This window comes from Polyodon spathula, chromosome 15, assembly GCF_017654505.1.
Source record: "Polyodon spathula isolate WHYD16114869_AA chromosome 15, ASM1765450v1, whole genome shotgun sequence".
Taxonomy (NCBI): domain Eukaryota; kingdom Metazoa; phylum Chordata; class Actinopteri; order Acipenseriformes; family Polyodontidae; genus Polyodon; species Polyodon spathula.
Window position 1 is genome coordinate 4,787,584 of NC_054548.1, and position 72,089 is coordinate 4,859,672.

The window sequence follows — 72,089 nt, forward strand, 5'->3', positions numbered from 1 at the left end:
TCATTCTAGGAGCCTGTCTAGTGATGTGCTTGACCGAGGCTCCCGGAAGGCAGCACATTGTTGTAGTAAGGGGGTCCAAAGTGCGAATTGAACTTGCTGTGTTTCTCAATATGGAGTCCCCAACAATCATGATCTCCCTTCTTTTTGCTGTCTGGTCACCACTGTCAATGGGGTCCTGGATGTTGTTCCTTTCATTCTCTTGTTGTTGGTTGTGCTCATCAAAATTCTGAAGTGACTCAAATTTGTTGGTTGTTTTGATTTCTGGTGGTTGTGTTTGACGAAGTTTCTTTTTTTCCCTGCCTCTGCCTACCTGAACCCAGCTGTTCTGACCTTCTATCTCCCTGGTGGCTTTCAGTCTGTTAGGGGTGATGCAGACTTCCATGATTTATGGGTGTGCCAGTTCCTCAAGATCCTGTTGGTGTCGCACTTCTTCCAGCTCCATTTCTAGCATAATTACTAGTTTATGCAAATCCTGGATTGCGCGGCACTTTACGCACACTTGGTTTAGCTCCGCTGGGTTTTCTCGGATTTCCCACATCAAGCAGGTGTCACAGATTACTGGCTTGAAGACCATGTTGAGGGTGTTTTTTTTTTTTTGAAGTTTCTTCTGCAGCCGTCAACCTGCTTTCAAACTGCTTCTAAACTGCTCTGTACTTTTCCATGCCTGTACTTCTCCCACTCGCTGTCGCTGGGAAGACTGCCTCGTTTAACTGCGTTGTTCTGCTGTGCTGTTGGCTCCTCCCCTCGCCCGTGTCTCAGAATAGCACTGAATTTGAATTAGCTGTTTGTTGTCAGACTTCGGCTGTTTGACTTCGAGCTGCTGCTGTGTTACCCCAATGTCCTCTGTTTTCTGATTAAAGCAATTCAAGATGCAATTTCTCCTTACTGCTTCTAGTGGTGGCTAACAAGCATTATAAACACAATGCAACAAAAGCTTGTAAACAAAAAACTAAGGGTTCAGAGTACAAACAAGGTCAATATCTTGGTGTCAGTATTGACGATCAATTGCAAGATTTCTAAGTAGATTGAGAATTCTTCATGCTATTTAAAATAATGGAGGGTCTGTAGATTAGTAGTTGTTGTGAAGAATTACATTATCATACAAATAATGTAAAAGATACATTAATATATATATATATATATATATATATAGACTGAAATACTTTATCAAAATTGGTAAATGCCTATCTCCCCGTATATGGTCGTGACAGTCCCGATCTCCAAGCAAATGTCCTGCGTCCCAATACATAGGAAGAAAATCCTGATATTTATCCTTGGAATTTCTTCACAGCTCTAGGTTGTTCATTCACACTTGTAGTCTTTAGCGGCCGCTGAGCCCTGTTCACTGCAATGCCTTGTAGGGATTGTATTCACATGACCCAATCTCAGTTTATTGACATATGTCATATCCACTCATATTGGAGAAGCATATTGTTTCCTCCCTGCTGCTGTAATATAATTTGATGTTTATGATTAAATGTGGGAGGCAATGGGAATTGAGTTAGCCAGCTGTTGAAGCCTGTGTGGCATCTACCGGCACACTCTGGTTTATGCTGATCAATGAATGTGACTGCAGCTCTCCTGTGTTTTTCCCCCCAAACAAACTTTATTCACAGCAGCTGCTCTTGACAGCCTTGTATTTCTTTTTCTTTGCATTAGATGTTATGCTCAAGAACAGTGAAGACTATATCATTAAACTTGAATTGAATATAATGTTTTGTTTATAAACAAGAATAAACTAATCAACCCTCTAACTATTTAAAAGATCTCTGCAAATGACTGCAAACTAAAGTCATGAAAACCCTTTATACTTTCCTTAAAGTTATATGAATAGGGCCCTGTGGCAGGCTGGCGAGTGGATAGAGGCCCAGAGACAGACTGCAGTTCAAAAAAAATAACTATTTTATTATAAATAAACAAAATAAAAGTGCACAAGGGCAAAATAACAGATACTCAAACACAAATAAAGCAAAAACAAAACTCACAAAAATAAAGTTTCCAGGCTGGGCAATGCCTTCACTGGATTTAGAAAATTCAAAAAACCACAAAACAAACACCAACCTGCTTCCTCAGCTCCCTCCTCCTCAAATGAGAAGCAGAGGCCTCCTTTTATATCAGGTGGCTGGGCGCTGATTGATCGTTAATCAACCTAATCAACTAATCAACCCCAGCCACCTGAACATAATAAACCCAGGCAGGCAGGGGAAGTTAACCCCATCCCTGCCAATTTAAAAAGGGCAGAGCTTTGCTCTGCCACACACCTCCCCCCATGTACAACGTACACCGGCCGCAATCGGCCAACTCCCCCCTTCCCCCCCCCCCCCCACCCTCCTCCCCCCAAGAGTCCAATTATGTCCCTTGGGTGGGCTGTTATGGTGGGTGGTGGTGGGCGGGGTTGATGTCGGAGCCCCCAAGCCTTCTTTGGTTGAGGGGGCCCCGAATCTCCAAGGTAGCACGGCGACGGCGGCCCGGCTCCCTCTGGTGGCGGAGGCGGCGACGGCGGCCCGGCTCCCTCTGGTGGCGGAGGCGGCGACGGCGGCCCGGCTCCCTCTGGTGGCGGAGGCGGCGACGGCGGCCCGGCTCCCTCTGGTGGCGGAGGCGGCGACGGCGGACCGGCTCCCTCTGGTGGCGGAGGCGGCGACGGCGGACCGGCTCCCTCTGGTGGCGGAGGCGGCGGACGGCGGCCCGGCTCCCTCTGGTGGCGGAGGCGGCGGCGGCGGCCCGGCTCCCTCTGGTGGCGGAGGCGGCGGCGGCGGCCCGGCTCCCTCTGGTGGCGTGGGCGGCGGCGGCGGCCCCGGCTCCCTCTGGTGGCGGAGGCGGAGGCGGCGGCGGCGGCGGCCCGGCTCCCTCTGGTGGCGGAGGCGGCGGCGGCGGCCCGGCTCCCTCTGGTGGCGGAGGCGGCGGCCCCCGGCTCCCTCTGGTGGCGGAGGCGGCGGCCCGGCTCCCTCTGGTGGCGGAGGCGGCGGCGGCCCGGCTCCCTCTGGTGGCGGAGGCGGCGGCGGCGGCGGCGACGGCCCGGCTCCCTCTGGTGGCGGAGGCGGCGGCGGCGGCCCGGCTCCCTCTGGTGGCGGAGGCGGCGGCCTCTCGGCGGCCCGGCTCCCTCTGGTGGCGGAGGCGGCGACGGCGGCCCGGCTCCCTCTGGCTCTGAGAGCGGCGGCGGCTCCTCCCTCTCTGGCTCTGGGAGCGACGGCAGATCCTCCTCCCTCTCTGGCTCTGGGAGCGACGGCGGCTCCTCACCCCTCTCTGGCTCTGGGAGCGACGGCGGCTCCTCCTCCCTCTCTGGCTCTGGGAGCGACGGCAGATCCTCCTCCCTCTCTGGCTCTGGGAGCGACGGCAGATCCTCCTCCCTCTCTGGCTCTGGGAGCGACAGCAGATCCTCCTCCCTCTCTGGCTCTGGGAGCGACAGCAGATCCTCCTCCCTCTCTGGCTCTGGGAGCGACAGCAGATCCTCCTCCCTCTCTGGCTCTGGGAGCGACAGCAGATCCTCCTCCCTCTCTGGCTCTGGGAGCGACGGCAGATCCTCCTCCCTCTCTGGCTCTGGGAGCGACAGCAGATCCTCCTCCCTCTCTCTCTCTGGGAGCGACAGCAGATCCTCCTCCCTCTCTGGCTCTGGGAGCGACGGCAGATCCTCCTCCCTCTCTGGCTCTGGGAGCGACGGAGGCTCCTCCTCCCTCTCTGGCTCTGGGAGCGACGGCAGATCCTCCTCCCTCTCTGGCTCTGGGAGCGACGGCAGATCCTCCTCCCTCTCTGGCTCTGGGAGCGACAGCAGATCCTCCTCCCTCTCTGGCTCTGGGAGCGACGGCAGATCCTCCCCCCTCTCTGGCTCTGGGAGCGACGGCAGCTCCTCACCCCTCTCTGGCTCTGGGAGCGACGGCAGCTCCTCACCCCTCTCTGGCTCTGGGAGCGACAGCAGATCCTCCTCCCTCTCTGGCTCTGGGAGCGACAGCAGATCCTCCTCCCTCTCTGGCTCTGGGAGCGACGGCAGATCCTCCTCCCTCTCTGGCTCTGGGAGCGACAGGCAGATCCTCCTCCCTCTCTGGCTCTGGGAGCGACGGCAGATCCTCACCCCTCTCTGGCTCTGGGACGACGGCAGCTCCTCACCCCTCTCTGGCTCTGGGGACGACGGCAGCTCCTCACCCCTCTCTGGCTCTGGGAGCGACGGCAGCTCCTCACCCCTCTCTGGCTCTGGGAGCGACGGCAGCTCCTCACCCCTCTCTGGCTCTGGGAGCGACAGCAGATCCTCCTCCCTCTCTGGCTCTGGGAGCGACGGCAGCTCCTCCTCCCTCTCTGGCTCTGGGGACGACGGCAGCTCCTCACCCCTCTCTGGCTCTGGGAGCGACGGCAGCTCCTCACCCCTCTCTGGCTCTGGGAGCGACGGCAGCTCCTCGCCCCTCTCTGGCTCTGGGAGCGGCGGCAGCTCCTCTCCCCTCTCTGGCTCCCGGGAAGGCGGCTCACCCCTCTCTGGCTCTCGGGAAGGCGGCTCACCTCTCTTTATTGGAGTGACCGGTGGATCTCCCATGTCTACCGCCAGGTAATTAACCACCATGAGGGCAACCTCTGGGAAGGACGCCGGGTGGTGTTGTTCCTCCCACTGTTCCCACCTCTCCCCATCTCGACGCCACAGCGTGTTGATAACTATGGGGAGATCGTGGACGAGGTCTGCCTCAGGGTGCATCAACCAGTCCCAGATCTCCTGGGACGGTGGTGAAGGTGGTGGTGCTGGAGGTAGTGGGGTGGCCCCTGATGCCCGGGGTGAACACGGCACCTCTTCCTGGGCCTGGTTGTAGGGGCATCCTGCCCAGTTGTGGCCGTCCTCCTCACACCGGCCACACCAGTTTGCCGGTGGCACGTCTGGGCAGGACCGCCAACGATGGTCCTCCTTCCCGCACCAGGAACACCAGGGGAAGAGGCTGGCCGGGTCCTCCAGCGGTGGCTGCAGCAGCTTACATTTCTTCAGCTGCTGCTTGTCCTGCCTTTTCCACTGTCTGCTCTTCTTTCCCATTTTTTTTTTCTCAAAAAAAAAATAAATACTGCTCTGAGCCTCTAGGTGGCGCTATCCCACTTCTGACACCAAATGTGGCAGGCTGGCGAGTGGATAGAGGCCCAGAGACAGACTGCAGTTCAAAAAAATAACTATTTTATTATAAATAAACAAAAATAAAGTGCACAAGGGCAAAATAACAGATACTCAAACACAAATAAAGCAAAAACAAAACTCACAAAAATAAAGTTTCCAGGCTGGGCAATGCCTTCACTGGATTTAAAAATTCAAAAAACACAAACAACAAACACCAACCTGCTTCCTCAGCTCCCTCCTCTCAAATGAGAAGCAGAGGCCTCCTTTTATATCAGGTGGCTGGGCGCTGATTGATCGTTAATCAACCTAATCAACTAATCAACCCCAGCCACCTGAACATAATAAACCCAGGCAGGCAGGGGAAGTTAACCCCATCCCTGCCAATTTAAAAGGGCAGAGCTTTGCTCTGCCACAGGCCCCTGTATCAGTAAAACAAACTAAAAGTAATAATTGTATTTAATATTATGTGTATGAATAAACAATTATTTTTAAATTTCAGTATTTTTTTATTTAAAAAAGTTTTAACTAAGATGCATGTTTCAGTGGAAAACATTCACATGCAGCAGTAAGAAAAAAGGAGTTTCAGTTTAGTGATTAAATGCCCTAAATACACATATATTTTTGTCTAATAAGAGTTTAAATCCGCAGTCTGTTTGTCATCATGAACATGCTTGATTTGAACGACTGTACACTGAAAAATGGTTACTCGGGTAATAGCATATTTAAAATGTGATCTGTTTTCTGTTACTGCTTTTTTTATATTCTCTGATGACTCCTCTATCATTTCAGTTTACTTTCAGTCCCAGGGGAGAAAAACAAATTCTTAAGGTAACTGTATCTGAAAAAAAACAGAGAGAGAGAGAGAGAGAGACTGACTTCTTCACAACGTTAACAGCATCCAGTATATGTGTTATGGTTAACTATGATTAAAAAAACCTTCATCGTAAAATTCAGCAGAAAGAAAACTAAAATATTCATCAGTTGTTATAGAATTATGCAGTTCACCAAAATGGGCATGGGTATACAGTACATGAATTTTAACAACTGAAGAGTGGTAGATATCTTAAAATATTGACTATCATTTAGGTATACATATATATATATTGAGATATATATATGTCACTATATAGTATTATGATATAATATATATATATAGATATATTGTGTGTGTGTGTGTGTGTGTGTGTGTGTGTGTGTGTGTGTGTGTGTGTGAATCACAGTCCTTAGAATCTTTAACAAATCAATTTGGAATAGTGAAACTGGTTTGTACTAGTCTGCCACGGTACGATTGTGTTTAAACAATTTGCAAATTTTGTCTTTACGACTCTGAATTGTCTAGCAAATGAACAATAAACAAAGCTGCTGCAAACACTAAAGTTGTCATAAAAATTTTGCTTTCAGTATTTTCTGACTTGCTAAAATAAAAATAATTAAAACGCAGATGTAAACAAATACGATACTCAGTAACTGCACTGACTCCTCTGAGAAGTGGTAATGATGCTAATAATTATATACTTACAAAACAGCTTCTGGCATTATAGTCCCGTCGGTAACTATAGTTCTTACCTTGGGAGCCTTATTTTCTCCACTATACTCGGGAGGAAAGGTCAGGATCCATATAATATATATTACTCTATATATATATATATATATATATATATATATATATATCTATACTTCAGTGGTTGAGAGTCACCACGAGGTTGGTCAATAAGCTACACTTTCCTAGCTGCTTATGATACATCCTTCATTTAAATAAAATATTATGTCTCCATTCCTCATGTTGATATCCCCTGCTCTCCGTCTCCACCTCTCAGGCAAATGGAGCCATGCTCTGCTTCCTAGCTGCTGGCAATGCAATCATGCATATCAAGGTTAAAGTAGCAAAGTCCCACTTCTCTGAGAAATGCTTGAGAATCCTGTTTCCTTCACTACTGAGATGTTCACTATTAAAAATCCAAAACTTTAAGATGAAAGGTCAGAGTTTATTATTTTGTGCATAAGGTATATATTTTAGTCTATTATGGAACACCAACTCAAAATGTAACAAAGCAGGTATTATTTTGGAATTATGAGTATTTATTCTGTATATATTGTTTTACATGTGCAGCTCAAGTTCATATCTCTTTTGCTACTCACATTTCTGAAGATGTCTGAAGTGAGACAAACAGTCCTGTTTCCTTCTAGGGTCTCTTTCCTTATGCTAAATGATTTTATTATAATTTGATTTTGATTTCATCTGATTTATATAAGACTCCTTCTCCTCTTTTTGCATTGCCTGCCCATGCCTATGAGGCAGTGTGAACACCAGTGGCTGGGATCAGCATATATATTGTGGTATTATTGCTGAATCATTGTAGAATCTATCATGGCTTTTATTGCATTCTGTTTAGTAGTTGCCAGAAATTATTCAGGGAACAAAAAGGTTTTACCAAAATGTTACCATTGTAACAAACAAACCTGTAACTGTCCATTTGTAAACCCTTGCAAGTATATTCCAATAGTAGACTTAAGAACCACAAAGGACTAGCAGATTCAAATGGATAATAGCCTGTAATTTGTCTGTATTTCCAAAGCATTCTAAAATAATTACAAGAAGTAATTGTTTACTCCCACACAATGCAGTGTTTTGTATTCAATGTACTATTCTGATAATAATGGTCCTGTAATAACTAATTACACTGTGTAACAAATTATTTTATTTTTTTTGTTCCTGGGTATTAAGTGTTATTTCCTAATTGCTTATGCCTCAAAAGTATAGAAAATGGCTACTATTCCCCACAAACTTTGCTTTTGTGACCAGGACAGTGATATTTCAAAATATCACTATTTCCAATGGGAAAACGGGCAAATGTGTGTTTTTTCGTTCACATAAAGTCAGAAAAAAACAACATATGAATCCAAATTAACATGTATTTATACTAAAGTAATACAAAGATGACTACAAAAGATTTAGAAGTAAATACAGTATAATTGTAAATCTCAAAAAACTACTCACTTCTAAATCTTTTGTAGTCATCTTTGTATTATTTTAGTATAAATACATGTTAATTTGGATTTATATGTTGTTTTTTTCTGACTTTATGTGAACGAAAAGACACACATTTTCCCATTTTCCCATTGGAAATAGTGATATTTTGAAATATCACTGTCCTGGTCACAAAAGCAAAGTTTGTGGGGAATAATAGCCATGTTCTATACTTTTGAGGCATAAGCAATTAGGAAATAACACTTACTACCCAGGAACAAAAAATGTGTTACATAGTGTTATTAAACAGAAATGGCCTGTCAATGTAATAAAGTTGTTTTTTTCTAATACACTGTAATCTCACACAATACCTGTTTAGTCCCATGCAATCCAGCAATATGTGTTAAGTGTGCTATCTTAATGCAGCTAAAAGTAGTTCTGCAAAAACTGGTGATTAAAAAGAAACTTTAAAGTAATAAATTCACTGTTCTAGTGTCATTGCATTCAATGTAGTTTCATTGCATTCAATGTAGTTTTTGTTATAACTTGTTTTCATTTATTTATATTATTACCTTTTTACACTATGTACTCTTTCCTGAATAGTAAAATAAATTATAATACATGTCCACACTGAGTCTGTTTAGAACATTTGGTCTGCACTTGGAACTAATTGGTATGTTTGTTATCAACCTGACTAGGAAGTAAACATTTTGCGGTTTAGTTCATATTCTGAGGAAACAAGTAGAGCAATTACTAAACAACTCCATTACAGTAGTACACTCCATTGTGATCAGCTGCGGGGTATGCAATGATTGGACAGAATGTGGAGCTGGGCTGATCACAGGGAGGAGTTTGGTAGCACACTACATTGTGATCAGTGGCGTTGCAGGCAGCGTTTGGATAGAATGTGGTACTGGGCTGATGACAGGGAGGAGTTTGGTAGCACACTCCATTGTGATCAGCTGCGGGGTATGCAGCAATTGGATATAATGTGGCGCTGGGTTGATCACAGGAATGAGTTTGTTAATACACTCCATTGTGATCAGCTGCATGGTATGCATCGATTGGATAGAATGTGGCGCTGGGCTGATCACAGGGAGTTTGGTAATACACTACATTGTGATCAGCTGCATTGTAGGCAGTGTTTGGATAGAATGTGGCACTGGGCTGATCACAGGGAGGAGTTTGGTAGTATACTACATTGTGATCAGCGGCGTAGCAGTCAGCGTTTGGATAGAATGTGGCGCTGGGCTGATCACAGGGAGGAGTTTGGGAGTTTGACATGATTATGGCCCCTTACGCTGAATGTTATTAACATGCCAAAGTGCTGTTTGTTTTTGTTTGTTTATTGTGTACTGCAGAAGACGATTAGGAGATGGGAGCTGCGACACAGAGCCAGCACAAACCCCTGAGCACTACCCTCACTGCACTTCATAGACATGCACCACATCCCCGCTTTGGAGAGCACATTTTCGTGCACGGTGGACTTGATTGGGAATTGGAATATGTTGTGTCTTCTGTTTGGGATTGTGACCCGCTGTGTACCCTCCTATACCATTGCTGGCAGAGGGGAGGCTTTAATGCTTATGTTTATGAATTAAACACAGACGTTTTTATAATTCAAGTACTGTTTGGATATTGACTGTTTCACCCACGCATGCAGAGTCATGAAATTTGTTGTCTTTGTCTTTTCTGTCCAGTGAGTGCCAACTTCATGGTATCGCACTTCTCTCGCAGCTGTCATGGCTGGTGCTCTTCTCTTTATTGGGGATGGTGTTATGTTTTCAGAGGGGCGACCTCTTGTTCTCTTTTCTACATTGCCCATGTTGATCAGACAATGCACAATTGAAGCCTTGAAGTGAAGCAGGTGGTTTGGGTGAATCATTCCACTTGTACATTACCCACAGGGAAGGGAAAGGCTCGCTCCAATAGGGCATAAAACACGACCTGGGTTTCACTAAACCAGGGGTGTCAAACTTGTTTTGTTTGGCGGGCCTGATCCAATACCCTGGCACTTGGTGCGGGCCGGGTGACAAATACAAAGATGAACCCAAAACCTTTGCTTGAGCAACACAAATTGTCATGTTGCTGTGATTGCTGTCAGTCGCGACCACGTGGGTGAGACAGCAGTGCGTCAGCTGGTTTGAGTAGACAACACCAGTGATACCAGAACAAGGTTCTGTGGTGACAAGTGTCATTGTGTCTTTGACCATGAAGAGAAAGGTGGAAGAGTGCTGTTTGTTTCAAGAGAAATGGGGGATTTCGTATTTCTTTGAGGGCATGAATGGAAAGCCAATGTGCTCTATTTGTAAGCAACATGCGTCTGTTGTGAAATAATACAACATTAAAAGAAACTGAAGCAAACCATGGCAAGAAATATGATACATATACAGGAAGGGTATGTGAAGAGAAATACTCTGACTTAGCACAGTCATTGAAAAAGCAGCAATTGATGTTTACTAATGCATGTAGCATAAGTGATGCTGCTGTTAAGGCAAGCCTGCTTGCTCACAAAATAGCTGTTTCTTCAAAACCATTTTCTGATGATTTTGAAAAAATGCTGCTGAAATAGTGTCTTGAGCAGCAGCAATCTTTCTCTGTCATGAATATCAACAAATCAAAATGTTATTCTTAACTTAACTGGATACTCAATATATCCTCAGCCCAGTCTTTTGATCCAGATGTTGATGTGCTGGTTCAAGCAAAGATTCTAGCTGTCAGGAGCAGCAGTAGCAGTCATTAATGTTCTTTGCCTTTATCTTTTTGCTCAGTGCTAAATAAAAAAAAAAAGATCGGTAACTATTTATATTTTTAATTATTTTTTTTTTGGTGCTGGGATGAACATGAATTTTCATGTTTTGATATTCGTTCAAGATTTAGATATTTGTTCGAATATTTGTTTAAAAACATTATCAAAGCCATTATATGTAGCTCTGTATTAAAGTTGAAAAATATTCCAGAATTAAGAAGGGCCTTACTTTACTCTTGTGAATTAACTACAAAACAAAGAATGCAACACAGTAGTTAAATCATGTGTCTATTTCAAGTAAAAACACTTTTTAAAACAAAAAATCACTGCCCTTGTGTCCTGGCAATAAACAATGTGGTCATAGATGCATTTTTATAAAGTAAAAACATAAGAATATAAGAACATAAGAACGTTAACAAACGAGAGGAGTCCATTCGGCCCATCTTGCTCGTTTGATTGTTAGTAGCTTATTGATCCCAGAATCTCATCAAGCAGCTTCTTGAAGGATCCCAGGGTGTCAGCTTCAACATTGGTTTTTAACTTGAATAAACACTTCAAGTAAAACACACGTTAAAAAGACAGCGTTGCAGAATATAAACGGTATTTACTCACTGTTTTTAGGATTGCACCGTGAAAGAAAATTATAACGTTTATTAATATAAGAGTTTTGCAAGTATGACCTGTATCATAATATTGTAGACAGAAACGGACCCCGATTGTAGCGGCGGTAAAAATCCAAGCGTGCAACTTGTATTTTCCAAAATAGAAAACTATTTTCCTTAGCAAATAGAGTTAACAGCAACGCTTGGGCTGATCTCAGCTGACAGTCATAGAGCAACAGGAGAACGCCCCCCCACTGCTCCCCAAATCTCACACAGATAACATTGTTTGCCTTTGAATACATGTGAAAAAACGTTAGTTCTTTTATGTTTGTTCCAGCACTTTTAAAAAAAAAATTTTTTTACCTGTATTCTAGTGAATAAAAAAAAAAAATATCCCGCAGGCCGGATGACATCGCTCTGGGGGGCATATGTTTGACACCTCTGCACTAAACACAGTATTTCCTAATAAAGTGGCCAGCCAGTGTACAGCTTCTCAAGGTGATTTACAAAACGAGAAATATTTAAAATATATGTCGTTATCATAGTTCCCTGACATTTTAACACCTATTCACATTTTTCCTGTGTAAAATAATTACGAAGGAGACCACTGAAACAAATGCGTATAGCTTCCAGGCTATACCCACTATCACGCAATGTTCGTAAACGAGGACACATATGAATACGTTTGTTCCTCGTAATTAAAATTTAAGAAAAGACAAATAAAACTTTTAACACTCTCTATAATACTTACTATAGTTGATAAAAAAAAGAAATACTCATTTCTGTGGAAAGCTGTTTAGAACATAAGAACATAAGAACATAAGAAAGTTTACAAACGAGAGGAGGCCATTCAGCCCATCTTGCTCGTTTGGTTGTTAGTAGCTTATTGATCCCAAAATCTCATCAAGCAGCTTCTTGAAGGATCCCAGGGTGTCAGCTTCAACAACATTACTGGGGAGTTGATTCCAGACCCTCACAATTCTCTGTGTAAAAAAGTGCCTCCTATTTTCTGTTCTGAATGCCCCTTTGTCTAATCTCCATTTGTGACCCCTGGTCCTTGTTTCTTTTTTCAGGCTGAAAAAGTCCCTTGGGTCGACACTGTCAATACCTTTTAGAATTTTGAATGCTTGAATTAGGTCGCCACGTAGTCTTCTTTGTTCAAGACTGAACAGATTCAATTCTTTTAGCCTGTCTGCATATGACATGCCTTTTAAGCCCGGAATAATTCTGGTCACGCTTCTTTGCACTCTTTCTAGAGCAGCAATATCTTTTTTATAGCGCGGTGACCAGAACTGCACACAATATTCAAGATGAGGTCTTACTAGTGCATTGTACAGTTTTGATTTAAAAACCTTGATTTAAATTCAACACTTTTCACAATGTATCCGAGCATCTTGTTAGCCTTTTTTATAGCTTCCCCACATTGTCTAGATGAAGACATTTCTGAGTCAACAAAAACTCCTAGGTCTTTTTCATAGATTCCTTCTCCAATTTCAGTATCTCCCATATGATATTTATAATGCACATTTTTATTTCCTTGATTTATGACACAATACCAGCATCACATGCTTACGTACAAAACAATGGCAACTGACTAGCTAATGCACGTTCTGGAAAGCAATGCAGCATGTTAAACACAAGGGGGAAGAAAACCGCTTTCTGAGGTTGTTGAGTAAGCATTAAAAACAAGAACAGCAGAAAAGATTCATTTTGTGAACAAAGAAAAACATGATTTTGTATCTGTCAAAACTATTAGCGTGTTCAGCAAGTTAATAGCAAAGTAATTTATTAGGTTGTATGTTAAAGCAAATCAAAAATAAAATAAACAATCTTATAGATTATTTGTTTGACCATTCTGATTATGTGTATAGGAGGCAGTGTGGCAGTGCGGTCCAGTGGTTAAAGTCCAGGGCTTGTAACTGGTTCAAATCCCACCTTTGCCACAGACTGACTCACTGTGTGACCCTGAGCAAGTCACTTAACCTCTTTGTGCTCTGTCCTTTGGATAAGATGTTAAATCAGTGTCCTGTTGTAACAGACTCTGCATATAATGTAAGGTTCACAGCCTACCTCTGTACAGTGCTTTGATGGTGGTCCATTATGAAAGGTGCTATATAAAAATATTATTATTAAACCATTTGTGTAAATGGTAATAGCTGATCTATTTTTGTACATGTAACATATTTTGACTAGATGACAATATAAAGAAAATAATTAGTTGTTATGACCTGCAATAAATTCACCCGATGTTTAATTTTTTTTTTAACTATTATTGTATTATTTTATATATTGAAGCTTTTGCTATTGGCTTTAAGTTACCTTGTTAGTGACAAAATTTGATCAGACACAAAATCTAAGCCGAACTGAACAAAACTCACAAAATAGTAAAATATATTCAGTCATTTCTCAAATTACTTTGTTTAATGACAACATTAGGAGAAATGGAACTGGACCAAAAAAAAAAAAAAAAAAAAAAAAAAGAACTAGCTTGCTTTCAAACAAACTCGGTCACAAATGTGAACAGCAAGCACATTGATACATTGTTTCAAATTAAATGAACCAGACTGATTTGGTTTGAAACGGATCCAGTGTGAATACAAAAATACATTTCCTAATCATTAACACATAATTACCAAGTATACAGAAAAAATACAGCACTCTGATTGGCTGAAACCCTTTACAACATGTTGATGCAGAGTCTTTATCGGCACGTGATGGGATGCCGGTGTGGTTTTGCATCAGTGTATGTACTGAATGTAATGATCAACCACACACCAGCAATGTGCACACTGTTTTTTACCCACTACAAAATAAACCTCTTTTGTAGATATTACAAGAAATAAAGATAAATCCAACACACCTGATGTCTCTAATTTCTTTAGTATTAGTAGAATCTACAAGAAACCCAAGTTGTACAAAACCTGGAGTCCTCAGAAAACTCCCTATTATACAAGCTGCCAAGCCCTTACTCAGCCAAATGAATACTTGGCAGGGCTAAAGTGGAGCAAATGCATCTATTTTTAATTGCACCATGAAAAAGAAAACAGAAAACGAGCCAAGCTTTAATATGTTTTCAAACCCCTAGAACATTTCAAAGCCATTTTGAGCTGCCCAGCTCTGACAAGTTTGGGCAAGCTCAGCTCATTCAGCTGTTATTATATGGCTAGCCAAATTATCATTTAGAGATATCTCTAATTGCATTTTAAGATATCTTGAAATATTTAGAGACATCTGTAAATCATTTTAAGATATCTCAAATTGATTTACAGATATCTTTAAATACTATGGAAACCATATGGATTGTGCTAGCATGGCATGTCAAACTGTCATTTAGAGATATTTTAAAATTGGGGTTTTAAAGATATCTCTAAATCATTTAAATATTTCTTCAAATGATTTAGAGATATATCTAAATGAACAGGAAGTTATTTTGAGATATCTCTAAATCATTTAGAGATATCTCAAATATCTCTTTAAATGAACAGGACGTTATTTCGAGACAGCTCAAAATGATTTAGAGATATCTGAAAACGATTTAAAAATGCATTTTATATATCTCATTTAAAGCTCCATTTAAAGATATCTGTAAATAATTATGAGATAGCTCTAAATGTATTTTAGATATCTTAAAAAAAAAAAAAAAAAAACTGTAATAGCTACAGCTATAATACTCGGCACAGAGGCAGCAGTCTCTGCTGACTTCATTTCCTACCGTGGTTAGAATGTGGTAGATTTGTGTGCCTTGTACATTGAAGTGTTTGAGGGAATACAAAGCCAATCACACTGAACAACACCAATGATATTTTGTTCTTAAGAAAATAAGAAAATGTATTTTAAAACCTTAGCAACAACACGCCCATGTCTAGTTTTCCAAAGCAGAGGAACAAAGAGTTAGACGTGTGATCCTGAAAGGCAGAAACAGTGTGAAACAGAATTCATAAAGCTAGAGCTCCCGACGTCCAGCCATTACCGTTTCCCCAAGCACATTGCTGCCTGACTCAGCCTTCCCTTTTATCTCTGCAGTCCCCACTCAAGTAGTCAGTGATCTCTCAATGAGAAGCGGACAGCAGGTTCCTAACGATTAACATGACTCTCCTCTGTTTAACCAGCTTGATTACTTGAGCAGGGTATGCAGAGACGGGCTGAGAGTGTCCCGCATACAAACTGCCGGTCTTAAGAGATAGGTCGGCAAAGCAACTACATCAACTCCTCCTGGTAGAGCTCCTGTAGAGTTCACTCCTGTTGTCATGGGGTGCTGTGACATTTCTTGACTTTTGTGGCTTCAAAGTGCATTTCTTAATTTAATTGTCATTTTTTGGAAGAAATTTCCTGACTTTTGTGGCTTCAAGCTTTTTTTTTTTTTTTAACTAAGTTGTATTAAATATACTTAAAGTCAGTTACTTTCCCACTTAAAAGTAGCTAGTTCATTTACTTATGTAACAATTCACCATAACTGGCTGTAAAGAGGCTAAATGGATACTGTATGTGTTAAGTGTATAGCTTTGTTAGACTTTGTATGTCTCTCGTCTACTTCTAGCTCTTTTCTTTTGTTTAAATATTATAGGAACCCACTGAAACTTAATGGTTTATTGCTGTACTTGTCATCCCTAAGAAAATGAGCACACATGAAGAGTGTAATGTTTTAACCTTTCTGCCTCATACACATGTAAGCTAATTTTTATCTTCATTTCAGTTATACTGTATATGAGAAAAGGAATGGTGGTGTTCTCTAACAGAAATAAAGATTATAAAAAGGGTTACCAGCAGTCCGTCAAATAAAAAATAATACAGAAAGACAGTCTGTAATATTTTTTTTAAGATACAAAGGGGTCTACTCTAAATGGTAGAATGGTACCATTTAGAGTCTAAATGGTAGACAGTATAAATACCATCAGTGTTTGTTTACTAAAATAGTACCATCTCTGACATTTACAAATATGTACTGTTATAAGAAAACATTTATATCAAAAAAGCTATATATATATCGTAGCGTTCCGCGCAACAGGCATATATTTTTAGCTTGAGTTTGAAATGGAAATGTACATCTCTCTTATTTTAAAAAGTAATAAACCATAACTAAATATCTGATTATATAAAATTAGTATATACTGTATTGTAGCATTCTTAGTTATAAGAAAGGAGGGTCACTGGCACATGAAAGTACAGTTCAAGAGTCACAGCAGGCTTTTTATTAAACATCAGGCACTGACACAAACAGCAGCAAGTCTCCAGTCGACTCTTTGATCCTCAACACACAAACAACTTGCAGGCTGTTGTTTTATAACCCACATTTGTACAACCATTGTATCAGTGTCTCCCACCTGAGCCAATCAGTTGCCGTGTTCAGTCCTACTCCCCCTGACTCCTGCCAGGTGCACAAGTTATTCTTCTGGAGCCCCTTTTTCCAAGGCTTGGTAGAGGTTAGTGCCGGTGCACAGTTGCACCCATAGTCTTACATGTGATGTAAGTTTCAAGGGCTAATTCCTGCCCCTGCATGGGTCAAGGCCCTGCAAAGGAAATTTAACCAGGGTTCTCTACTTCCCTGGTTCCATAACAGAACAATCCTGCTCAGCCTTGGCTTGGCCCATTTATGTCATGGAAATGAGCTAAAAATGACTAACCATAGTTTTCATATAATAGCGCAGGTTATTAGAAAATGACTTTGGTTTTATCCACTTCATTATAAAAAAAATTGCAATTCCATTTTGCAAACAATTTAAATTTGAACTCAGATTTCTATACACTATCCCATGGGTTATTTAAAGAGAGGCTGTGTTGAAATAACTGTTGGCTCCTTTATAACAGTGGCGATAACCCTGATTAGCTGGCAGATACAATGCTCTCCCTATTCTCATTATCAAGAAGAATGATACCTCATGTGCAGTATATACTGCTGAGATCTAGACATTTTGCATATACATTTCCAGCAATTTCACTGCCCTTTTTACCTAGGTCTCTAACCACAAACTGCTTGCTTTCCTCATTTTTGTTTTTTGCAAACCCAGGGGAAGATTCAGCTGTGCTTTTATAAAAAGAGACTAAAGGGTTATTATTCCAGGAAAAGCAAATGTGTGTAATTTATTTTCTTGGCATCCAGTCCTCCTGGTTTTCCATGACTGGCTAAGAAGGAAGGTAACTCATTAGTAATGTTGGCAAAGTCAAAAATCCTGGTTCAGCCCAATCGCCTACTTTATTAATAGCAGGTTCTTTTTCTTCTCAAATAATTACAAAAAAGGAATAAAAATAAATAAATAAATAAAAACAGGTTCAGGACAAAAACACTTTTGATACAGATACTGTTCATGATTAAATGTGTATTAATACCACATGCTGTGGTGGTATTGTACTTTGATCATATCAGGGGACACTTGTTTTGTAAACTGTAGAAATCCAAGCCAATCTGGGTCACTCACACCTTCTTATGAGTTTACACTGTAGCTTTTCTGCCATTGTTTTCATTGTCTAATGAGGTAAAATAATGTGATGTTTAAGGATGTGTAAGAACCGGGAGGGGCTTTCCAATGAGGTCAGGTGATACTTTAAGTAAAACAAGTCTAAAAAATTGTTCAAAACACAAACAATATTAGACTTCTGTCTTTTAAATTTGAGTCCTTCAGTGTCTACACTTTATGCTCTTCTTCAACTGTCCCGTTCCCTTAGCAAGATACTGATGGCCTATACTGGCTTTTCTCTCACGTTGTAATAGCCTGAATCTGCTGTTTACTCGGCCCTTTCAACATAGTCCACAAGCCTGGGCAGTACAACAATGAAATGCAGTTCCTCTCAATACAGTTCTGCATAAATCAGGAACAAATAACAATTAACCAGCAACTGTGACCTATGTCTATACATTGCAAAATATTACTTACAGTAGTGCTCAAGTGTTTCAGTTTGTTTGGGAAGATAACCCTTTTTCTGTGCACTGATTTTAATGTGGCAAATATGGTTTCTGCTTTTTGTTCCCAATCAGAATTTTATAACAGTCTAAGTCCAATTTTGAAGCAAGTTCCCCTGACATGCATACAGTTTCCCTTTGAATTTCAAAAAGTCATTAAAAAAATCTAAGTTGAAGTATTTTTACGGCTAGCCAGATTCTAGTAGCTACTCATATTTTCTTCAAGTCAGTCACAAACCAAATTGAAGTGACTCCTGGGTGTACCGAAATCATTTCTCTTCTGTTTCTGAATGACATTACATTACAATTAACGTTATCGATATTTTCAGCTTTTACAAATAAGAACAAAACAAAGCAACAACAAAAACTAAACAAACTCTGTGATTATCACAGACTCCATTTTACAAAGTATAATGTTCCAATGGAAAATCTATGTTGGTGTTTGCTAAACTGAAAGATAATGCAAATTGTGCACATTAGATTTACGTCTACTAAAGTACCTGTTCTAACCTTATTGATTCAATAGCACTGCTAGACTGTTGTTTTGGCCTCAGATCCAATATAGGCTTTGAATAACTGTGATTTATGATACCCTGGGCATATCCCTGCGTAACACATTTTACATTTGTATGTCTTTATTTTTCATTCAGCTCAAAACTGCAGATAAACAAGTTTCCAAAAGAGGTAAAAGTTTTTTTGTTTTTTTTTACTGAAGTGTTCTGTATAATGTTCAATACATTTACAATGTGCACAATTTCAAAACGTGACCTTGCAATTTGTAAAGGTACACTCGAAGAATTCTCCTCTGCTTTATCTATGAAAGAAATGTGTCTGAAAAGGACAGATATTATTCTACACTATGGTAATGCACAAACACACACTTAGAGTCCTTGTCTTGCTATAATTTTACCCCCCCCCCCCCCCACCAAAGACAGCTCTTTACATCAATAAATCTGTTAAAGGTTGTTGTTAAAAACAATAGACTAAATAAAGAGTATATATTATATGTAACCATGAAATGAGTTTGCTGTTTTGAAAACAAAATGTATACATATATTTTTCACGATTATACATATATTCTTGTAATATACACAGTAGAAGTTTCTCTGTCATGACGCATTGTACACAAAAGTTTGCCATTTTTATTTCTCTGTAACAAACACAGAGAAAAAAAAAAAAAAAAAAAAAAAACATGCACATCCCCAAACAATGATGGCCTTTGACTTGTGCTTTCTTATTGTTTACAGTCCTGTAATTGTAGGAGATGAGGTGAATGGCTCAGATGTACAAAATGATAGGTTGTACAATTGAATGATTGTACAGATATTTACCACAACATTGGACGTTTATTCAAATCAGTCATTTTTACATCACCCAGAGACAATGAGAACGTGGCCAAATTATAAGAAACAGCTGCTCAAAAAAAAAAATAAAAAAAAAAAAAAAAAAAAAAAAAAAAAAAAAAAAAAAAAAAAAAAGCTTTATTTTAAGTATAAAATATAGCCTATATTATTAATCAGAATGTAACACAATACAATATCTCTTATTACTTATGGACATATAATTGCCCAAAACATATTATTGTGTGCTAATACTTTGTACATATTTTGACCCTTACATTATATTTTTTATAATAATGGATAGCCTTTATAGTTTGCTTAGGTCGTTTATTTTTGTCTTAAGAATTTTAATTATATGCATTTGCATAAAATATATTCTCTAAATGTAGTCATTTAATACATTTCTGTATTAATTTAAAGGCTTGGAACTGTTGTACCTTGAGATCATCAATTCATTGAGAAAAAACACTACACATTAACATATGTATTACTCTCAGCAGTAAGACTAACTATGTTTTCCAGCCACAAACATCCACTGTCCAGTTTGAAAAGGGTATCGCATATGTTGGCTCAGCCGCTGTCGTTATCCAATGAATGAAGTGTAATCAAACGCATTCAGATAGGGCGGTAATGCATTGATGCTTATTCTTAAATTGTCTCTAACCAGCTTCTATGGAGTTGTGTATTTGAAAATAAATATGAAGATTATATTATAAAAAGCTATATATATATATATATATATATATAATATATATATATATATATATATATATATATATATATATATATATATATATATATATATATATGACTGTAAAGATCCCTTTGGTAGTGTTGATGTTGTGGCTAAAATCATTCCTTGCAATAATGCTAGGGTCTGTATTTACTGTAGGCTGCATACACAGCTATTTTCTGGAATTAGCTTTGCATGGCTGGAGTTGCTGTCCTTTATAATGAGGTTAGTAGCCAACCCTTGGAGAAGGAATACAGAGGGTATTAACACTGATCCTTCATTTCATAGTCTAACATACAGCAATTCGTTGCACAAAAATAAAAAAAAATAAAAAAAAACCTTTGCAGACATGAATCAGAGGGTGGGCCCTATCAAGCCTGTTTCCCTTTTGCGAAGAAGAGGGATTCTGGGCAGAATCTGAAGATCTTCTCAAATGAAAAACAACTCTGACAACCCAAATTACTTAAAAATTTAGGTGCATTATTTTCCAATAGGGTTATTTTTATTATCATGGAGTCCAAAGATCCCATGGCACATTAACTGAACTGTGTAGGGTAATCTTGTTCTATACATTTCAATATAGAGCATATCTGGCAGGCTGGTTAATGGATTGGTTACTGATGGCACAGTTCTCAGTCTGTGTGTCGCCCTAGCTAAGGTAGGATAAGGTTAAGGTTGGGGTTAGGGTTAAGTAACGTACAAAGGGTTTTAACGTGGTGCTTTGTAGTGGGTTTGTCATACAAACATATTTAGCTGAGATATTAATTGTTATATCTTTATTTATTTTAATATAGGAACCTTCCACCTGTAGGATGTATTTTCATCTTCAGCCATTCTTTGAGTGACGCGATCAAAAAAACATGTTATCCATTTTATTCTACTCTTTTATTCGCACATAAAACATAATATTGGAAAACAAACATTCAACATAAATGCTTCTTTTTTATTTATCTGTTCCTCCCAAATGTATTTAATACCTGGGTCAGCAACGTAAACACAGTGTTGCCTCTCATATAATAGAATGAATTAAGAAGAACAAAAAGCATGACAAGCCAAAACATTTATTTGCAAACATACATGTTTTATTTATTTTTTCACATTAAAATCACATCTCATATGTTGCTAATAGGATTTTGATCAATAGTACATGCTGTCAGGCTAGCTGACCACAGCAGCAGTAGTTTTAAGTGTATAAAACAGACACTAGTGGGCACTCTTATTCCATGTGACACACAAATGCTTTGCAGAACACTAACAGCAATACAGAGCAATTGAAAGTGAAAGGGAAAAATGTCATTCTGTTGAAGGTTACAAGGTGGCAATGCAATTAATTAATGTTTGCATTAGGTACAGTTTCAATGTCAGTGAATTCAGAAGGGTGGCATTAAAACAGACAATATTAATGAGTTCTGGATGACCATTAAAATCATCATACACTTTATATTAAAAAGAGACGTATTAACCAGCCAATAGAAAGCAACTGCTGCACATTCAAAATACATATGATAGGAAAGCAAAAATGGGTATTACTATTATTATTATTATTGTTAATAATAATAATAATAATAATAATAATAATAATAATAATAATAATAATAATAATAATAATAATAATAATAATGCATTTATTTTAGCTTGTTTTTTCTAGGAATGGAAGGATACATGTTGATGTAATCTCTCAGAGAATGTTCTTGTATTGTCAATAATACATTAACTGTGAACCTGGATTCCTGTTCTAGCAGATCAATGCAGTGCTAGTCAACCGCTGATTATTGTTTCAATGTTTTTTGTTTATTTGTTTGTTTTTACATCAGTGCTTCTTTGTTTAGGGCAGATTTGTTTCCAAATGAGAGATCCATATAATACATGGATATTAGTAAGTGACAGCATGTGCTGTTAAGTATGTTTAATATATTCCAATCTGCTTTCCGAACTGCCTGTAATTCTGAATGAGTGATTCATTGTTAGTGTTACCAAAAGAAGAATGGATTTTTAAAAAATTCATAATTTCACATTTTGTCTTTTTGTTGGTATAATCTTCCAGTTACTACCAGCATGATACTGGTGATTTAAACTATGTTTCTATAGCTTTATTTCAAACAGAGATGCCCAGAATCCTTATACACACATTCAATTACCAATGATAGCAAACCTTTCACATAATTAGAATCATACCAGGTGTCTTCCCTGAAGGAAAATATAAATCTACAGAAGTTTGTTGTTAGTGCAGCAAGAGCTTGTGGCTGGAACAACATGGGCACATATTGTAACAATATATATATATATAGAAGGGATACAATGGCAGGCATTTAGTAACACATGTAAGAAATGGTAATTAAAAGGTACAGCCTGACTAGCCCAGGCTAAAGATCCCAAGAATCCATATAACTTCAGCCTAATCCTTAATTAGTCTTGTTTCAGTAGCAGGTGCCTGTACAAAACATGTTAAAAATGTGATCAGAGCTGTAGGTTTAGGAATTGTACAAGTTATAATTCACCAGGTCATAAATTCAATAGCTTTTTGAAAACTTAGCTGCAGATGTTCCTGTCCTGCTGTGCTGATAAGATACTACACTCTTATTACAAATAATAAAGCAATATATGAAGACATAAATAGCTTGAATCAGATTTGTTTATTTAAGGATACAGTTAGAGAAGGGAACTCTCTTTTGCCTGAAATATTTAAAATATTACCAGCAGAACAAAGATGATCATGCAGTCGAATTGCATTGCGGCCCCCTCGTAGTAACGATTGTGGCCCTCTGTAGATTTTTACTGTGGAGTATAAAGTAACAGATGTTGAACTGTTTAAAAATGCTGTTAGCAAACAGTAATAAAGATTAAAAAATGGTTTGCAAAGCATAAGGGAACTGCATGATGCAAATGTAATAGCTAATTGTTTTAAAAAGCCTTCAGAATACTAAGCATACAATCAAAAACTGGATTGATTGCCAAGACTCTCTAAAGTCAACATTGGCCAACCTTGTCAATCAAATTAAACTGAGTTAATTATTTTAAACTGAAAACAGCATCATATAATGCTGATCTTGATCTTGTTCTTGGTGAGTTTTACTGTAATGATTTTACTGTAATGGCAGAAACCACCACCCTTAAACTCTGTATTATTACCACTGGTGTTTTCTCAGAGGGTGATTTATTGACTCTCTTATTAACAACACCAAGTACGAAACAGATGGAAAGCTGGCCACTGTGTCGATAAATAAGGTGCACTAGAGAATAGAAGTGTGGATTGGTTAAGTGGGTGCCACCTGAAAAAAAAAAAAAAAAATATATATATATATATATATATATATATATATATATATATATATATATATATATATATATATATATATATATATATATATATATCAATCAGTAGTGGATAGTTCAACAGGAGGGTCTACTTCCGACAGACCTCCACTATATCCTTGTTGGAATAAAATATATATCTGCGTGGATCCCGTACAGGATATCTGAAGGCTGATGTGGATCGCGTTGAGACTCTTTTTGAAAAGTCTAACAATATCTATTGCAAACCGCTAGAATTGATTTTCATAAACCAGCCACATAGATACCAATACTGTATACCAAGCCAATAGAACTGTGCCATTTCCAATGCATTTAATTGCCACTTGCTTACAAAATTATTAATGCCCTGGTCAGGAAAAAAAGGGCTCCAAGGACCTTAATATTAAACAGCTGGGGAAAGAAATATGAGACAGACCCATTCTGTCACATAGCCATTTATTTGACCTATGCTGACATCATATTTAATCTGTCTATTACTTGCCCTTTAATACATGTTATAACTGCATTAAGCTTACATATGTAATTGGGACTAGCACTGGGGGTTACTGTGTTACTAGTAATTAACACATAAAAAAGTATTTCATTGTTTGTTAAAGTGATACAATTATTATATAATAGGAAAGGGCTGTTTGGTCAAAGTTAACTGTTTAATTTCCACAGTTCAGCTGGGGTAATATATGCCTTGGGATATCTGTCTACTGCCTGTAATTTAGTCTGTAAATGTAGGATGATTCCTGCTCAGTACTTTCTTTAGACACACAAAAGACACTTGAAAGCCTTGAATGGGGTTGTTTTTGGGTAGTGCTTTGATACTTTGGATTTAATCTAGGTATTATACAATACACCAGGATATGAGGGAAGGAAATACAACTGTCAATTACAGACAAAAAAAAAACCCTTAAAACACTTTCATAATGTCAGCATGTTCAAGTCCCATTATCCTTGCAATTGCAGGTGCTATAAACCAGACTTAAGAATGATAATGATGAGCCGGGTTATAGAGCTTTAACCCCAATCTCACCAGGAGGGCTCAAAAAACGTAATGACGGCGTATCATATAACACAGCAAGTTAAAGGCTAGGCAATCAGCACTAATCTGGATTATGTAGAAATTGAGCTCATAGCCATGCCATTTTGTATATCCAAGGGCAAAGCCAAATTTACAATGATTAATAAAACTCATGAAACTAGCAGGAAGCTACTCAGCAAAAAAAAAAAAAAAAAAAAAAAAAAGTTACTTCCTTTATCTGAGGAGTTTTGGGCTAATTTTAAATTGCCTTTGCTTCAAATGAAACCCACATAAAGTAAATAGTCAGAAAACAGAGCAAGTGAACAGAGCAATTATACTGTTGATCCATGTTTTCATCATTCTATGAGGTGCAAAAGACTGAACAAATGATTGCAGTTATCAATGCGGCAGCCCATGCCTGAGCAAGGCACCATCATTAATAAAGCACATGCGTTTTTAAGTTATAGGAGCATATCTAAATAATCTGCAGGTTACACATGCTTGATGTGTGTGAATGATTATGTAACTTACATATGTGTACCTCTTTTCAAGAACCTGGATAGTGTTTTATATAACTATTCTGCAATGTTCTAATGCTAAATAATAGCAATAACATGAGGGTAAAACATTAGAATATCTAATACTGATAAATGAATATAATACATACTATTTTTAAGCTCTGGTACAAATTGCAGTTTATTATTTACAATAATACCAACAATAGTGTTTTAGACACAACTCGTACTAGCAATCAGCACCTTGCCTCAGCTCACACTGTGTTGGTTATGGGGTTACTATAAAAGTATTGTAAAATGGACCCATATGCATTTACTTATTGACAATTGATGTGGTACTGACGTTACGCTCCTTGCTAACAATTTATACATGCAGTGTATTGTGCATGTTTTTTTTTTTTTTTTGGAAGAATAGTTGATCTAAAGTTTAAAGAATATTTTAATAATTTGTCACAATTATTGACAATATTGGCAGGCATGTTGACCTTTTGGTTTGATAACTAGACATATAAATTCCAATTCTTAAGCTTTGCAGCCAATTTAAAGGCTCATTTATTTCACTGACAGCAAGATGTATATGCTGCTTGGCAAAGTAGATGCTTGGGGCCAAACTTGCCTCTTTTGTAGCTTGCTCATCTAACAGGTAGTAAATAGTAGCAATTTTTCAGCAGTCACATGAAAAGAGGATGTTTAGCAAATAAATGAGCACAAGATGGCCTGTGATGTTCTGAAATTAATAAAAGACTTGAATTGCAAAATGATATATAGCTTGTTAGCACACGGCTGTGGCAGAAGCTAATTTTCTACTTGTGAAGCTTCAATGGATAATTTGTAACTTTTGAAATTTTAATGACTTCATCAATTTTATCCACCAACCTTTTTATTCATTTGCCAACTAAAATAAGTACTCCTTGACTTTCATGCTTAAAGACTATTTATACAGACAAAAGTTATTTTCTGCATACATCTTTTCTTTAATGAATTCTATTTCAATCCTTCTGGGGCATTTTGGATTTTTCTTTTAGATAACATTCATTCTGTGGCCTAAATTAATTATAACTACTGAATGCCAGGGCCAGCAAAGGTATATCTGAAGAGTGCAAACACTAATACAAAGATATAGTCCATAAAATAAAATAAAACAGCTTTGGTTGTGTTTGTCATAACTGAAGTACATTTTGCTGCTAAGCTCATTTTGTTTCCATATGGTCACCCAAATCTCCTTGCAAATGTGTCCCTGGATATGTTATAATATTTTACAGGTTATCATTGGGTTTGGGAGAAGACTTGTTTGTTTCATTCATTTGTATAGTTATATCTTTATCACAATATGTATATTTTTCTAATATATTGGGTTTCCTCTTTTTATAGATTCAGATTATAGTTATTTTATTTTTAAAAAGTTAGCATGTACAGTATCGCACATATGAACTTCAGCAATGAATACAGTTGCCAATACACAGACCAAGATTTAATTGACCTTTCTTATATTCTATATATAACAGTTTTCTTTAAACTAATTGTGCTACCAGCTTGCAGTGTTGGTTTTGTTTTGTTTTTCTGGAATATACCAGCTAGATGCGATGAAGTACGTGCCACTTGCCCTCTGACTGCAAGAGGAAATGAACTCTATGAACAGGAAATCTTTTTCAAAGTGATCCTTATAAAACAAGGGGCTCCATGAAGAAGGCTGGCACAGTGATCCTGTGGATGTGGATTAGTTTGTGCTCACTGTTATGTAGTGTTTACCATAAATCTCCAGCAACAAACAGAAACGATGGAGGCAAGATTGATAACTGTAAAATTAAACTGAAAATGTTAAAAAAAAAAGTGTTTTTTTTTTTTTTCTTTTTCACAGAATCTGGGTTCTGCAATATTATCACATCAAATGTAAAGTATTTCTAAAATACAAACTCCACACCCCATGTAAGAAATAAGCAACATTATCATGTTATTGCTGGGGGGGGGGGGGGGGGGGGGGGGGGGGTTGATTTTCGAAAAAAAAAAATAAATTAAAAAAAGTGAATTACCAACAGCCACGCAGATAGACACTTTTTTAATTCACTGAGCTACATAAATAAGACTGTCAGAATTACAAAATTGAGCCAATAGAAGCGAATACTGTTCTTCAGGTCTTTAAATAAACTCGACAGGGCACTGAAGGAAGCAGAGCATGACAGGGGATTATCTATAACCGCGAGTAAGAATATTCATCTGCTGCTGGAAACACTTCCACAACAATAAAAAAAAAAGAGTCTCTAATAACAGCAAATGTGTAAGAGAAGGCTCTCAGATAGGATTTAAGTGACAAGGTTTGTAATCCTTAGTTAGATGCAGAATGACTGAGTGAAAGCAATCAATACTGTGCTGTGAAAGAGCAGCTCTACAATTACGGTTTGAAACAAGCAGGTTTATTTTTTAGTAAGAAGCCGCATAGGCTGTTGAGTAATAACAGAATGGTAATAAAAAAATAAAATTAAAGACAGCTAACACCACAAAAATCTGGAATTATATGAATACCTCACATCAAAGGCTATCGGAATCAATAAAAATAATGAACAAGCAATGTACTCTATATAACTCTTTTTTGCATTTGCTTCGGATCAGGTACATTTTTGATATGTTTAAAAAGTGCTGGCAGTGCGCAGATTTACAGATATAGGTATGTGATTTTAAAGTGAAATAACAGAGGCTGCGAAACAAAGACTACAACCTTCTTGCGTTTTTTATACACAAATAAGCTTATTGAGAAGCATCTTGAGCAACATCTTAAATGCTGCAATCACTGTGCTTGGTTTGATTGAGTAGTAAACAACAAGTTTCAATATAAAGGCTGGACATTAATATCAATAAAGAAAAACATCAAGTTTTTAATGAAAAAAAAAAGTAGCCTACTCCACGAAAGTAAAAACAAGCTTCTGTTATTTTGAAATACCACTGCTTCAGATTACTACTACTGCTTAATAACAGTAGCACCATTTTATTTAGGGTTTTGACGGTTTCGGATCTGATGATACAGATGATATATATATATATATATATATATATATATATATATATATATATATATATATATATATATATATATATATATATATGTTGGTTGACACACTTTGGTACTCTGTTTTCACTGCGCAGCTAATGCTACTGTAGCTTTAACTGGAAGACCTTGCACATTGTGAGGTGGTTGCTGAACTCTGAGTTAGGTTGTGTCTTGGAACTAGGGAGAGGGATCGTTACCATGGGATACTTTGAGCAAGTGTCTTAACTGCCCAGTGGCTTCTGTTTCAGTCACTCTGTCCTAAGCTGCTAAGGTCAGCCATTGTAATACAATGCAGACCATGGGTCAAACCAGTGTTCAAGTTGGTGTTTTATTGTGGTTTTCTATCAATGTGGCTCTTCTGGCACCCTTTTAATTTTAAACCGTTTAAAGGCAAAACCATTACAAAACATATAATAATACAATCGTCCCCCGTCCCCCCCCCCCATAATCAAAGTGGGGAGGTGCCCCCTTTGCACTATGGGTTGGGTGCCTATAAGTATATGTGTGAATTTATGTTACTATGCATTAAACTTTACATAGGCTTGTGCCACTGCTGTTGAGGATATAACAGGCATATTAGGTCATAAGCTAATGGTCAATGGTCATACCTCAAATAGTCTCTGAAATATGAAGTAAAAATGACCCCCTTATTATTCTTGTATGATACCCAGGATTAAACGTGCTGTAGTAAATCACCATCTGAAAGGGAGCGGTTTGCATCACAGCCTTGAATTGATTACCGATACATATATTTTCTTTGCATAGATGCTACTATTTTATGTTAAATATTACAAACTAATATAAACTCTCATTATAATAAACTCAAAAATATATTTAAAAGCACCATAACGTTATATTATAATTTTATCACACAGAAAGGAAAATTGTATTTTATCTTAATAGTTGGAGGCTGGAATGATTGAAGCTTGAGCATTGTGTGGAATTTGAAGTATGAAAAAAAAATTTCTAAGAAGTACTAATTATAACTATTGTACATTCATTTTCAATAGCATTTTTTTTTATAATTGGCCCCGATAAATGTGGATGCAGTATATAAAAAATAGGACATATGAGGGTTATTCATAAAATGTACTGTCTGTTTTACTGTGGTGGTAGAGGCTGTTACCATCCCACTGTGTTTTTTCCTATTCATAAATACGATTTACTGTCATGGTAATTACATTATTGTGACAGAAGGCAGTACTGTGAAGAGTGCCCATTTTTTCTCATCTGCATACACTCAAACTGATTCATAAAACAATTTGATGATGGGAAATGTCTTTTATTGACATAAAAGATATTACATACTCAACTGCTGCCTGTAATAATATAGGCTTCTCAATAGGACAAGTTTAGTGTTGTATTATTCTATATTCGCTTGTTTGACTTGCTTGGTTTTGACATGGTCATTTTGTGTATCAATTTTAATGTAATGTATATGGGTATTGTTGCGTCAGTGACGCATTATAGTGAAAACCGAAGGAAATTGTACTTTCTGATGGTAACGTGGGTATGCAACCTTTGCTGCTGTCTCTTGGGTGGTGCATCAGGAGGAAGGTGATTTATTACAAGAAGAGATTTTTCAAACGCAAATTCGCCGGCCCTGTGCCTTTGAACTTAGACATGACAATTTGAGTGTTTCCGATGGTGACACAAGAAGATTTCAGCTCAATAGACAAACCATTTTTAATCTTTGTCAGGAGCTGGAGTGGGAGTTAAAGAGCAAAACCTTGAGTAATTATTCAGTGCCTGTTCTTGCAAAAATTACCAGTGTCCTGCATTTCTTTGCAACTGGATCGTTTCAGAGATCTGTGGGATTAAGTTCTGGGGTATGCCAGCTGTAAATTTCCAGATACATTTCACAGTTTACAGATGCTATGTTAAGAAGAACAAACAAATACATTCTGTTCCCCTATTCAGTTGAGGAGCAAGAACAAACAAAACTGGATTTCTTTAGAATTGTTGGCTTCTCCCAGGTCCTAGGAGTTAATTGCACACTCATTACCATAGTGGCACCAAAAGACAGAGAACAAGCATTTTGCAGAGAAGAAAAAAATCCACTCAATCAATGTGCAAGTCACCTATAATGCCAACTATATAATAAATGATGTCTATACCAATTTCCAGGGATCATGCCATGATCCTTACATTCTGCAGCAGTCATGGCCATATCAGTTGTTTGAAAGCCATCAGATTACAGGTGGATGGCTATTGGGCATGCTGTATTTAACCTCAAATTAACATATTCAGTGTAATCGTTTAGAGACACTTGTTTTTAATATCTAAACATTTCTTCAAGTTGATTCTGGATATGGCTTGAAACCCTGCTATTGACCCTTGTGTTGCAAGAAAACACTTATGGTGAGGTAAGGTACAATCAAGCACACTGCTCCACATGACAAATAATTGAAAGGGTGTTTGTTGTACTGAAAGCACATTAAAGATGTTTAGATCGCACAGGTGGTGCATTACTCTACACTCCCCCAAAAGTTGAAACTTTATTGTTGTGTTGTGTTCTGCATAACATGGCAATGAGAGATGGCATCCCAATCACTGACAAACTACAAGAAACTGATACTAAAGAAGACCATGTTCTGCCTGAACATTCTAGATAAGAGCAGTTTCTGCAGGTGTTCTAGACATTGTTGATCTTTGAATAAGGGGTATCACTAGTGCTTTGTCCTACATCTCCAGGAAAATTCTGAGTCGATCCACTTGCCAGCATTCCAAATTGCATTGATATCTGTCCAAAGAACAAAACCACTGTATGCCGACACTTCAGCTGTGGTGTAGATGATGACCAGGGGCCAGCGGGCAGTCACATAGGTTGCTGTCAGTTTATCCAGGTTGTCAACTCCCCTTTTGAAGTAATTGTAGTCCATTATCATCTCTGGCTACATGTAATCCCAGGTACACACCTTTGCATCCTTGTGCGCCATGCTCATCACAATAACAATCTTACTTTCTTCATGCATTCAGAGCTGCAATGATAAATACCTTGGGTCATATTAAGCCGAGGATCTCATTTCTAAAAAAAATAATAAATAAACATCTCAAAGTTCTTATTTTATCTTTAGAAGCTTGTTACCTCACCATAGGAAAAGTCATACAATATTTTAGGGGAAAAAAAAAGTTATGTTTAAGGTCAATGGAAACCAGTGTCGCTTAAAAAAGTCAGAAAACATATTATGAGTGTTAATAACGCTTCTCATGAAATTAATGAATATCTGAACTCCACATTGTTTTAAAAGATATTAAAAGCATCAAAAGTTCAACACTCCTCTTTTGTGATTTCTATCATCTTGCAAAAGAAAACAAACAAAATACAGATAGAAAGATTAAGCATTAGACTATGCCAAAGTATGTGTTGCAGGTCATGCAAAGAGATCACTTTGTCGCAAATAACGCTGAATCAGCTAGGCTGGTCAGTAAAACATTGAATCCTTTTGTATGGAGAGTATCAGTAGCTAAGGCTCATAGTTCATCAACTGATTCAGATTCAGTTGTATTGAGTTTGCCCACTAATGATAATAAACAAACTACAAGTTAGGTGCCTGCTGATATGAAAAACAGTGAGTTTTGGCCCCCTACTGTATTCTGGATGAATGGCATCCCTTCTAAAGTGTCTCCATGTGAGCAGAAAGAAGTGTATAGTAACAATCTGTACAGATCCAGAACTATTGTACATGGTGCAGAAGTAACCCTGACACATAAATTAAAACATAATCCTCTTGTTAATTGTGCATGTAATATGTGCCAAAGCAAGTCATCAGTGACTGGGCTCAGACTTTGTCCAGCATGCAGTCATTTGGCTTAACACTGTAGAATCTTGTTTGAATGCAATGATTCTGTAGGTGTTTCTTTCTCTCATTTAAATGTAAACCCAAAAAAGATATTAAGAGGATTGAATGCATGAGTTGTGAAAGGGTCACTTAGTAAAATGGGCGCATCTGGGAAAATTAGAATGTGAGGAAGGTGTCCCTACTAAGCGTGTACAAGTGTCTTTTAGGTACGAAGTCAAGGCCATGGCGACTCACACCTGTGATGCGAGACGATGGATTCGAGAGCCTATTATCGTGTTCACTGAGCCTACCCAAGTGGAACCAGAAGTGGAGTCTTGCTGGGAGTGAGCTGAAACCCCGGACATGGATTGGAGAATTTAAAATGAAATGTATTAATGCAATAATATGTGTTATAATCCTTTGTATTGTTTGTATAATCTTTAGTTTGGAAAATTGTGTAAGTGTGTCATCAAAAGTAACGCGTAATGCTGTTTTAATTCTTAATTGTGAAACTTATGTATTTTCTTTGTATAAAATCATGCAGTAGAAGCTGGTATAGTTTGATACAAGTGGCCAGTTTTTAGGCAGTTTCTTATCAAGAAGGGCTTGATTCCCAAATGCAAGTTTCTGCAGCACCCTTTTAGCCTAAGAAAATGTTGTTAAATGTTGAAATAAGGTTTGCTATGCTTGCTTTTTACTATAAACTATTTGTGCGTGTAAGACCATATGCTTAACACTGCCTGTCATAATAATATACATGAAATTGTTTCTCATCAAGATAGGTTCGCATTTAAAATAGTTAGTAATCGTGTTTTATAGGGATTAAACTGTCTAGTTTGACTCTGAGTTAAAAGATGATGCAACATAAAGGGATATTGTTTGAAAAATAAAATAAGAAGCTTAAAAAGTAATTTTAAGAAAAAGAATAGAAGATGGGATTTAAGAAAGTAAAAACTTTATAACTTGCTGTGAGCCTGTCTTGAAGTCGTGCCAGAAAGTAAAGGGATAGTTGGCATGAAGAGTGGAGTTGTCTTATCAAACGGCGTCAAGGTTAGAGAGTGTCTTCTCACCATAGAAAAATTGGGAAAAACTTTTATTATCGCTGGAAATTGGAAAGCTAAGCGCACAACTAGAAAACTGGTTTTAGCTGGTTTTTGTGCAGCTGAAAAAAATAGGAGGTTGTCCGCAGTTCAGCTGAATTCGTGCTGTTAGGAAACTCACAGGACAGAGACATTACAATCTTACACTTAAATAAAAAACAAATAGATTATCCATGGAGAGAAACTCTATATTGGGAAAAACATAAGATGGAAGCTCCCTATAATATCTGTTAAGAACACACTTGTAAAGAGAGAAAGAAAACTAATTTCAAGAGTAGAATGGCATAAGGGAATATATTATTAGACATTAATACATATAATCAATATAATCATAACTAATAGTGTTGTATATATTTCAGACAACACTCATATATTCAAAACAATTTTCTTTGTTTCACCTAGCTTTTTAGATAGAGGAGGGGTCGAGAAATGAACGGGTGAGATCATGATTGGATGTGCAGACCAGGTGTTATATTTTTATTAATTGTTGGCACAAGGCTCTAAATTTTTAAGCTTTTGTGTGCCAAAGAGATAAGAGTTAGACTTGATAAAGATTCTCCATGTATTCCTATGGAGATGAATCCTATAAAAACTCACACTTTTCGCAAAAGGGTACCACATTCAAGACCTTTGCTTGACAGGGTGAAGTGGTCCATCACTTGCAGATCTCCACCAGACTGATTCCTTTGTTCATGCTACTTTTCCTTATAATAGGAGGTAAGCATATTACTAACATTATTATATCTTACATGTATTGGTTGCATTGCTATAAGGTTTTGAAACTATGTTTTGGTTTTAAGAGAGTGTTATATTGAATGAAACTGAAATATAGGAGTGGGTGCTTGTAGACTGCATGTGTTGGAATTTGGAGGTCTGATCAACCTACCTTTTTCCAAATATTAAAAGCATTTTAATAAACCGAAGGAGCATTGCTCTGATTCATAAAACTTAAAATGAATGAGTCTTGAGTGTCTTTCTTTTCGATTAAATAAAGGTTATATGGACTGATTTACAGCTCGTCCAGTGCTCGAACATAAACCACTAGGAGTTTATAACATCTCTGTCCTCCTAACTTCTCCCCTGAGTTAAGAGTGTGTGCAGAGTAAACAGAAAATAAACAAGACCGAATAAAAAGAGTAGATGAAAATCTGCAAAACACAGCAGACGTGACAACTTCATTACCGCTGGACAAGTTGGGTAAGTCAAGGGATTCTAGGGAAGACACACAATACACATAAAGGAAACTGAACAAAATGTAACATGGTCACATCTTGGCCTCAATTCTCACAGGTCTGCTTGGGGTAAGTGATGATTCAGGGTTAAAGTTACCAATCTCCACTTCGTGAAAACTATTCACAGGCTTCATTTTGTATGCATTTTACTGCATTGGTTTATTTCACCTTTGTGTTCATTAGCTTTGTTTACAATTACTTTTTGGCACCCAGAATGCAAAATCATTTTTCTAAAATTGTGATGTCATCATACCATCATCATACTTTTCTAGATTTAGGAAATGCGTGTTCCAAGCATGGAGCTTCTGAGGGGGTAAGCCAGTGCCACTTTTATAAAATGTACATTATTTCATGGGTCAACATTCACCATATTGTGGCAGGGACAATTTGAGCTTAATTATTAAAGATAGAGAAAAAGCAAGGATGACTAGTAGAATGCTCCTGTTACATTAGTTGTAAACCACCGTGGACTACGTTTTCTGCTGGTAAATAAAAGCGTAACGTTCTGCAATATCTTTTTAAAATCTTATAAAGTCTTTGTAAACTCTTTATTTAATGTAATGCACATTTAATTCATTGTATGGTTCTTCAGATACATGACATTTGAAATATTAGCAACGCCCCAACTTAATTATCAAAAATTGTCAAATGTATTTTTTTTCCCCACAAATAACAGAGAACGTTAAATAACCTAACAATGAAATACACAGTATAAAGTCTAGTTTGTATGTGCTTAACTGCACAGTTTAACACCAAATTGTTCTAAATATTTTATCTGACATATTCTTAATCCAGTAGACAAAAGTGCCTGCAGTTTACTTTTGCTTGCATCTCCATGTTTTATGAACACAGATTATCTCTGTATAAGATGTTTTAAACACTGCATCATTGGCAAGATGGTTTGTAAAATATGTTTTAAGGCCTGAAAGCAAGGTTAGACACGCTTATGTAGACATTTCTTTGTACAGTGTGAAGAAATTGAACATGTTTCTCTTAACTACCTCCAACATTTGCAGACAAGAAGGTAAACATTGACTACGCCACACGAGGCAATATTTAGCTTAATTAAGGGTGTCTTCTTTAATCAAATCTTAAACAACTTGATACAGTGTCTGCAGATTTCAAGAATATAGAACAGTGTGATTGATTTGTCAGCCTACCGAAGTTTATTTTATGTTGGAGAGACCTCAGGTGGAATCCTAATATAAGTGACATATGTGACGTACTACCACAAAGCATTTCCCTTCTGCCTGACTTCAGTGTGTGCACACCACTATTAAACACTACACTATTTAATATCCTTATCAACTAGCATAACACTGGTATTTAATTATGTTCTGCAACTGTGTGGTTTGAGAGGCCACTCTGATTGGCTGTTGAAATTCTATAAGGGGTAGATTCATCTTTAGAAGGCCAGTCTACAGTAAAACCAACGAAGAATGAAAAAGAGACTAAATTTAAAATGAAGCAGACACTGTACAGTGTCCAATTAATGTGCATGTTTTAACATTTTGGCACTGCACACAATTAATTCCCTTTTTTCCCCCTTGATATGTTTACAAATAAAATAATGTTGACCTCTACCATATACAGTAAGTCAAACGAAACTGAACAGCAGAGCTGGGAAAATCCACAGTGCCTAAATTGGCATGGTGTGTAATTAACATGTTACAATCTCACCTAACTCATGACTAACTCATATTAATCCCTGTGGTACCATAATGCTTAATAATATAAATAATGATGTCAACATTAAACTTTCACTAGACATTCATCGCAGAGTTCTATGAGAACATAGATTTTCCATTCAATTTCTATACAGACTCCCAAAAACCCAGTTATTCTGTCTTCATCTTAAATATTGCTTCTGATATGTCTAGTGGAGAGCTTACATTTAACACACACACACACACATTTCGGGTTATTATATTTACTTTCTTTTTGAAAAACAAAAAGTATTCCATGTACAACTATGTCATGCATTATGAGCTTTTGTCAGTAAATACAGGGGTTAGCTCTTTCATTGAAATTACACAATGTTTGATCTCATGATGCTTGAATCATGAACAATTCCAATCTAACAGCTGTTTTCTATGTCGGGCAAGAGGCCTTTAAACCAAAATGCAGCTTGTTTATTTAAAAAAAAAAAAAAAATTAACTATCAAAAAGTTAATTTATGTACTCAAAACTGTGGAAATGTTGTATGTTACTAGTTATGTACAATAACATGAACAGATTTATTTTATTTAAAAAGATTAGCAAATGGGGTACAAAGACCTTTATAAATCTAGAGTGTCATACACTAAACTCAAAACACAAAGATAAACAATGGGTCAAGGTTACTAATTCTAGGTATAGGGGATCCATATGAAGACGGGACTATCAGAGATTATTTTCCATAGTGATTTATTTTTTCTATAGGCCAAGGTGTATTTGTTATTGATAGACAGAATACACTTTCTTGTACCACTACCTGTAATATCAAGCCCTTACATAAAAGAATAAAGAGTAGACTCTCTCCATAGCTATACTATTAAGCAAATATATCAATGCAAATCATTTAAGTGAATCCCATAAACCTTAACATGAGCTGCCATTTATACTGCATGAATTTCAGCTCCACCCTTTTGAAAGACTGTGAGCTAGCTTAGAAAGAGAGAACGCCACAACCCTTAGAAAAACTATAAGTTGTAAACAACTATGACATTGAAAGACCAGCAGATTTTCAATTATGGTTACTCAACAGCAAAAGTGATGTTTCTCTTTCTGATATTGGCTCATTTTAATATCTGGAAGCCTTAATCTGTTCAAACCACAGGGGCACAGCATTATTCTTACTGGGCATGACCCTTGACAGGCCCTGGTTATGCACCTCCACTGCCAAAGTCTTGGTCCAACAGGTCAATAAGCATTACAATGTGCTCTGTGGTGCTTAAGAAAACTGGAATGTGATCTAACAGTCCTTGAATGCCATGGGCATCCCTATCAGAACAAAGGAAGATCTTTTCCAGTTTCTGATCCTCTAACAACACATGGCAAAACGTGATAAGCTGATGTTTAAAAATTGTACGCTGATGTGTAAAATTGTGAAACATCATGTTCTATTCACAATGTTAAATAGTAATGATGTACTTCCTCCCCTATAAGTTTAGTAGTTGTGATATATTGAACAATAACGGTTTGTAGATTCACAGTTTGAACATCATATTATCAAATCCATGAAAGAAAGATCTTCTAAAATGTGTTAAATGAACAACTTTATAGAACAGGCAAAACATTTTTATTCTGAAATACAATTTCAAGGAATTGTAATTCAGAAGTCCATGCCAAATAACTAAGTTTTAGACTTCAGCTTCATTGAATATTGTTCATTTACAGTGCACCTTATACTTTAAAATATTTACTCGTTTCCTTACATAGAAGTTAGTGGAGAGAAGGCTGACTTATCTTTGTACCCTCTTTATTTTATTTATATGTCCCAAATGAGAGGATGGTAGCAAAGGATATGTGATAAAAATCCACTGTTCCCCGGAGGGAAAACGTTAACATTGTTGCTAATGAAAATGACCTTCTGCAATTGCTGCATTTCCAGGAAGCAAAATATTTAAACTAATTACCACCAGCTGCACAGTCTCCACTATGGTACACGTTATTCCTTGTGCTACAAGATGTCTTGCTTGGTCAAAAGTCTTTATCAAGATGTGGCATATTTACAGACAAGACATCATACATGTGTTTGATGAATTAAAAGATTATTATGATTGACAAAAAACTGCCAACTATGCTATTACAGATATACATTCAATGTGACTCCTTTGTTTATCTTCTCAGGCACTGGTAGTAATGAAACCCTTGCCATTGACACTGCAGGCATCAATCAGCCTTCCATGTGTAAATCAGTTAAAAGCTGCTGTGGATAAAGTCTAGAAAAAAAGTTAAAACTTAAAGGTGTTTTTTTTTTTTGGTTTCTAAAATACTTAGGTATGATTCTAGTCATTAATCTTGAAAATAAGGTAGTGGTCTATTCTAGTAACTTGATTGCCAATCAAAAAGTGACACACGGTCAACTTTTATTCTCAATTTAAGTTTCCAAGAACAAAAATGCTTAAAATTGCTTCTGTATCTCCCACCTAAGGCCAGAGATGTGCAAGCAATTTTGTAGTTGACAACAAAAGCAATGGATAATTGCCATTGCTAAATGTGCCACATGCACACTAGAAAATAAACAATTATTTAAAGCAATTTTAAGATGGTGTCTGTTTGGAGTAAACTTGTTTCAGCAGCTATTATTGTAATTGGAATAATTGTGAAAAGACGTTAATGTAGAAAAACTCGACATAGAAAGAGGCAAAATACTGAGTTCAGAGGTTCTTCAGTTTGTATTTTACCTCCTGAAAATATTTGCTAATTCCTTATATTCATTTTCTTTTTTTTTTTATTGCTGTCTTTATATTCAGCACAACTAACATCCCATAAACATTTTCTATTATAAATATGCAATATCATTGGATGAACACACACACACATAGGCACATAGACAAATTGCTGAAAACAGAGCAGTGGTCTATTAGAGCAACATTTTTTACATGCATCTAAAAAAAATGAACATGCTTTGTAAATATGGTCCTATGTGTTTTGGTCCATTTTTACAAGAAAATGCACACTGGAACATTGACAGTTCATCTGTGAAAAGGGGACTAAGGTAGTTTTTTTTTAATTATTCAGTAGTTGAAAAGCATTATATTAGGGCCATGTATCTGCTGTTATCCTTATCCTCACCCACTCAGGTCAAAACAGCAAAAGCCATATTGGGCTTTACTTGAAAGCCAGTAGTGGTCAGTACAATGTTCGGTGCTTTTTAAATAAGGATCATCAATCACTGTAACAGAAAATGGTATGTTAAAGGTTTTTATTATATAAAGCACTTCCAATTTGACCTTTCGGTCTGATTATTATTTCTTGCATATAAAGCAGATAAAGAGGGTATGTGTCACATGCATCCAAGAAAAGCATTCCTCGTCCTTTATCGTGAACAGGGTATCGCAACTGAGAATTATTTTTGGTCCCCCTTGACTGTGGGTTTACTGTATGAAAATGTTGAGATCAGTTCTCGATTCCAATGTTAACAAAAGAAAACAACTGACTGTTTGATAAAAAAAAAAAAAAAGCCATGTATAAAATGATGGTAAAAACGTAAGAGCTAAACAAAGCAATTTAAATGTAATACATATAACAGAGGAAATTCCATTTTGAATTAGCAAAAATGGCCTGTAAAAGATTAAACCAAGCTCAGTTAAAAAGTTAATTTTCTCAGATATTTCGATACACAGCAAGAGTGGCAGGAGCTCACATTTACAGAGAGGATTAGCAATCCTGAGAAATGGAAAATCAAGTGAATTAGAAAATAAACAAACTGTGAGCTGCTAGAAATAAAAATAAGAAAATAGATAAGTGATCAAAGCAAATATAATAGTACCCTGGGAAGGTTATTGTTTCAGGGGTTGAGCTTCCATGAAAACTGACTTGGTACAGTACAGAGACATGTTTTAAATATCTTTCATTCAGACCAATGTGAAGGTTGAAACAAAACATGACAGAATAGCAACTTCAAGTGCTGTAACAGCATGTGAGCAATTCTATGCTGCACTGTTGTTCCCCTGCCAACTTGCTCTTTAATTATAACCCTAAGCAAAAATCAGATTCCCAAGTTGCAATTCTCAGAGGGACAACTGAATATTGTTTTCCAATACAATAGATGGCATCCAAAGGGTGGATTTTCCCTAACCAATTAGCACCAGCATAATTGACAATCTGCGCTCATCAACTATGCACATGACACACATGCACTGTGGACAATCATAAATAGAACAATCTCTCAATATATGGCGGCACTAAATAAAGAAAACAGTGTGCTAGAATGTACTGTATGAGCTGATCCCAATGCAGTGCCAAACTCACAACCAACTGGCAATCTCAGTCTCATGTCAGGTCAGTCTCTGATCTTAACCCCAGTGCTCCAGCCAATCCCATGAAAACATACTGGAGCACTTCACAGTGACCTCTCATTGACCCCCAACACTGTCTCTCTCTCTCTCTCTCTCTCTCTCTCTCTCTCTTTGATGTCTTATCCCTACGGTCAGTCCTTCTTTTTAAAACTCCTTAAATTACCTCAGCTACACAGTGCACACAGAGGGGAATGGAGGAAACAAACACACCAGGGGAAATGAGAAGCAGCAGAATTAAATCGTTCATAAGGGAGAGACAATATGATTAAAGCAAACAGTTAAAAGATGAAAGGGATGTCTGGGGATGGGTTGCTACTACAACCCTTGCTTCCTATTTGAAGGCAAATTACATATGTATCACGAAATACTGAGATTTGTCACTTTCAGTTCTGCAGTGAAGTAACCATAAGCTAATAAGGCAGGTTTCTATTTTGTTGTATATGTTAGGACCCCAACCCGAATTGCACCCCCATCTAGATCGGGTTAAAGCTGGGGTTGTCTCGTGAATGACTCCATTGCGATGTAGAAAATTAACCTGAACCCGATCTGAAGAATATCATCCTGAAAAACACCAGGTAACTGAAACAGTGCGCATCGGTCTTCCAATTAAAGCTACAGTACCACAGTAGCCTCGCAGTACATAATAGCGTGCCATCGTTGTTGCTATATTCAGAATAAAATAGCACAAGAATTAGCAACCTAAATATTCTACTTTTTTTTTTAATTCTAACAAATAATAACATTAATAAAATCATCTGAATAGTGCAACAATTTTACATTGTTGGAATGTGTATTTTCTATGGTTTTGGCCAGGTTACAATATTTAAATATCAATCAATCAGTGTATTTTTTATATATAGCACCCTTCATGGCAATGCCATTCTAAAGAACTTTACAAGGGAAAAAAAAATACATAATACAATGTCAACAAAATTATTTACATTTTTACCAAAAGCAAGGATAAACAAATGTGTTTTTAGCAGTGCTTTACATTTCTTGAGAAAATGAGAGCCTCTCACACTAGTGGCAATGTGTTTCAAAGTTTAGGACATCTAGTGGAGAAACCAACCTCCCAGAGTGACACACCTGGTCAAGGGAACAGCTAGCACCTCCGAGAGTGACACACCTGGTCAAGGGAACAGCTAGCACCTCCGAGAGTGACACACCTGGTCAAGGGAACAGCTAGCACCTCCGAGAGTGACACACCTGGTCAAGGGAACAGCTAGCACCTCTCACAGTGACACACCTGATCAAGGGAACAGTCAGCACCTCTCACAGTGACACATCTGGTCAAGGGAACAGTCAGCACCTCTCACAGTGACACATCTGATCAAGGGAACAGTCAGCACCTCTCACAGTGACACATCTGGTCAAGGGAACAGCCAGCACCTCTCACAGTGACACACCTGATCAAGGGAACAGTCAGCACCTCTCACAGTGACACATCTGGTCAAGGGAACAGTCAGCAGCTCTGAGCTTGAAGAGTGTAGCTGACACCTAGGGATGTAGGGATGCAGCAAGTCCAATAAATATTTTAGGCCAGTTCCTGCGGACTGCCTTAAAGGTCAACAGAAGAATCTTGAAAATAACCCGATAATTAAAAGGTATACAATGCAAAGTTTCCAAGACAAATGTAATATGTTCAGTTAGTTTTGCACTTGTCAGAATTCTTGCAGCAGCAGCATTCAGTAGCATTCTCAATTCAGATTATTTTATTAATGTTATTATTTGTTGGAATATTTAGGTTGCTATTTGCTGTGTTATTTTATTCATCAGACAGTTCCATACACACATAACTATCTACAAAATATGAAATTGCTGAAATGTGCAGATAAACTATTTAAAGCTAATACAGTATGTTAAAATGCTTGATCCAGAGAACACATATCAGAGTTATTGTATATCTGATGGCAGTATCTTTTTTTTTCTTGATAATTAAGTTGCAGAGACACTTTAAATCACATAACACATCAACACAGAGCTTACCAAAATGTGTGAGTCATTTTTTTCAGCCACAAGCTGTGCTTGATCCTGCCACAAATCTACAATTAATTTACATAAAATTACTTTAAAATGAAGTTTAGAAAAAAAAAAAAGACGACTGAAATTGAGTTGCTGATTTTCTGTGATTATAGTGCTAATTAAGTTTACAAGTATAGAAAAAATGTTTACCGGTTTTAAAATGCTTACATCAAAATATATTTTTTTGCATTATAGTGTATCATTGACACTTAGATAACTTCTGGAAAAAATAAGGGGCTGTTGAGATACAAGTGAGAGGTTAGGCTAGCAAATGTCTTTAGGTTTCTCCCACATGGATATGTTATTGGGATGCATACCCTTCAGCTCATAATCCAGCTCAGCATATTTTATAATAGTCTTCATATGAGCTAAACTCGTACATTTGTTAGTCTGTTGAGATGAATCTCTCAGCCAAGAGGTAATGTATTTCTTATGTTGGTGTCATGCCTGAAGGAGACTTTTTTCTACAATGTAGACTTTTTGTTCCCCTTAGGTCATGCCAAGTAGTTACTGGGAATTGTCTCGGCTCAGGCCTTGTCCTCCTCAGAGGGATAGGGTTGATGCTTTACAGAGCTGTACCGAAGCAAAGTTGTTCCATTAGTCCATGTTCTACTAAGTTGTACTGGAGACAAGCCCCAAGGGCTAAATAGTTGCATTGATTGATGCTCTCTCTCTCTCTCTCTCTCTCTCTCTCTCTCTCTCTCTCTCTCTCTCTCTCTCTCTCTCTCTCTCTCTCTCTCTCTCGCTCTAAGAGCAGCATGATCTTAGCTATTTAGTGTGCAGTCCATATATATATATATATATATATATATATAGTTTAGCTACATTTGCTACCAATCAAGTTCTTCAAACAAGAGAACAAAGGATTTCAGAATATGGGTCAGAGCTTCCTTACTGACCTGGTGCTGGCTAAGGTCATCAAATGGAGGATTGCCTCAGTGTTACATAAATGAGTTACTCTGATAGGCTGCATATTCAACTGTACCAGAATCTTCTATCTCTGCAGACATTTCTTAGATATTAAAAATACTGCCACTCATTGACTGGTCAAATTAAAATAAGCAGAGATTGGTAAGAAATACTAATTGGATGGGGTCACAATAATTAAATGGTTCATCTGCAGTGCTAGAAAGTCTGTGCCAACATATTTCAGTGGTTGTAAAGTCTAAATGTCATTATAAAAATTATGAAAAAAACGATTTAAAAAATGTTTCTGTGAAAAGATCGTATTCTGCTGTTTAATTATCATAAGTTTTATTAGACATTACTGAAATTACATACATGGGTCCATGCTGACCTTTCTGTGAAATAAAAACAAAATAAATACATAAATAAAAATATAAAAAACAACTTTCTCCAGGTTTGACCAGCAAACCTTTGGATCATTTTAATTATTTAAGGGCCTCTGCAAATCAACAACCAGATTCAAACACCAGGGAATTGTTACAGTTCAATGTCGGGATCGTGACTGCTTGTATGGGTATGGAGAGAGGGGTGATCATGATTGCTTGTGTGGGTATGGTGAGAGAGGTGATCATGACTGCTTGTATGGGTATGGAGAGAGTAGTGATCATGACTGCTTGTATGGGTATGGTGAGAGTGGTGATCATGACTGCTTATATGGGTATGGGGAGAGTGGTGATCATGACTGCTTGTGTGGGTATGGTGAGAGTGGTGATCATGACTGCTTGTGTGGGTATGGTGAGAGTGGTGATCATGACTGCTTGTATGGGTATGGTGAGAGTGGTGATCATGACTGCTTGTATGGGTATGGTGAGAGTGGTGATCATGATTGCTTGTGTGGGTATGGTGAGAGTGGTGATCATGACTGCTTGTATGGGTATGGTGAGAGTGGTGATCATGATTGCTTGTGTGGGTATGGTGAGAGTGGTGATCATGACTGCTTGTATGGGTATGGTGAGAGTGGTGATCATGATTGCTTGTGTGGGTACGGTGAGAGAGGTGATCATGACTGCTTGTATGGGTATGGTGAGAGTGGTGGTCATGACTGCTTCTATGGGTATGGTAAGAGTGGTGATCATGACTGCTTGTATGGGTATGGTGAGAGTGGTGATCATGGCTGCTTGTATGGGTATGGTGAGAGTGGTGACTATTTAGCCGCTGGGAAAAAGAAAACACTACCCTCTCAAAAAGGAACTGACCTGGTGATGCCAGGTCAGCAGGGTGGACCATGACAAAGCCCTGCCTTTACCCCCAAAAGCTGAAGACCGTGTGGGTCCGCCAACTCCCCTTAAGTGCAGGAATAACATTTTCTTTTTTTTTTAAATAGAGGCATGACAAACCAGGGAGAACCACTCTTACAAAGTTTCTTACAACCAAAGCACAGAAAAATTTAACAGTGTAAGCAAAAGCCTGGTGAAGCATGGGGAAGAAATAAAAACGACAAGTGGTGTCTATTTTTTTTTTTTAATTGGCAGCGCAGTTGTAGTATTACAAATGGTATTACAAAGACAATGCCCAGGTGAGTTTACCTGAGGCTGATATAACATAAAAGGAAGTGATCTGATGACAGCAATTATGCAATAATCCTAATGAGAGAGTTACGAATTTCAGCCTAAGCTTCTAATATGTAACATTTGTAAGCATGAAGTCAAAAAGCTGGGTAATACACATGTATGTTGCCTTATTATTCCTACATATTGAACAATCTGCACAGGCCCTTCCTGAGACTTGGAACATGTTGCCAAGCTAAAGGGGTTCAAGTGTAGCTCGCAGTTACCCATTACAAGGTCATAGCTGCATTAAGAGGCTTTGAAAGAAGAAAAATTGATTGAGCTGAACCAAATGTCCTGCTCTTCTCATTAGACCCATTTTTCTTCTGCCCTAGGTTAATCATCAAGTACACCTCATGCCGTTGTTCCAGTTACATCATAATTAGTGGAGTGGGGAGAGCAATTGAGAGCTTACGAAATTATTTCCCTTTCTTCCTCCCCCAGGATCCAGATGTTGCAGGATTGATTTAATTTATTCAGAGACAGCTGTGATAATGACCTCCATGTGGAGTGTTGCTAGTGTCATCGATATGTCTCAGACATTGAGACATTAACTGTTTGGCTGACTTTAGATGAAGGTTTTGGCTACCTGCCTGCTTCAGAGTTTTAATTCAACATTAATTCCATATTTGTATTCAAACTGAATTAAAAATAAATAGATGAGCTTCAAAATGCAGCTTGGTGAAGATAAATGTTAATTCAATGCTGATATTATTTGTAGCGTCATATAACATGTACCTATATTACTGAATTTGATTATGAGAGGAATTTAAAAAAAAATAAATAAAAATTTCTACAATGGTTACTGCCAAGATTGCCATTACATTTTGTATCATAAGTTAACTACTTAGAAACTTAGAAATATACTAATAGTTTTTTTTTTTTTTTGTTAGAATCTGTAATTCTGTATTTTTTACGTAATTCAAATTTTATAATACCAACGCATATATATATATATATATATATATATATATATATATATATATATATATATATATATATATATAATATTTACAAAAATAAATGTATTAGTTCTTTCAAGAAATGTTTAATCAAAATAGTCAAAACTCGTGCTCGAATGAAGAGCTAGTTTGAAAAGCCAAACAGTGAATTCTCACAGTTTTTTCATACCATGATCAATTAAAAAAGCAATTTTGTTTTCATCCTCCCTGTTGAAGAAGGTCCAATTTAGGCTTTGAGTCATCTTTATTGTTATTTTTTATTCTTATTTTTCCTCACTTGAAATCGAGGAAAATGGCGTATGAATTAAAAAAAACTGTATGGAAATCAAAACTTAAGCGAGTAGGCACATGTGACCCCTAACCTGCCTGGCAAAAGGTGCATCAAGATTAAATGTAATTATGAGTGGTAGAGGTTAGCCATAAACTTGTGTAGCCAATACAAATACATTAAAACTTGACAGACGGTGAGTGATTGCAGGTTGAAGACACACAGAATCCCACCCATTTTGAGGCTACATTAGCCAACAGCAATACAGTAGGCATGGTGTAAAGTAAGCTTTTTTTTCAGTTTAACAAAATTACACGTAGGCTTAGCCTCTGTAGCCTCTTATGCTCTGCCGCCACTGGAAAGTTAACACAGTCAGCAATGTATTTACTGCACCTGCTAACACAGAATATGTAATATCTGCGTAAATAGAAATTAAAAATGTGATAGCTTTGCTAGATTCAGGGTAGCCAAAGTTTAGTATTGGCTGATTTGTTGGGAGCCCTGAGGTCTTGGACCAGTCTGAGGTCAGGATTATTTGTATTCACAGGGATATAAAAATACCCAGCTACCTTGGTCACAGTACAATATATATTGCATAGTATTCTATATAGTAAAGCAGTTGTAAACGGCAGTATGTCATGTTTTTCAAGACGCATCTCAACACTGTAATTTACATTATTGTTCATTTATTGTAGAATGCAAGTGTTAGAAGTTATCTCATTTCTTATGGTTACCTAAAGTCCTACATATTTTTTTGCTTTTATCTTTGTTAGATGTGGTTTAGCTCTCGGCTTTGCCTCAGGACAGAACCTCTTCAGTAGGCTGGTTTTATCAATAAATGATAGACCCGTCAATCATAATTTCTTACTTTAGCCAGAAATTTACTTATATATATTATATATATATATATATATATATATATATATATATATATATATATATATATATATATATATATATATATATATATATATATATATAATGAAAATAAAAAAAAAACATAATACCCTAAGCAATTTTCCAATCACCTGTCAACATTTGAATAGAATGTTTTATTTTTATGAACATGCTAAGGAATATGAAACACTGAAATCATGGTATATTATTAACTATGCTAAAATGTTAACTATGCACACCAGTTAAAAGACTTTGCATTGTATCCTTTTTTGTTGCATAGGTCACACATTAATCCAAAACGACTGCTTCATATGCCATGCCAGGCTTCAAAAAAAAAAAAAAAAAGAATAATAATAGGAAGGGAGCAATACTGTCGCAGTGTTTAGAGATCTTGCATACATAATCGTCAGCTGACAAAAGGTTGTCAAAGGCTGTTCCTTGACTCTCATGGGGCTGTTTGTTTAATTTCATAAGACGCTTTAACTGAAAGCAACTCAAGGTTGTTTTAGTCCTGAGTGTAATTGACTTTTTGAAAGCTATGTAGGAGGAGCAGAGTCTGGAAATTTGCTCTTGAAGCTGATGCTGTGTGATACAAGTAATCTCTGCTAATTAGTCATGGAAAATGTTATAGAGATAACTAAATAAGGTCAACATTTTGATCAGCTTTCTGATAAAAGTAACCCCTAAGGCACTACATAGCAGCAGTCACAGCAAAGGTTACTACGAGTTAAAGACTTTGATTATTTACTTAAACATCCTACCTACAGGTTTAACAATAACTTTTGGAATCATTTTCATATACATTGATATTTAATAATGAAGCAACAGCATTGATCTGCAAATCTTTTTTTTCTGTTCAGTACTATTGTATTTGCCCAGCTTACAGTATGTTGTTTAGTATCTGTGAAACATAAACATTTTGGCTAAGGGACTAATTAGACGCACATGAAGTAGTGGAACTATAAGTGATAAAGCCCTAAAGCAGATACCATGCTTGTGTGCAAACAATGGGCCAGCTATTCAAAGCTGTTGCATGCATTTGCAAGTCTGTGAAATTCAATACAGCATGAAATTGCTAAAAATCCTGCAGAAAGGAAAACATTTAAATTAACCTTAAGAAGCTACATGTAGCAATGCTGATCAGCATATATATTTCACCTGATGCTTTAGAAATAATTGTGAAGCATTATATTATATTCATATTGCACAGCCTTGCTGAGGTATTACACATCTTGATTTCCCATGTAAAAAAAAAAAAAAAAAAAAATCCATTGTTAAACCAATATAAGAGCCACAAAGTTTGTATTACAGGTCATTATTGTATGTATTGTCCTTATTGTATTAAAGGTCCTTATTTATCTGGTAGAGTTAACAGTGCCATGGGAGGGTGCTGTGGATGAGGCGTATGAGAGGAAGAAACTTCGATATTCTCAACCATCTGCTGAAGTGAAACATGGTGGAGGATTTGTGGCACACTCTACAACCCGGTTTCTCAGAGATGTCGGGTTCAGTGGTCAACAGTGAAGAACTTATCTGAAGCAGCAGAAAGGAGCAGTAACTGTCTGTCATTGAGACAGAAAGATTCTGGCTAGGGATCTCCAGCACAGTAGAAAGAAAGCAACGCTGATGTACGGGTAAGTAAGCTGGACTGAGTCGAGTGGGGGTGATAATGCGATGCCAAAATCACTGTCGAGCCCTCTTGAGGTGTTTTGGGCTAGTCGACGAAACACAGAGGATGGAAGGTGCCCATTTGAAGACTCCAGAGATGTTCCCTACTTAGCTCAATCCAAACGGTTGTCATGCTGATGCGCTGGGAAGACCCTACTGTGGTTGATCCCCGGAGCCAGCATCACAGCCGTTGTTTGTGCTGATGCGCTGGGGAGGCAAAATAAGCTGATCCCTGGAGCCAGAATTACACTTCAGCCATCAACCGAAGAATATCTACATCTTCAGATGGAAAGAAACGCAAATGGATGGAGAGGCAGATCACATTAGTTTACTGTAAAGCTACGTCTTAGTTGGTGCTTATCTTGGTGAGAGCAGAGTACAAATCCGCATCATCTACTCTCATCTACTCTCATATAGTGGAAATCAAATCTTACAACATTCCCCCCTTCTTGGGTTCCTGTGGCAATGATGATATCAATACAGTAATTATTATATCCTGCCGACGGTCCCCCCAAAAACATACACCAGACAATACGAAAGGTAAGTCTACATTGTCTACAAGTCTTAACATTGTGTAATTCTTTTTATACTTTAAATCTATTTGTTCTTGAGGGACAATACACACAATGAAAGCTATGAATCTATTGAATACAAACTTAACGTGACTGATGCATTTACACTCCCAATGCATTTTAATCACCTACTTTTTTTTTTTTTAAAAACTTAAATCTGAATGAAAATACATTTTGGTGAGCCCTCACAATTTATATGAAAGAATATAGATTAGATGTTGCTGAAGTGCTTTTTTTTGCATCCAGTATTCTACTGCTCCCATGCCACCACTTTAAATGGAGAGAAACCAAGTTTAATTTAAACATTCCTAAATGAAAAAATTCAAAGTGTGAAATTCATCTTGTTTTATGAATGCAGCACTGAACCAGCCTGCTCGCTTATCATTATACCAGGGATGATTCCGAGCTTTTCATTGAAGTTATTACCTCCTATCATTCTACCAAACACTATAGGACTTCCAAAGGTAAATAATAGTTTTTTCATTTCAGTATTTTGTGAACATGAATACCGTTTAAATTTACATGCATACACGAATGAATGTGATGGGATTCTAGCACAAGCTAATACGTATAGTTAATCTGGCAGGGGTTGACCTAGCAAGTGATGGTATGTTGAACCTAATCATGCTTGCCTAGGAAAAGTAGGTTGTATCTGGCATAGTAAGCATGCTCCCATGTTGTGCTAAAAAAACAAACAGCTCTCAGATTTTGATTGCAGTTTCTAAGGATATGACCTCGTAGGTAGGTCTAGACCTAGACATGTCGTTTTTTTTTTAACTAGAAGGAATGATAAAGGAATCCAAATGTTCTTTTTCATATGAAATCAAGACTTAAAAATGATTAGCTAACAACACATACTTTTTTCACTTTTTTTATAGTTGGCAAGCTATCACTCTGGCTCTTAATATGGACACATACAAAGAAACAATGACACTTATTATGGGATGTCTTTGACAGGACTAAACAATTCTAAGAAATAACCTCTATTTGTGTCCAACCTTTTTTCATTGAAGATGAAAACATTGGAATACCATGGCAGATATTAAGTGTTACAATATCTACATATATGCCAGACTAATCCAAAATACAGGGCTGACATAAAGCTACTTCCCTTTGGTTATAACTACACATGCTGTTACCTCTCTAGCCTATGTAAAGTGCTGATTTATTGTACTGGCCTACAAGCAGCCTTTCTAGCATCTATACATTTGTGTGTATGAGGCTCCATGTCATTCATTCAGCATTATATTCATTCGGCAGTATTGATGTTAACACTCACAGTTAATTTACCATGCCATTGGGCTGCAGAATCGTAAACTTTGTTCCCTATGCTTGTGTATGTGCCTGTGGAAGGGTGGTGGGTAATTAACTGACACAGGAGACAGACAGGTGGATTTGGCAACACCGCACAGGTGCCCAGTTTCATTTTCGGGGTGCTATTTTTAAGTTTATCCCGCAGATGGCGCTGTGGGTCCGTGGTCTGATTTACCAACGATGGTAAACAGAAACACGGGCATACCAAGTGATGGTACACAATAACGGCGCCTTGCAGGTGCTCAAAGAAATAATAATGAAAACAGAAGGCAAAAATAAAAAGGGAAAAAAACAGCACAATAACAAAACTACAAATAAAAGGTGCTGCACTCTGCAGCAATATCCTGGTCGCCGCTGCCCATGTGACCCAGATCTCCGTCCTACGCTGCCGGCTACCTAGCCTGCTCCGCTAGACTTTTAAGGGGTCTGACCATGGGTTCCCCGCCTCACTGTCTCGCTGTGACACTTTCGTTTCTTTTTCTCTCCTGGCTGGTTCTCGGTCCGGGACCAGCGTTTAAAAGGGCAAACCTGAGGAAACAGCAGAGCGTTATTTTATAGGACCAACAATCTCCCAAGACTCGCCTCTCAGCCATTCAGAGAGGGGGAAAGTCCACATACCCACTTTCCCACCTCCCCGTGTCACTGCCATGACTCACAGGCGGTTGTTGGACGACTGCAGCCCTCTTCCTGCAGCCCTGTGAATGCGGCTGCAGAGTCAGCACAGATCTCTCCCTGCTACAGTGCCACTACCAAAAATCAAGTTAAATGTTGACCAGATAAGCCACAGGCCTCGCATCTCAGCCTATAAATGTATTCTCTTCATCACTCTTTTCCCTCATTTCAATGAAAATTACAATGGACAAAATAAAGGGTTCTTAGGAATAGAAAATACAGTTGGATTTTTAAAACTGAAATATTAATAATAAAACAGTATCTAATAAGATTATAAGATGGCAATGTCTGTGTATGGCTTATATCCACACACCTGGCATGTAAACATTTCTACTTGTGTCGCCAGTCCCTTATAGACACTGTCACTTCAACCTTATATCATATTACTCTGTACACCAAGCAGCAGACTGCACAGCATCTGATACAGTGCAGCTTCAATCCAGCAATAAATGCTTCCCCTTCTAAAAGAATTAAAACAATTGGTTGGGTGGTATTTTAATACACTTGCCCTTTACCATGTCACTTCAAGCACTGCTTCTGTTTAAATTAACCATCATTGATCTATCTTTAATCCTTTAGATCGAGCAAATGTTTATGCTGCACTGATGGTTTTAAATGTTTTTTTATGACAAGCAATGCTTTATTCTTAACTTCAGAAGAAAGCTCCCACATCATTTTTACTCTCCCTCTGACGTGGCAAAGAGATTCTGTTGACATTCTTTATTAAAATTCATGGATGTGACACAATACCCTTGAGTAATACTTTAACATAATTATTTTTTCTAGTAATTTTAAAATGATGAAAAGAATTGGATTTAAAATCTTATTATAATTAGATACTTGTGCTGTCAGTCACTGAATTACTTTGTCTAAATGACAGCTTTTTTCCGCATTTTTTCTCTTTAATAAAGTATTTGTTTTGTTATGCTGTTTGATGGAACTCTGAGCAATAAAGACACAAAAGAGATCAACATGGTGCATATGCTTCACAATGCCTTGCTGTTAAAAAGGCTTCAAGCACTTTTCCATTAAAATCAGTGCATGTAAAATGACCTAACTGTGCCCACAAAGTAAATAGGTTAATGTATGTATTGAAGAATAGGTCTACTGCCTCTAGCATGTAATTAGTAACATATCTGTTTACATAATGTATTTCTTGTAAAAGTAATTTTGGCATGCGTTCTGCTCTTCATTACTGCCAATATACCGTTGTTTTCATTTTTATTGGTGACTGGTCAGTTAAGCCGAGAGCTTAGCTTTTGTGTCAAGGTGCATTTTTTTGTTCCTTATCCAACTATCTCAAGAAGTAACAAATTAAAGGGATTTTTGAATGCTGCGTCACTACACTAGAACCAAATGTATTTATACCAGCAGAATTGATTTCCAGGTATACATTACATTTTCATGCTTACCTTTATTATGAATGCATCAATGACATTAATATGTAATAATTCAAACTAAATTCTACATGCATTGCATTTTTTACATATATAAGGTTATTCATAAACATTGCCCATAGGAGAAAAACAATATTACAGAAATGTAGTTTTTGTACATACTTTGGCAGTATATTCCCAGTATATTCCCATAAGTCACAGAGGCCCTGTGCACTACTGAAGCTATCAATAATCAAACCACTCTGTATACCTGGTAGTGCATAATTCCTAACAGTGGGCTGCTGCAATATCATTTTATAATTACCAGCCATGATGTTTGCCACATTCTATCTGAGAATGGATTATAATGGATACACTGTTTTTTCGAAGAGATAATGTACGGAATAGAAACTGATGGCCAGCCACAGCAAACATTTATACTTTGGGAAAGTTCAAATCTCAACTGGTTTCTGTGGATATATTTGACAAAATATCTAACCTTAAATAGCTGAGCGCTGCAGTTTCCTACAGTGGTTTTACAAGGGTAACCAAGTGAGCTCAGATAAATTGTTGGTTAAGTGCAGCTATCTATCTACTGACAAGTAAGCACTGACAGGTCTGCATCTGCCTCGACTGCAGAGGGTCTATGTTTATTTCTAACAAGGCTACTATTACTAAGAGATGGATGCCATCCTTTTCAGTGTTACTTATGATCGTTCATTATGAATGGTGACAAAATGCCTTGCATCAAAAGACTTTAAAATAACTTTAACACATTCCTGTATACTCTATACTAAAAATACCCCAGTAACACAATAGGAGTAAATTTCTTGTTCCAAGAATAAACCATTTTTTAAAATATACTTTGAACTGTCTGTTTTTGAATTTAATAAAACAGAAGAGTTACAGTTGTCCTAATCCAATGCATTTTTAAGTAAAAGGTTTAAAGATTGATAGGGGATTTTTCCTGGAATTATTCAAATGGTGACTTTGTCCTCAGTTCAGCTCCCAGACAATCTCGAAGTACAGCTGGCATGCCAGAGTGTAACCATTACCTGCCCCCTGTAACATGCCAACTGGATGGAAGAAATGCTTGAATAAAAACACCACATGTGGTATTTCTTCTGTCTACTGGGAGTACTGCAGAGGGAGAAAGCATTACATAGAAGTGATTACTTGAGCGTGGCAAGTGCATGGATCATATGAGTATCTGTTACAAAATAAAAAAAAAAAAGATAAGTTTTTAAATCATGTATAATTTAATACCGGCAACACATATAATTATCATCTAGTAAACATTTGTAGTAGACAGACTGAATTTTCTCTTCTGAAAGATCAGGTGGGTTTGCACTGCATACGGCTTAGATTCTTCACATATTCCTACTTAACATCAACTATAAAGTGAAAACTCTGAAGCTAAATAAGATATGTTGTGTGTAAGCCTATGTAAGATCGTGAAATTACACTATATACAAGTAGCGGTACAAATCATAAAGCAGCAGTAGTTATGAAACACAATGCAAACAAACTGAAGTAAACAATATGTAAAATATTGATGAGCTGCATGCCTTGGAGATTACCTGTTATCAAGAACAGTCATGGTAAATTGAAAAGCACCACCAGTGATCTTGTTGGAAAGATGGAATCTCCTCAAATTCTAATGTAGTTATTCAAGCAGGATAGAGCCTGTGATATATACATCTCATTTCAAGGGGGTCCTGGAAAGAGAGGGTGGAAAGAAATAACATAAAACCAATGGCAACAAGAGACAAGTGACAATCAAACAGGACAAAAACAGCGTAAAGAATCATAAAAACAGTAATACAAAATATAAGCATAAAAAAGTAAAACAATTCCAATTGACATGATCTTGGTCATAGTTTGCAACCCTGGTCAGATTTAAAATAAACAGTTATGAGTGATTTAAATGGGTATTATTGTGAAGAGGCTGTTTTTATGTTTGAAGGCAATAGATTCCAAAGATGAGATGTCTGATATACAAAGAAACATTGGCAGATGTTAGATCTCAATTCAGTAATTTTAAAAGTATGCACTTCATTTGATCTTAGTGCATAGGTAGTTACATGTCTGTAACAGAGCTATTTCCAGTGTACACCTTATAAACACAAAACATGGGCCACCCCAGTTTCATAGAGAGTACAGTGGCGCTGGTTGTAATTTGTATTTAGTATAAATCTAGAAAGACTATTATAGATGGGAACCTTGTCATACATACAGTATGTATACTTGTGAACAGGATGGCTTGTGGTGACATCAGACCAGGACATGAATGGACACAAGGCAGTACATGAGGGCAAATGAAACACTGGCTGCACTCAATCTTTATTATATAATAACACTTTTAAATAATAAACAAAACAAAACAGCTCGATGGCCAAAATAACCCAACACAAACAAACACAATACAAGCACCCTCAGGATGGTAGGAAAACAGGAAAGCAGCACGGATAGCTCAGGTCTCTTCTAACACCCTCCTCTAACTCTGCGAAACCCGAGGTTCTTATAGTGATGGCTGAGGAATTAACTAGCTATCAATTATCTTATTAATCCCTCTGCCAAATTTTGCATGGGTTTAATAAATCTGTGTTACTGTCAGATAATTTAATAATTACTAGCCGACAGACATGCATTCTCATGAGAGGTACTGAATACACAATACATAATAAAACACAGTACTCATAATAATACCAACAACAATATATATATATATATATATATATATATATATATATATATATATATATATATATATATATATATATATATATATATTGATATTGAGACACGCTGTAGTGACAGAAACAAGTTTTCCTTCAAGAGATGGATTCTTTCTTTTCTTTCCGTTGTCCCCTACAGGTCTGGTGGTCGTGACAATAAAATACAGTAATCATAACACACACACACACACTTAGGGCTGGTGCACCCCATCAGACTACTGAATCAATATTGTTTATTTGTGTCAGTTGTTTGCCAATTCAGGTGCCTCTATAGGGGAGGCCCATATCCTGGAATGCTAACCAAGAACCCGGTTCCACATACAGTCGTCAAACTGTTCATATTCACATCATATGCACCTGTAGTAATGGCTTTCTGCATAAGATATTAATCATGTAACAGATTATTGATCAATACGTTTTTTCATTATGTTTAGAATGTGCTTTAATATGGTTTTATATTGTTTCTATGCAGTATTGTGTAAGTTTTGAGTTCTTTCATTTCCCATTGGCAAAACCAGCTACATTAATGGTTTATTAAGTTGGGACTCTACACTGGGCAGGTAAAAGTGTGCTGCTTTACCAGCCTGTGGTACAAATACATCTGAGCGGCGCAGTACTACTCAGACTGTGACAGAATAATACCAATACACCTGAGCAGCACAGTGCTACTCAGACTGTGACAGAATAATACCAATACACCTGAGCAGCGCAGTGCTACTCAGACTGTGTCAGAATAATACAAATACACCTGAGCAGCGCAGTGCTACTCAGACTGTAACAGAATAATACCAATACACCTGAGCAGCGCAGTGCTACTCAGACTGTGACAGAAAAATACAAATACACCTAAGCAGCACAGTGCTACTCAGACTGTGACAGAATAATACCAATACACCTGAGCAGCACAGTGCTACTCAGACTGTGACAGAAAAATACAAATACACCTGAGCAGCACAGTGCTACTCAGACTGTGACAGAATAATACCAATACACCTGAGCAGCACAGTGCTACTCAGACTGTGACAGAATAATACTAATAAAATAAAAGCAAGTCCACAAATAAAACCATGACGAGACCCTGATTGGTGAAATATGACAAATCAGTAATACTCAGGTTTTGATCTATAGTTAACAAACCACAAGCCTTCAAAAATGACTTCTGTAGAGTATTGCTGTGACAGATCAGCTGTGTGAGTGCCACGACCTCACCACCTTCTGCTCATAATGAGTTGTGCGGTCTTCAAGAGACTGCCTTGTACACGCAAAACATCGATCCTCCAATTTAAAACGGTCGTTTAGCTTAGAGTAACATTCTTAAATATGTTATTAATTTAGTACAAATATATTGCTGATTTAAATTATGAAAGTTCAAAGTCTGCAGAGACGTGAAAATGAAATCTAAGATGGCCACCTGATAAACTAAACTACATTTGGTTCATAAAAAGCAGTTTTGTACATGTTTAAAACATTTTTGTATGTCTTCATTTCAGACATGTTTAAGTTATACGACAACTGATTACAAAAATAAATTTGATCTTTTTTTTCGGATAAAATCTAAAATTACATTTGACCACCCTAAATTGAGGCAGGCAGGTGTATAAAAGCAGATTGAAATGTTTGTTGACTGTCTGAAGGCTAAATTCTCTGTGTTGTTTTATTTTGTTCCAGTGTTTATATTTTATCTTTGTGAATAAAATACACTTAAAACAGCTTTTGTGTCTGGTTCAAGTATTTCAAGGGCGCAGACCATCCTAGCCCATCCTTGGCCTATAATATATATCCGGGTATATATATATATATATATATATATATATATATATATATATATATATATATATATATATATATATATAATTATGAATATATATATTATTCTTGTTCATATATTTAAAGCATAAACGAGGAAATGGAACATCTGATATGAAACTACATTATTTAGTTTACATGAAGCAGGCTTGGTTTATATTTATGCACAATTGAAGTGATTTGTCACTACAGCATTTTAATAATCTGTTCATTGAATGTAACCCCTGTTATGAATCTAAATATTCTTGTAATGTACTTCAATGTTAAATGGGGTTAAATGGTATATTTAGTCCAATACATAATTTATTTAGTTATAACAACATGTATGCTATGTATACATATAGTTATGAATAGGTATTTTTTCCTGTCTGGTGAAATGCAATTTAAAAAAGGTGAAAAGTTTGTGCCTTGTTACATATTTTATGAGTAAAGATTAGTTGTTACCTGATGCTCCATGAGCCAGTCATATCAACAACATTGGGTTGTTAAAGGTCAGAAGGTTTTTCCCTGTGGGATACTGAAGGTTCCACAATTGAGCTTGTGGTAGACAAACAAAGTATCAGGTGGGAACTACCCTGTATTTAAATAACCCCATAAATAAAGTCAAGGTTAAAAAGTATTTAAGACAAACACAGCTAGCAACAAACATACAGCCAATGGTGAAGTAAACATTTCATTCCATCAATTGACATACCTGTATAGCTACAGCAGCTGAAGTTGTCATGGAGTGAGTTATCACAACCACTTCATGCATTATATGAAAAGGTTTAACAGGTAAAAATGTATTTCCTTGGGTGACACAAGAAGAGTCCCAGTGTAGTATGTACTTGGGCAGAAAATTAAAGAGCGTTCACAATTAAGGGGATAGAACCAGACCAGGTACTGATTGTCAAGAATCTATTGCCAGTGGTCAAGTCCTGCACAAAAGCACCTGCCAGAGTCTGACACAACAACTACTTGGAAGACCTAATCAGGCACAGTCCCAGTGACTAAGAACACTATGCTAATGGATGATCAGGAGACTGGAAACCCAACTAACATAATATATTTAGGACACGTACCATTAAATCAACATCTTGATAAGGAGGACAGAATTTGCTTGTACATCCGTATTAATGACAGCTTGTTTTGGACGATAAACCTGTAGAAATGTATGTAAAAAATAATTCAATCGTAATTACTATAAAAGGTATTTTACTTAGAGAAGACCAAAATCACAAATGACAATCTCATTAAAAAGTAATTTCTCTTCTGCTGTGCTATTTTATGTTTTTAAATCTGTCTCCTGAGAATACCTCATTGAAATGCTCAGGCACTATGACCTAGGAATGTTAATCTAAACACATACATTTATCTCTGCCTTGTCACCATTTTAGCCTGTGTCTTCTGATCAAACACTTTAGAAAGCTGGGCATCCATCACTCTATTGCCATTGCTCTAGCTTGATTCATGGATATAATGTAGGAGCAATAGTTATTTAAAGCAGCCTTTGTAAAATGCTGCACAGACTGTGGCCAGTATTGACCTACAGGTGCTACACATACATGTATTACCTTGCAACAAACTATAGCATTACAAATAATGATTGTGTTTTTTAGCTTTGCTGATATACTTGTCAAAATGAATTGTGTTTATTACATAATCTGCACACCAACTAAAACAAGCTTGTGGCTATGCTGAGGTGTACATATAACATCTATACTGAGACAGTATACAGTATCTCAAGATATATCCATTTGGCATCTCTATAAAAACAAGTGAGGCCTGATTCTTCAAGGATTGTACAGTTCAGCCAAATTTAATCTAAGACAAAAATGCATGTAGTTTATTTGTCAAAAGCATGTATTATAGACACAATAAAAAAAATTAAAAAACACTTAAATTAAATGGTAAAAAAACAGGTAAATTAAAATGTAACTGCTGCTACATGAAAAAAATGGGCATCAGTTGAGCAACTGTGCTTTATTATTATTATTATTATTTATTATTATTATTATTATTATTATTATTTATTATTATTATTATTATTATTATTATTATTATTATTATTATTATACTGAATGATATTTTTTTACTTTATAACATATCATGGACAAACTAAGTGCTTTTAAAGTGGTTGTGTCTTGCTCAATAAGAATTAAAATGACACATTAGGACTTCAAAACTATCAAAATCCATGTTAAATAAACACTAAGCCACTGTCTGGTCAGAGATACATTATAACAACACTACAGGTGTTAGCCCCGCCCGCTTCTGATGATGTCATCTGATTCAAATCCCAGTACGAGTATTGGTTTCTGAGGAGTATATGAGCAATGGTTTCTCTGCACACCCCATAATTTGAACAGACTGATATGGTGTTCCACTAATATACTTCTTTATTTACTTTTTATTAATTTCATCAATCCAAGCAGCAGGAAGGTTGTTTTTGCTCTATAATATCTTCAGGCAATCTTGCACTTCTTTGGTCATTCCACCTGCAAAGTGATGTTGTCCAAACCCCAACCAACTGCTTCTCCTAATGACTGACATGCTTGGCAACCAGCATTATGCTTTGATCCCAAAGACACTTAAATGCACTTATCACGTTCACCATGTAGTGCGATAGCTAGACAGACGGACAGAATGTAATGAATTCCCTTTTGAATATTAATAACTTTTCTTTGAACATCTGTTCAATGATTACAAGACAATTTTATATTCAGGAACAGGAACCCAGCCTTTTTAAAATATTTCTGTACACCAGGTTCCAGAATATTATTGTGCTCTCATTAACCTCTTTCCATTTAAAACACATTTTTTTCAGGCCTTTGTGGATAAACAGAATGTCAGAACAAAACAAATTACATTATTACAGAAAAATTACAAAACATTATTTCTCCGTGTTATTTATTTATTTATTTTTTTGTGACACGTATACATTTGAACAATGGGTTCATGAATTAGATAACAACATAGTTTTAGTTTGACTTTGGCATGTTAACTGTGCCACATTGATGAAGAGTGCTGTACAAACTGATTACCCAATTATTCAGATTGAGCTGCCCGCAGAAATCAGGGGCTGACAATCAGATGAGTGTTCATCGGGCTAAAAGTCAATTCAAAGTGAAATAAATCCTCCAGACTCTCATGCTCAGCTGAACTCAGAGGATGGGCAGACAAACAGCAATCAGGCGTGCTGGGTGTTACCCATAGTCAACCCAAACAAAACTGAAACCCCACTGATATCTGCATTAATTGTGTTGTGTTAACTTGTATACTCCCTGCACTAATAACTTTAAAACATTAACCTATTTTTTGTATGTGATCCCTTTGTTGCTAAGTTCCAACACAGCCCCGGTTTAGAAACCATGCATCAGTGACATTCAGTATGAAAGCCTGGGGCTTCATAACAATTAGCCTACCACAGATATCTATAACATGACATGTACTGCAACTTGAATTGTGGTTAGAAATAAGCCTTGGTTTTACAGTATTTGCCAAAATTCCCACCTGTCAAATTGACTGACTCCATTTACAGCCAGCACAGAAATTTCAACTTTAATAAACAATAACTGGCATGCTTACATCTCTGTCAATTCTTGACTGGCAAAAGTCAAATAATGTTTTCCTGAAACTGGTTAAGGAGTGCTGGAGGCCACTTAGTATCTGGCCATGGTTCAGTATAGAAAGATTCTGAAAACACAAGATCTGTCTGAGGTCGTTTTCAAAATACTGCTGTTGTGTAAACTGGTGAGACTGTGAGGTTTCTTTTCCATTTCCACTAGAGCAGTTCTGTTTTCACCAGGGCTGTTTGCTTTAAACACACCAATACCTGCTGAATTGCTAAATTCCTATCATACAGGATTATTGGATATAAAAAATATCATACAAAATATTGATTAAGATTTTATAGATAATTATTCTTCTCATAATAGCTGTTGTGAATCATTTTCATTTTAGGGTGCGTGAGGGAAGAAAAGTAATCGTTATATGCATAAATAATGAGGTGGTTGAATATTTGCCTATTTTTCCCCCACCTACAGTTATAACAACCCGGCATCTGACATAGCAAATGTTGACTACACTAGTAATTATCCTCTATCTGGATCAGGCTGAAAACTGGCAATGCAACCATTTAAAGGCAAGACATTGATATTGATTTCTTTCTATGTCAGGAATTAGCATGTGTTCTTTCTCATTCTTTTTAATGAATATGGCCAAGGTCAACACAGGCTTTCAGATCAAATTTTCTCCATCTTAAGGATTAATCAATGGGATCTAGGTGGTTTAGTGATGCAGCTTACATGAAGTATAATTAAAAAATAAATGAATGAAGCATGCCTGGAAAGGAGACCCAATTATTCCAAACACCATAACATAATTTTTGTTCAAATTAATGAAGAATTTGGATTGGTTTATAATTATTACTTTTTTTTACAGAGATACTAAGGGATGTAGATCATATAGCTTTATTTATTAATAATCTAATGCAAGGCGTGAGACGTGATTGATATCTCTCAGTAGCATCTTGACTAGAACAGATGTATACTGAACAAAAGGTATTCCATGCAAGGAGATCAAAAGACACAAATAGGCAATCCCCCTCTGGGATTGGAACAACTAAATCAGACAGAACAAGCAAAAGGTGATCCCTCGGAGTTAGCAAGAATAACAAGTCATAATTAATGCTTACAAGAAAAGACAAAGACAGCTACAAATTAGGAATAGTTTAACATCATCTCAATTTAAAATCCCTACTAGCAGTAAATATGAGATATCCACTGTCACATCTCCATCAAAACACGAAATATTACTTTTAGCAGTTGCCCTAGACAAGACAAAAAATATTTACAACCTTAATCAGAAACCCGGCATGTTTAGTATCTAAAAAAAGGGAATTTCTTCAGGGGACATATCACAGATTTAGAGTAAAATATAAAAAACATAGCAAGAGTTATATACTTTTAAAAGATTTCACTGCTTAACTATTATAATTAGTCTGAATTCGGGGAAGACAGAGCGAAGGCAGAACACCTCAAACATAATCTAACCAATTAAAACATGCTGTAGGAAAATTAGATAGTTTCTCTGTTTGAAACAGTATAAAAACCATGAGTCCACCAGCCATATTTGCTTAGAATTAATCTGCTCAGATTGCTGTGGTCCTGACATGAGAAATAAACAACGAAAGGCTGTTCTACTCATCAAGACCACTGACCATCTCCTGACCATCAGGAATTTAGCTAAGTATAATTCTTCATTCCTATCTGCATTATGGCATAGCTAGGTTATCATGAGTGTGGTGTGATGTGTGCATCCTTTGTTGTAATGTCAGTATATACTAAGTCTGAATTAAGAAACATTTAATTGATAAATTGTTGCCGAATGCCTTACTTTTATGGTAATGTTGTGAGTCTCCTTTTATAAAAGAATCTGCTAAATAACTGATATGTTGAATTGTTTAATACTGACAGGTATTTAAAACAGAGACAAAAAAACTGAATAAAATGATCAGTAATTACACATATTATTTTGTGGTTCCTTTATAAAGCAGTCCTTAACAGAAAAAAATAAAATAATACAATAAAATACATATATTGGAAATGTGCAAAGTATCTTAAAATCTCATTCAATATGGTAATTTTCAAATAAAACCATATATTAACATTGCATGTATCAAAACAAGTTGTAAAGAAAAATATATTTAAATATGTTAGGTTTAGAGTTTGTTTTTAATAGGCCTACTTTAAATCTATTTTTCTGAAGTGTTTACTAACATTTTTATAATACGATATGTACCTTTTTAACCTATTAGTAGTGGTAGTTAAACTAACTTTAATAATATGAAATGCAATTATTCAGTTTTATATTTGCATTCAGCAACATGTGAAAAACAAATACAAACAAGAAGTTTTTTTTTTTTTTTCACAACACTGATTTGCGCTGCGTTTTAGTCCCATATTTCTCAATTCTTGTGAAATCTTTTGGTAGAATATCGTTTCGGACAGTAAGACCTTGAGATCCATTCTCAAAACAAATCCACACCACTCCTCTGTGCGCCTGTGTCCACTGAATTTGGACACAGTGTAGCAGCCTCTATTTTGAACAGTAGTGCGTACACACCCGAGCCACGCTGGGCGGGCTCGGCTTGGTTCCAGCTTGGATGGGGTGTGCAAGTGTGAAAAGGCTATGAGTAAGTGATTTACTGCGTCAATGTATGCACAGTAAATAGCACATGCATCATTATTGTATAGTATTCCTTAACCAATTCCCTAAGCTATATCCCAGGCATAGCTATTTAGATATATGAAGAATTTGTATGGAAGTTAGTACCCATTGCACAACTTTTTAGCGGTGTGGTGGAATGGTTTATGAATTAATTTGTTCCTTTCTCACCTTGTAGTCTGCACTGCATGATTAAAATAACAAAATAACTGAACAGTGAGTCCATTAACATTTTTATTACCAGACTTACCTTCCCATTGAAGTATGTAAGTAGACCAAACAATAATAATAATAATAATAATAATAATAATAATAATAATAATAATAATAATAATAATAATAATAATAATGAATTCCTGTTCTCTCTCTCATGATCCTTAAAGATCTATCATTATAACCCCTATAACTCTCTCTATTTTCTTTTCCAAACACATAGTGTAGAAGGGCCAGTGGGTGGAAGAACTAGCAGTACTCTAAGAGTGACTCTCATAAAGAATTCACTTGGCTGGACACCTCATCATAGAAACTTTAGTGCCCTAAATACAGACACGCAAACACTAGACAGAATAAGTTAGCAACCAGGATTCTTTGAATAGTGAGCGCTAACACTACAGCCCCTAGTTATAAAATAGTGTAGGAATAGAAAACTGGTGGCAGAACAGCTGGACATCTCTGCATTCCTCTACAATGCTGCAATTCAAGATCCTAACAATGCTCCTGAGATCACTGAGTTACAAAAGCAATCTATTGCTGAGCTGGAAAGCTACCAGCAAGACAACACCAGACAATGTGAGAAGAACCCCAAGATGACATGTGCTCAGAGGACCCGCTATGCTGCTATTGGTTATGCAGCCCACTGCAGGCCCTCAGAAAGATTGAAAGCCATACAAAACTAATTGCCTCTCTCACTTCTGATGTAACAAGATTGGAGAGGAAAGTGGATGAACTTAAACAAAACACTGCAGCTGAAATTGTGGATCTACAGATCAGACTAACAGATAGACAACCTCCAGCAAAATATGAAGTGCCAAAAAAGCAGTTCAGCCACCTAATCCCACTGCTGCAACACCATGAGGAAATTACCAGGCTCCATGCAGAACTGCAACAAGTAAAAGAGAATATTGAGAAAGCAAACACAGATATTCCAAAAAGTGAGGCACACATCAGATCAACCCCTCTAGGTCATAATGCCTTATATTAACAATACAGGGAGGAACAAAACAATACAGTGTAAACGCTAAGCCTTAAACACCTTTGCTTCAAAGGAAGGTCACTTGACAAACCTGATAATGATCCAGACTCCCTGGCCCCTCAAAAGTCCTGGAAAGCTAATACAAGCATAGTCAATAGAAAATAATTTTCAGCCACTAAAATTTGTCTTCAAATTGCCTTCTAAGCCACTACGCCACATCTTCAAAAATGGCTTCCGAGTTGTTATGGTTGCACCACAGCCTTGAAACTGCTCCACGGAGCAAGAAGTCCGTACTGCTTTACCTAAGAAAATGCTAACTATGCATTGGAAATGTCACAACCATATTACAGAAGGGTAATGCTTATTAAGGGTACCTAAAAAGAAAGGTGAGCCATGATAAAGAGTTCAAATGTTTGTGTGCATGTAGTTCGATAATAATCTTTCCATAAAAACATTAGTTTAAAACTGGTTCTAGAAATAATGAAGGTACTTCTTTTGTTATTCTGATAGCACTCAATACAATTTGATGTGTCCTTAGGAAATTGTGAAAGAGTTCCTATTGTAATTTTGGTAACTTATGTTGTTTATTGTGAAATCATTCTAGAGAATGTCTTATATGTAATACTAAAGGAGTTACTGTGCCACATGCTATAGTACTGGGAAAATCTTAAATGGGAAATTACGGAAGAGTTCTCGTTGTAACGGTTGAAAAATTAAGGAACAGAGTATTGCCTTTTAAGAACCACAACTTAAATGCTCATTGTATGCATGCAATTTACAGTTTTATGCTAAGTGGTTTTGAGAGAATCTCTTGTGCTTCGTTCCATAGAAGTTGCTTTGACATATTACTCAATGCTATTATTGTTTGGCTGTATAATGTTTGTCACATCGGATGAATAATTATTGTTTAAACAAACTGAGTTGTCTCAATCACAAGTTTGATTATATATAGCAACCTGAGGCTTCAATCAAAGGGGAATTAATAACCTACTGTTAGTTATAGCATATACACCTGATGTTATTTTCAGAGGCTGACACCAGAAAGGGTGCATGTACTGTAATGAATACTAATGGTCAAATTCCTTAATAATTAGAGTAAATAATATTTAGCTGTACCTTCCCCTTACAGGGATGTTTTATTTTTATAAAACAAGTTTGCAGTTTGTAAAAACTTTTTTTTTCAAAACACTGCTTAACCTTATTGAGAATAGGGCTGTGAGGTGTGTGAGTAAAAATGGATTTTCCAGACATCGATTTACGTGTAAAAAAAATAAAAATGTTATTTAATATTACACGGAAAAGAAAAAAAAACAATAAAGAAGGATGTGAGGGAGGGAGTGCTGGAGTAATCAAAAATAAAGGAACGGAAGCCTCTTAGTCCTCTTCGTGATCTGCTCAATCCAAAATGAAACAAAAAGGAATAAAAACAGAAAAGAGCAAAGTTAGTAAGGCCTCCGTCTGTAATTAAAAGTAAATAACACAGTCCAACCCCGCACGTACTTCCCTCCAGCCTTTTTTTCCCCGCCTCTATTCCTCAGGACCAACCCCGAACACAGTAGCACGTCCCCTTTAGTATGCAAACCCCGCCCCGGTAGTCAGTGGATCACCAATCCCAGACTGACAGGTATCCTTAACTTCACTTGACTCCAGTGTTGCCCCTCATAAAGATGACTTCTGTCATGGTCACAAGACCTTGGTAAGGGAAGTCCCGAGTTGGTTTGATGCCTTTTACTGTTGGGAGGCTGAATTCCAGACCGAAACCCCTTTGACTCATCACAAGGGCCCATAACGTAAAACAATTAAAATAGATGGTTTTACTTTTATAGGAAATGACAATTCTCTGTATTCGCTCCTTACAATTTAGTTGCTCTGCTGTAGTTGTTAAAAAATACTCCTTTAGAAGATTGTGCCCAAGTATAATCTCATAAAACAATTTTCAATAAACTGTTCATCAGGGGAAATAACAACTGTGACTTTTCTTTTAAGCTACTGAAGAAAGATTCAAAACACTGCACCCAATACAATTAGCAATGGCCGTTACTAATTTAAATTCAGTTCTGGCTGTCAGCTTACAGTTATTGTTAATAAATGCAAAGTCCTCAGTGTAAAATCAGAAAGGGTTTGTTTACAGTTTCAATCTTGCCTTATACAAGTGCTTGATCGGTGTAACTGATTGGATGACTTAAATAGCCTTTGTTCCTGAAAGTGATGTCTAATTTTCCTCCGAATGTCAACTCAGTTTCCAAAACCTCCCCTGCAGTGAGACAATTCTCCCCCAGATTGTAAATACACAGATCCAATCAAAGTCACACAACGGATCTTATAACCCCATTTTCACCAACCAGCATAGTCTTTGATTTAAACCTTGAAGAAGCAAACACTTGACTGATTCTGCATACAAAAGATGCTGCAAAACAGGGCTAGAGTTAGTTCATAGTTTGATGCTATTGATCCACTTATTTGGGCAGCTGTTCTATACATTTGACCACTGGCAGAAACGATGACAGGGATTTCCAGTCTACTTACTTCCACACTGCATTGTGCAGACAGTAAAGGAAATATCCTTGGATTTCCATACTATGACAGAGTATTTCTGTGGTTATGATAAGACAAGCTGTTGGAAGTTATATATGAAAGAGCATTGTCTGCTAAAGGATATTGGAGACAAGCTCCCTAGCTCTGCTGAATATTTTGCCTACCTTTCAGCATTACATTGCAAGAGAGACAAGTGTCAAATTTAGACTTCTCGCAGGTGGAAAAACATGGATTTGATGCACTACTACACACCAGACATGATCTTGTTCTTTATGCTTGCCTAGCACTTGCTGTTAAAAGAAAAATCAAGTAAAACATGTGCTAGGGACAATCAACCAGGAGATTCAGAATGATTTACAGATTTTTCAGGATGTAACAGTTTTATCAGTTATTGACATAAACATCCTCATATGAAAAGTATTGGTGTATACAGTTTTGTTGAGGTAATTTGGGAATGTAAATCAAACTTAGAGTCATGTAAGGCTGTTTTCATTGTTTGGAAATAATATATTGAACAAACAGAAAGGTGATAAAAGGTTACTTACTTGAGGTTGTCAAATAAGGAGATGGGTAGGGGGGGGTAGTTGTATTTTGTTTTAAAAATGCACAGTCTTGCCTGCCTGACACTGTATTGTATAGTCACACACTAATCAGCCTTACAAAAATACAAACAATACAAAGAGAGTGTTTACGAGTCAATATTAACAAATAAATAGCATTTTGACTACAGAGGCGCTAGTTAGCTAGTGCATTATCCAGCTATGTTAAGCTGGAACACCATCCAAGTGGCTAGCCAGGCCTAATGATTGAACTCTGATAGTCACTGTGTGTCTGATTGTGCGTCTGTATATTAATAATGCTAATGAACCAGTCATCCTCCATGATGAATAACACCTTTAGGCACATCAGCTTGAATGCAAATTTCATTAGTGTTAACTTTGCTTAAGTCTCTGCTTATTTTCCTGACAGTTTTTTATATACTGAGACAGTTCAAATAGGCTTCACTTTTTCTTTAATTGTAGCAATCATGCTGCCAGAGAGTTTTTTACTATTTCCATTACCCTATGTAATGCTGACATTACAATTGTAGAATGTGCAACTGGTTATTAACCAAAAACAAATTGTGATTGTGGGCCCTATTCATGTTAAAGTCTAATGCAATACAACAAACTTTTAGTTGAAATAAACACAAAGCATCCTTTAACACAATTTGAGATGACCTCACATACAAGCTCCATATTTAACCCTGTTGTTATTTATGTATTAATTTCACACTTTGAATCTATACAAGAACAGGGAGACAGATTGCCTTGACCTTATATTCTCAAATAACAGTGTGAACAGAATAGAAATCACGGAACCACTCGGAATAAACGATCACAACAGGATGAAATTTGACATCTACTGGAAATGCAAAACAGCAAAATCCTAAACGCTGGTCCACAATTGGTTTAAACAATCCATTGGACAAAGCATCAGGAAGAAAAGAAATATCTACACAGCATACAAAAAAAAAAGTAAACAGCACAGCAAAACTAAAGGAATAAATGGAAGTGGATATAAATCAAAATGAAGTACTATGAGGATGGGGGGGGGGGGGGCTCTCAGAACTAACAAATCCCTTGGTCTGGATGGAATATATACCGAAGAGTGCTTAAAGAAACAAGGAGGGGTCATCACCAAGCTGCTGATAAAGACAAGCATGTGTTTGAAAAAGATACAATGTACAGCATTCACTTCTATCATCCTATAACTTCAGTTTGCCTAATTAAAAGTTTCAGAGTGAGATGTCTTATTGAAAATGCATAGATATCATTTTCCTATAATGCACAATTTGCTCTTCTTTTGACCAGGCAGTTTTAATGTCAATTTCAGTCACTCCACTCAAGCAATCATGACTAGTTAGTTGGAAGTGCATTTTTGGGGCTTCTGTAATACATGTAAATATGGATTTTAACAATAGGAAATCAATTACATTTGCATTATCCTTTACTTATTCATAACTAGTTTGTGATTGTGTTACTGTCCTCCTTTATATTGCTGAGTATTTATTCAGTCCATTGATTCACAGACACTAGCAAAGCACTCAACAATCATGACTAGCTGATGGTTTATTCTTTTGCTATGCAAGCATTGGCACACAAGCTTGCTTATTTCTCTGAAACAATATTACAGTTCTCATTACCATCATCTTAATGGACAAGCTTTTCCTCTTTTTATGGTGGTATGAATGTGTCACAGTCACAAATTATATGCTTTTTACAAAAGAGATGCCAATAAATGTGCCAGAAAGATCACAGAAAATGATTTCATCTAGTTCCTAACAGGTAATAATTGGTGAGAGTCAGACATGTTTCTCATATAAATGAATGTTGTTTAGGCAGGTACTCACCCTTGTGTAAAACAAGATGCTCTAATTTAACATAATTTCCTGTATTAAAAAAAAACTCTTACATTCAGCACTAACAAAGGGGTAGCTGCATGTCTGTAGCAAGTTTACTTCGGCACTAATTCAGGTGAACCTAACACCTCAGGAATCAGTTTCCACAATATGCAAAATTAACTATTTCACCTGAAAAAGTGGGAGTTCCCATATATAGGTGAAGTGTTTATGCTCAAAATTAGATTGACATTAACTTTGTTGTGCAGGAGAGAGGTGGAGCTCACTAAGTTACCAAGTCAGAGGGCTCCTCAAGACCTCACTTTGTGTATACACAACACACACTCAAGTAGGCTCCATGCAGCAGATGGAGTTATAAGTGTAACATAGGGCTGCATTCACTAAGCTTTAAAAAATAGTTTTTTCAGTCTATTTTTATTAATAAATCATTCATGACATCAGCCATACCATATTGAGTTTTGTCATGCTTTATGTTGCAGGGCTATGAGAGATCCTTACTTATGTAATTGCGTGCTTCATTTGAATTAATCACACATAATCACATTGGCTTTTTCTTTAACACTTGCATGTTTATTTGAGCATGTATTTTATATGATTTGATTAAACATGTACAGTGGCTTGCGAAAGTATTGACCCCCCTTGGCATTTTTCCTATTTTGTTGCCTTACAACCTGGAATTAAAATGGATTTTTGTTTGGATTTCATGTAATGGACATACACAAAATAGTCCAAATTGGTGAAGTGAAATGAAAAAAAATTCTTAAAAATAAATAACGGAAAAGTGGTGCATGCATATGTATTCATCCTCTTTGCTATTAAGCCTCTAAATAAGATCTGGTGCAACAATTACCTTCAGAAGTCACATAATTAGTTAAATAAAGTCCACCTGTGTGCAATCTAAGTGTCACATGATCTGTCACATGACCTCAGTATATATACACCTGTTCTGAAAGGCCCCAGAGTCTGCAACACCACTAAGCAAGGGGCACCACCAAGCAAGCGGCACCATGAAGACCAAGGAGATCTCCAAACAGGTCAGGGACAAAGTCGTGGAGAAGTACAGATCAGGGTTGGGTTATAAAAAAATATCCGAAACTTTGAACATCCCACAGAGCACCATTAAAGCCATTATTAAAAAATGGAAAGAATATGGCACCACAACAAACCTGGCAAGAGAGGGCCGTCCACCAAAACTCACGGACCAGGCAAGGAGGGCATTTAATCAGAGAGGTAACAAAGAGACCAAAGATAATCCTAAAGGAGCTGCAAAGCTGCACAGCGGAGATTGGAGTATCTGTCCATAGGACCACTTTAAGCCGTACACTCCACAGAGCTGGGCTTTACGGAAGAGTGGCCAGAAAAAAGCCATTGCTTAAAGAAAAAAATAAGCAAACACGTTTGGTGTTTGGCAAAAGGCATGTGGCAGACTCCCCAAGCATATGAAAGAAGGTACTCTGGTCAGATGAGACTAAAATTGAGCTTTTTGGCCATCAAGGAAAACGCTATGTCTGGCGCAAACCCAACACCTCTCATCACCCCACAGTGAAGCATGGTAGTGGCAGCATCATGCTGTGGGGATGTTTTTCATCGGCAGGGACTGGGAAACTGGTCAGAATTGAAGGAATGATGGATGGCGCTAAATACAGGGAAATTCTTGAGGGAAACCTGTTTCAGTCTTCCAGAGATTTGAGACTGGGACAGAGGTGAATAGTTATGCACGCTCAAGTTTTCTGTTTTTGTCTTATTTCTTGTTTGTTTCACAGTAAAAAATATTTTGCATCTTCAAAGTGGTAGGCATGTTGTGTAAATCAAATGATACAAACCCCCCAAAAAATCAATTTTAATTCCAGGTTGTAAGGCAACAAAATAGGAAAAATGCCAAGGGGGGTCAATACTTTCGCAAGCCACTGTAACTATTTTGGCTTTTTTTTAACACTTATATATATTTATTATTATTATTATTATTATTATAATACATATTTATTTGATTACAAGGATTTCTTGGATCGCTACTGATTAACTTACCGCAGCTGCAGGTCATTGGTATAATCCAGCGCACGCAATTTAAAAGGAGACTTGCTTCTGAAATGAAAGAGGTATCAAGGGAGAGTGAGTGAAGGACAGAAGCAGAGGAACACAAATGAATAAACAGCTGGGAAGGTGGACCAAGCTGCAGTGGAAAGGATACTGCAGGAGCTTAAAGGCCATTCCTGGGAGCTGATTCTTTCCACTTTGAAAAATAAGTGTTACTATTGCCAAAGGTTAGGGCAATAATTGACAGCAGGGGTTTTAAGAGAAACTGAAGACAATCTCTTGATTGTTTGTTATTGAGTGATGATGCAGGGCTTTTAGTGCTTTGTAATAAGGTCAGATTTTCACATGTTTTGGGGTTTTAACACCTTTTAATAGCTGTTATTCCTATTCACTGCCCTTTAATTATTGTAGAGTACCTATTATTGAGTGAGCTGGGATTTGAACCAGGGACCTCCTACTTACAAATCCTTTTCTTTAACCACTGGACCACAATTTTTTTATTTAAATGTTAAATCAGACAATGTCACTTTACTCACCAAGTAAAGTGGGC